The sequence below is a fragment of the Antedon mediterranea genome, chromosome 3, assembly GCF_964355755.1.
Source record: "Antedon mediterranea chromosome 3, ecAntMedi1.1, whole genome shotgun sequence".
Lineage (NCBI taxonomy): Eukaryota > Metazoa > Echinodermata > Crinoidea > Comatulida > Antedonidae > Antedon > Antedon mediterranea.
The window spans coordinates 27354716-27426804 of NC_092672.1; the positions used below are offsets into that span (position 1 = coordinate 27354716).

The window sequence follows — 72089 nt, forward strand, 5'->3', positions numbered from 1 at the left end:
TTGAGGGATGGGAAAGCGGATAGGTACAAAGAGGAAACATTTTTAAATATATTCTTTATCCACTCAGTAACGAAATATTTTTTTCATGTTTTATAGGCCTATAAATAATATACCTCTAAATAAAGTAAAACATTTGCGATTTAATACTTTGTTAAAACTGTCACTGTCATAATCGATTGAAATATCAAAGTACATGTCACGATACACCACTACGACGTTTATATTATTGGTAATTATTAATTAATACAAACGTTGAGAGAAGGAACTGTCAGTATAAAGTTTATTTGTATATAATAATGTGTTTATATATAAGTAGAGCCTAACCACAATCTCAGTAATAAAGTTTATTTGTATATATTTTTATATTACATCTAACAGTATGAACATTCACAGTAAGAAATGTTCGATTCAAATGACGACCAAAAATAGTTAATAGGTATTTACAGTATTGTCAAAGTATTGCAAGTTTATTCTCAAAGGGCCCATATATTTACCTACCGTATGTGTTAAACCAAGGGCTCATAAATTTACCTACTTGTGTTAAACCAAACTCTGGGATGTTCCATTCATCGCAAATCAATACATTTGTATAATCGTATATTAAATCTATCAAAATAGTATTTTTTTAAAAGAAAATCGGCCTGTCTTCAACATTATGATGCTGTACTCTAGCTGTTCAACTAGTTTTCAGCTATTAAAAACAATTATCGTAGGAGGAGATAGGAAAATGCGAAGCCTCCTCGCATTTTTGTGGCGGGTATTTTTCAAGATGGACATCCATTAGACAGTGTATACCACGATCGGAAAACACCCCTATTTGGGGCAAATCGTTGAACCTAAATTCGTTTTAATCGTCAATAACTAATTACCTAACTCAATTTAATTAGTAAACAGGGTTATGTCAGATGGTTAAAATCAGTACCGAAAGTATGAACCAACTTTATATACCATCGAGTAAAAATTCTATAAATTAACCTAGATTTATCGAATTTTGCCCTTACGTAAATTTATATATAGATATATATGCATTATTTTTACAAAATTTCTAAAATTGAAGGGAACGGGTCTTTAATTATGAACCTAAATTTTACTAAAACAAAATTATATTATTATTATTAATATAATTTGCCGAATACAAAACGTATTGATTGCATGAAGTTTGAAGCACAGCACAGCACATTTCAGGAGTTAATTTTCATGACCTTTCTAGGTCCATGATTTTAAAAAAGGAACAGGTTTATTTAGCAAAATCCAATTTCAGTTACCCTTTCTAATACTCCTTCTAATGTAACAACCTTATACATCTCGCCTGTATCATTGTCATGGAAATAGATGCGCCCTTTTTGGTCTTCATCTGTGCTGACAACCATTAATAAATCTAGCTCACTTTCATGTTGAACATCTTTCAAAGTCTAAAAAAAAATACAAACATTAATTTTTTTTCAATTGAAATCATGAATATAATATGTTGGTTTCAAAGTCTGAAAAAAAATACACATTCATGTTTCAATATTTTGGTTGAAAAGAATTATTGTTGAAGGGAATGTAAAATAATAAACATTTCGTGTGTTATTAATACTTTATCACACAAACGTTGACCGAGTTCTATATAAGATTAAGCAAGTTTTACTTTTCCTTCACACTAAACAATAATCCTTTTCACAGCCTAAATATAATTTGAAGAAGATGAATTTCTTTAATCACATGTTACAATAAAAGATAAATTTTTAATACACAAAGAGATATTCTACTTGTAAGCGCTAACTCAATTATTGAGGATATCTTAGCCAAGGATTTTTCTTTAACATTTAATTTTACATTTTTAAGTGAAATTTTTATTTTTGGTTCCGATCTTCTTTCGAATTGTGAAAATGCTTTATTATTTTATTATGTACAACAATTTCTTGTTAATTCTGGAAGATTTAATTGATGTTTCTGTTAGTTGTTTTAAAATGTTGTATTTGTTAATCTGAGGCGCCTTGAAGCTAAGATGGTTCCATCTTGTAAGGCGCCTCTGTGTAATATACTGAATAAAAAAAAAAAAAAAAAAAAAAAGATAAATTTACCTCATTTCCAGGCCAAGGGACTAAAGATGAATCAAAGACCCTTGGCGTGACTACCCCTCCAGTTGTTGGTGCTGATGATCTTTGTGTTACATTGTTCTTCATGTTAATATTAAATAATTCTACCACTTCTGAATTTGTTGAAGATTGTTTAATTTTTAACATTCTGTAAATTAAAGCACATTTGTATTTTTGTTACTTTGTATATTTTATAATTTGTACGTTCAAAGCTTATGCATTTAATATCTATATTACACTACAGGTTTCCCTCCATTAGAGACCGCTGTACCGCAGGCTGGATGATAATCTATCTTTTACTACAGTATTAGTTCATAGATTTCCTTTAATTAGAGATCAAGACCACAGTTTGGGTGAACTCAACTGACCACTTTAAAATTGGGATTTTTAGGGTTTTTTAATGCACAATTTAGTTATCTTTAGTTATAAGGATTCTAATTTGAGACCTGCACAGCTACTAAAATCTGGGTTCCAAATGTAGATAAGGTTTCACCTTTTCATAAAGGCCTTTGACAACACATGGCCCACACACACACAGATTGTTCTATTGTTTGCCATCACTGCACCACCATGGCTACAGTACTGACCGGTATCTAGAACAAATAATAACTTCTTGAAAATTTAAATCTGCAAATTTATCATGGACACTAACCTCATCTTGTTTGGTCCAGTGTGTATTATCCTTCCCGATTCATCCCAGTGAAACCAAGATTTCTCCCCTGTTGTAGGATCCTGAACAAGATTTAATCTCCCATTGACGGCCTAGAGAACAATGTTATTTTCAGTCAGGGGAAAAATTGCAAAAGGCTTCCTACAGTACTTTCTAGGATTTTTATCAGATAATCTATATTGTTTTGACAACACTTTTGATTTTACCTGATTTATCATTACTAGAGGGTGAGTGGCGATAATTATTTGATGTTTTATTGGGGAGGTGTTCCGGGCGTTTATTCAAATAAATAACATCCTAATTGGTATACTTAATACATTATTCCGTCAGTGAGCCGTTTTGGCCTAGGAAGGAAGACGCTTAATAGACGGCTTGTAACATGGGCAGAAGTATCCCAGGGTCCTGACGGGACACAGATAGCGCACAGTATACATAAAGTCCTGGCAGCTTCTCAACAACTCGGCTATCAGGGTTTAATTCGATTTCAAACAAAAGCTTTATCAATTCTGTAATTTTATATAATTATTTCCCACAATTTACTCCTGTTTTATGAATATATTTAATTTGATCTTTATGTACTATACTGTACCTTCACACGCCCGGTCCGCGTCCGAAAATAAACCAAAATTGCTATTGCCACCAAGCACCAACGGCCAACTTAAATAACCAACAATGCAGGGAACTTGCAAGGTGCTTGACGCACCTTACCGTGAACCCGGAAATTACTGCTACCGCGCATAGAGTTAAAATTTACTGATTGAAAATTTCTTATAAAACCCTTTATAATATCTTTCTAAGAAAGAAATATGGAACAAAAGCGTAGTACTGAAAACTAATGTTATCAAATATATGTTTCGCGGTACATCTGAGATAGATAAGGTATCCAAGGCGGAGATTAGTACCAAAGTTTTTCTATTGTGGTTGCCTATGTCAGAATTAACCATAATTTATATATAGATACTTTAATAATCTTCGTTTTAGCACATCTACTGTTTCAAAGTAAATAGACAGTACCATTTTAACCAATGAAAATTATTATATTTTACTTATCTTTTATTCCTGTTAAACAATCTGTTGCATAATTTATGAGTCATGATTCCTTCATGTGTCATAAATTAATCAAGAGATTGTGTTTATGACTTTGGAACTGTAATCTATAGCCATATCGGCAAGAGGTTTCAATCTCACTTGCTTTATTGATTCTGGTGGTAGAACCAGTCTTCTCGGATAAGGACTATAAACTGTAGGTCTGGTATCATACACAATATGCTTGTGTGAATTGGCAGCACTGAATGACATGACCCTTAGGAAGAAGCATGTCAAATCCATAGCATAAGAAGCAATTCATGGCACTAAACAGAAGTTTGTTTGAAGTAATTGTCGATTATGAAGCATAGAGGTTATACAATGTTGATACCTTACCTTGTCATCATTTTCCATATTAAAAACCGTTATATCACCATAATTTGGCATAAATGAAATGATGTAATGCCAGGGAAATCCATTTTTTTTTTTTTTTTTTTTTTTTTTTTTTTTTTTTATGATGGCGCCGTTCAATGGTGACACAGCTCTGTTGGCTCTGTTAATGTGTTCTGTGTTTTTGTCTTTTCTTGTGGATGATATTGGTGCAATAATCACTTATACCAGGATTGAATTGGTAAATATTAGAGAAAATGTGTCAAATCGGCCGATCAACTTGCCCGAGTCTCTACTTTACAACGATTTTTTCAAGCCCGACGACGTAGGCCTACCAAATCCGGTATTGAAAACCCCGCGAAGAAGAGGTAGGCGTGGCGGTGTTTTAGCGAGGCTTAGGCGAGATTCGTGGAAATCACCGTTACCAAGTATCTTTTTAGGTAACGTGAGATCTCTAAAAAACAAATTTGACGAACTTACCTGCTGCTTAAACACAAAACGCGAATTTTGTAACTCTTGTATTTTCGCATTTACGGAAACCTGGCTTGATCAAAATGTACCCGATCAGTACGTCACCACAGAATTTTGGGATGTATAGACAGGATCGTGACTCGGAAGCTGTAGGGAAATCCCGCGGGGGCGGAGTATGTCTACTTGTTAATCAAAATTGGTGTAAGGATGTAAAGAATCTGTCAGCCATATGCACATCGCAACTGGAGGCGCTTACGATTCGCTGTCGTCCTTTCTACTTACCACGAGAGTTGACGTCGCTAATCATAACAGTAGTCTACATACCTCCTGATGCAAATGCAGAATCCGCGGCTACCCAACTATCTACTATAGTAACTGACAACGAATTAAAACATCCAAATGCAACTTCCATAATATTAGGTGATTTCAACCACGTAAATTTGAAGAAAACGCTCCCCAAATTGTTTCAACATGTTACGGTTGCGACCCGGAACAATAACATCTTGGATCATTGTTATACAACAATTAAAGATGCTTACAGGTCACTGAAGCGACCTCCACTTGGCGAGTCCGACCACAACCTAATTTACATGATACCACGATACAGATGTCAGTTCAAGCGCGAGGCTGTCAAATCACGCATGATTAGCAAATGGACACCGGATAATATTATGAAACTACAAGGCTGCTTTGATTGTACAGACTGGAATGCTTTTAAGGACAGTTCGGACATTAACTTATGTACTGAATCCGTTATTTCATATATTAAATTCTGCCAGGACATATGTATTGATAAAGACGTAGTTAAGATATATCCAAATCAAAACCCATGGTTTAATAAGTCTATTAAGGATCTGATACGAAATAGAGACAGGGCTTTCAGATCAAATGATAAGGATCTATTTAGGAAATCAAAATACGAGTTAAGAAAGGGAATAAATAAAGCCAAGAGAGAATATAAAAATAGGTTAGAGGAAGATATATCTTCCGGCGATTCCAGAGAGTTATGGAAAAGCTTAAATAAAATAACTAACTACAAACCAAAATCTGATAAAATTAACTCAAATGATGACCTACCCCAACGACTGAATGATTTCTTCAGTCGTTTTGACACTCCCCCTCTCCATGAAGACAATAATTATGAAAATGGTAATGATGTACCGTTAGTTGTTCTTGAAGAGAATACTTGTATTGAGTTTAGTAGATGTAAGTCAAATAAGTCAGCTGGTCCAGACGGTATATCCCCTATGCTTGTTAAACATTGTTGCAAACAGATTGCCCATATTTTTACTTACATTTTCAATTTCTCTCTTATATCTCAAATTATTCCGCGATGTTTTAAAGATTCTATAATAGTTCCAATTCCGAAACGTTCCCCAATCGAAACCCTGAATGATTATCGACCTATAACATTAACATCGGATCTGATGAAATGCTTTGAACATATAGTCCTTAATTACCTAAAGGCCAAGTGTCCTCGAGATCTTGACCAATATCAGTTCGCCTATAGACCAAACCGGTCTACCGAAGATGCTGTATCGATCACTTTGCATAGGATCTTAGAGCATCTCGAACGTGATAAAAGATATGCTAGGATTTTATATATAGATTTTAGTTCAGCATTTAATACGATTGTACCGTATAAGTTACACACTAAGATGGTTGAAATCGGTTTCGATATTTCTATATGTAACTGGGTGTTAAACTTTTTAACTGATCGACCCCAACGTACTAAAGTGGGTACCACTATATCAGATAAGCGTATTATAAATACAGGTGTACCACAGGGCTGTGTACTGTCGCCCTTTCTTTTTACTTTATTTACTTATGACTGTGTTACCTACTACAGTAACTGTCACATCGCTAAATTTGCGGATGATACTACCATTGTAGGTCTAATCAATGATGACAGTGATGAGTCTAATTATCGCAACCAAGTTAAACGAGTTGTAGACTGGTGTAACGAAAACAATCTGTTCTTGAATGTATCTAAGACTAAAGAAATGGTTGTTGATTTCCGTAAATCACTTAATGTCAAATATCCAATATTTATTAATGGTATATCAGTTGAGTTTGTAGAAGAATTTAAATTCTTGGGTATTTATATTTCAAATGATCTGAAGTGGCATATTAACACACGTAACATTATTAGAAAGGCCCAAAGAAGAATCTACTTCCTACGTAGACTTAAATCATTTGGTATAAACTCTGAAATAATGTCGTCCTTCTATAGGTCAGTTATAGAGAGTGTAATAACGTATTCTTTAACGGTATGGTTCGGTAGCGCTACCGAAAATGAAAAGCGTGACCTAAATAGAATAGTCAAGACCGCATCGCGTATAATTGGATCTACACAACTGCCTTTGGAGAACATATTTTCGGATCGTCTTCTGAAAAAGGCAGTGGCTATCAAAGATGATCATTTTCATCCGGCCTCTAGTATGTTCCAGTTGATGCGCAGCGGTCGGCGATTTCGTTCTATTAAGGCCAATAAGGCACGATTTACAAATAGTTTCTTTCCAGGATCTATTAGAGCCTTAAATATGATGTAGACTTTTTTTTGTAATGTTTTTGTTTTTGAGTTCGTGTTGTGTCCGTTGGATATTGTGCTCCGCCAACAGAGCAAACAGAATTTCTATGTTTTTCCTAAAACAAATGATAATAAATGATACTTGACTTGACTTGACTTGACAAACAGCACACGAAACTCTCGAGTGTATTTAACTTCAAACAATACATCAGGTCATTCTAAGAAAAAAGTTTATAAAATTGCTTAGTGACACGAGTTTGGAACTATTTTATTCATGTGCTTTCTTGTTTACCAAAGGCCGGTTTATACTAAGAATGAAAACATGCGACAACAAATACATAAACTTAAATTTTTCTTACATAAAATATAATAAATTAGAAATGTTTTCATTCTACAACTAAGATAACCATTTATTCTGTCTTTTTAAAATTCAATCAAATGATATCATGATCACTATTAAGAACAAAGACATCATTTTACCGTCACAATATTATTGCTCTGACTATTCATGATGCCATTTTATTGAGCTTGTAAAAATATTATTTTCAATCAAGGCAGCATAAATGGTTTAATAAATCTAGGAAAAAAACTTTCTTGATTGCTTTTATTTTTTTGTATAAAAAAAAGACATTTTGCCACCCTCTATAACCACCAATGTATTTTGTCTGATTTGCCCTTTGACCTTCAGTACCTAGTGTATATCCTTACCCGTTATTCTCACATTACAAGGGATTCCTATTGGATACTCTCCTACAACATCATCTTCATATATGTCACCTAACTTGATGTTTTTAGTAGCAAACTAAAAATTCAATAATCAATTTTGTATTAATCGGAGTATTACAACTTAACCGTACTTAACTAAAAATCTATAAGGATAAGTTTAAAACTAGAAACCCTTAGTTTCTGTAGTTACTGTACATACAGGGCTATTCACAGTTTCGTTTGAACAATTGAAAGCAATTCAACACAACCTAACTCGTTACCTGATTTTATTCAGTTGTGTTAAGTTGTTGGGAGCGAGCATGTAAACTTCTGTGTCATAAACTACTAACACCACTGTTAGGAGGCTCACAGTGATTTATTAACTCATGGCTTGGCAAATTTATTCAAGTGGACAAAGACGGAAAATATATCAGTCCAGCCAATACTAGGTGACTTGTTAAAAGTAGATAGACTTGAAAGGAAGTTTAAAGAATAAAAAGCTAAGTTAGGTCGACACAAAACTGGTTGAAACTAATCAGGGTCACAAATACAACGCGTGCGACAAAAGTCATCAGTTAAAATAGAATAATGGACACAAGTATCGAACTGATGGCAAACATTTGCACTTAAACACAATAATGCTATTCAAAGTTAAGTTCAATTAAAAGCAACTCAATGCATCACTACTCATGTGTTGCTTTGCGTTGCATTTAGTTTCCCGGAGCACATGTGTAGTTCCGTGCCGAGCACCTTGGCCCACCTTAAAGTGTACTTACTGTTTCTAGTATTCTTGGAAAGCTATAATAACATTGCTGTCCATCATAAAGATGATAAGAGATTAATTTATTTGCTGAAATGTTTAAATCTATGGCATCATTTCCAAACATCTAGTGAAAGAACCAAAAGATCCAAAAACAATTTCACAAAAAATAAAGCAACTTCAAATAAAGAGACAGGACACATTAAAAAAATAAGAAAATCAAATAATACTTATTTGCATGTTGATCAGCATATAGACCATTTTAGTTGGACATGCACAAATGCACATTATCTTCCTTTGTAAAAGCGTCGTAAATATATGTTACCTTTACATTTATTTCAAACATGGCAATTAGTTCAAATGGGTAAACTTGAAAAACAGCGAAGGCCAACCATGACACCTGGCCACCATCCTCCTAAATGATAAAGAACAATAAATTATACTATATGTAAAAAGGAATCCAGGCAATGAATCGAAATTACACAATGTAATAATAGCACACTAAATACAGCTACTAATAATACAGCAATGCTTTATCAATTGTAGATCATTCAAATGTGTTATAATACAATAGTGTATATATGCATGTAGCGGGGAATTTATTTTAGGAAAAATAAAGGGCTATAGGGCCTTTTATTCGAATAAATAAGAGATGTCAAATGTATATAGTAAACTGAAAATAAAAAAAAATGGCATCTAAAATAAAAATCTGTAATGGTGGTTTAAATAAATTTAAATGCTAACATTTTCAAAGGATGTTGACTTGACAACGACTGTTTCCAATTCCTCATCCCATGACAAATTTCTAAAAGATAACAACAAATTCAGTTAGTTTGAAGGGGTTTTTATTTCTTTAATAACAATGTCGTTCATTATATAGTGTTTAATGCTCAAGGCCTCTAAGGGCCTCAAAACATTACCCTGGTCATTTTTTGGATCAAAATGTATGGAAACGTACTTCCATATTGTTGCAGCTAGTAATCAGCGCAGTTTGTCTTTTGATTTATAAATCCATTTGTACACCTGGGTGGAGAGAGGCACACAAAGGTAAAGTGTCTTGCCTAAGGATACAAGCAATGCGACGAGCAGACTTGAACTCCAGATCTCACGATCAATGTTCCAAAACCAACGAACTGCGCGACAATTTCTCTTGTTATTTCTAATTATTATTTTTTAAATGTAGTGTATCATTATGTTTCACTATATGTGATTTTGAACTAAATTTTGAATTTATCAATACTGTAAAACATACTTAAATTTATATTTTCTTGACAAGTAAACAGATTGTAAAACTTCACCAGTGTCAAGATGAACTCTTTGTAGCAGATTGTTGGAAGTTAGAACTAGAAGATGAGGTTGATAACCTTTGAACTTCATCATACTTGGTTCAAGATTGTTCTAAAATAAATTTATTAAAGAAATACATAATTAATTGTGAGTTTCAAATTTGCTATGACTAATGATGCAATACAAGTATTAAGTAGGGAGCAAGCAACTTTCAAGTATTCGTATTGACAAAAAAACTTGACATATATAGAGGTAGAGAGGAAACAGGACAGCCAAAGGTGGCGCGGAAAGACATGGTAAAGAAAGAAAGCATGAATGTTGTCCAGAGGTGTTTATCTAAGGGTAGATAAAGTCTACCTTCTTGGAGTTTGAATAGATTCTGTTTTTGCAAACCGAAATAAATTGTAAACCAACCAGGGCTCAGGAAATGAAATGTCAAAAATGAGCTAATGAGCATTCATGCAAACTCTCTTGATTTGTGTGGAAAGTGTGTAGCATGAATTTTTCTAATTCCTCTGCGTATACATATGATTTGTGCAAACAAATTTTCCTACTGGAAAATTAGGAATTACACAAAGTAACTTTTAGTTTTTTACTGTACCACATTCACACTGCATATTAATGCATCATAAAACTCTTCTTCTTGATTTTCAGACTGTTTGTACAACAAGCCTGGCAATCCATTTAAGCCATTACTGAAAACAAAAATATAACTACATTATTCCTCATGTATGTATTCATGTATGTATACCCAATCGCTAAAAAACAAGACTTTTTTTTTTTTTTTATTTATATAAAATGTTTTTAAACATGACATCTTGTCAAACAATACTTGTTCTTTTAGCACTTATTGTACAATGCCTCACTTACCCTGGTAATTTTTTGGATCAAAAACATATTTCCCATAATGCAGCTAGTAATACGCACTATTGTTTTGACCTTATGCCCAAAACTGACCCAAAATCTTTACAGTAATTAATTTGCATCAAATTTATTCTCAGGTTTCTGTTTGTGGAAGTCAATTGAATATTTGTCAAACGGTTAGAAGGCATGGAACTGATTGTATCGCAATCACAGATAAAACTCTTGATCGAAAAGAGCTCAGCATACTGTTGTTAGATTGCCTTGGTTTGGGCAAATGAAAACTTTTTGAAGACTTATTTCACATCATTTTTAAACATTTGACTAATAAATACTATTTTTTTTCATAAAAGTTAATAAAATAAAACAAATACTTGACTCCAAAAGATTTGTTAGTTCTTACCAAGAATAACATGTTTTGTAATTGTCCAAATACAATCTTTTTCTGGAAAAAAAATAGACAGTGATTGAAACTGTGAAACTAAACAAAGAGTAACAGATACTGTAGCTAGGAGTTTGATACATTGTAAAAAAACTATAACACAACATAGACCTATTTGTGACATGGTCGGTTTGGTACTCAGGCTTGAGATTTACTAATTGTGACACCATATCCAACAGAAACGTCTTCTCAGGGCAATTCATTATAATCCCCAAGTTGTTTTGAAATTTGGTTTAATAAAATATTGATTCAGATTTGTGAAAAAACATGAGATTATAGGTGTTTGGTAGCATAAGAAAAGGAAGAATCTACAGAGAAACCGACATCAAGATGTACACAAAATTTTATCAAAATTAAGTTTACAACCTTTTAATCTTCAGGTTTAAAAAACATTTATCAATTCCATCAATTAACATGTACTAGTAGGGGTTTCCATTGGTCTTTGGTCTTTGATAGGCATTTGAGGTATTTGCTTTTGAAACATCCTTTCGGCTGGACAGGTGGATTTTTTTATTTATTTTTCCATATTATTATTCTCAATTTAGTGGCATAAAATTCAGGGATTCCATAAAAACCAACAAATAAAGCAACATGCCTATTATATTTGAATAGATACTTACTCCTCGTACACAATATGGGACCTTGATTGAATTTGCCATACTTTCTTGTATTTAGCAGATTTCTACAACAAAATATACAACATATCATCATGAAGCTTCTTGTGCATCACTAGTTAGCCAGTTCCTTTATTGTAATGTTAGTTCTTAAAACTCATACAGTGACAGTGTTGATTTTTATGTTAAAAGTATAATATGGTGCGCTTCATAGATATTCGATAATTAAGTACACACAACTATCATCTTCCTATACTATGCAAAATATCATTTGAATATAGTCACACATCTAGGCTACACTGGGCATAATATTATACAAATAATTAATGTTTTTTATGAGTGTAATGGTACAAATAATGGCATGAGGTGAATGATAAAAGGTTATATTTTAACGAGGCGCTAGCTCTGAGTTGAAATATAACCTTTCTTCATAATATCCTAATTGCCATCAGGCCAAGGCTAGACCCAGCTGGGCTGTAGACCGGCAGCCTAGAGACATTTGGTTAGATGAGCCAGGTACCAATATCTGACTATTTGAGTGTGTTGGGGGTCACTTGAAGTGAATGAAAATGGGAGTCTGCCGGGTACCCCCTGCTGCGTCTAGACCGGGGGGACCCCGAAACGTGCTAAAAAATCGGCACAGGTTAGATGAGAGAGATACCACCTAATTTTACCACCATGGGATGCCCATTGGCATCCTTATAACAGTATCACAAACGACAGACCTTTTCTCTGCTGCAAAAGGCCCGCCAGACCCCCCGAGGGAGGGCCTAAAATGGGGTTAGCATAGATGAGTGAGGTACCACTCAAAATCAATTCCAAACGAACAAGTTGTGTTCATACAATACTAAATGGATAACAACAGACTAATTGTCTGCTGCACCGCAAGTGCCAGACACCCTAAAGTTAGGCCCCCTTCCCCCAACTAACCCAGCTTAGATATTGTAGATACCACCAGCAACCAATGTTATATGATTTAGCACATTGTAAGCAATACCAAATGACCTATTACAGACTATCTGTACACTGCTCTGGCCCTGGCAGACCCCTCTAAAGTTAGACTAGAGACCCCTCTTTCCCCAACTAGCCCAGCTTAGATATTGTAGATACCACCAGCAACCAATGTTATATGATTTAGCACATTGTAAGCAATCACCAAATGACCTATTACAAACTATCTGTACACTGCCTTGGCCCTGGCAGACCCCTCTAAAGTTCGACTAGAGACTCCATTCCCCCAACTGGCCTAGCTTAGATATTGTAGATACCACCAGCAACCAATGTTATAATTATGATTTAGCACATTGTAAGCAATACCAAATGACCTATAACAGACTATCTGTACACTGCCTTGGCACTGGCAGACCCCTCTAAAGTTCCCCCATTTACCCCAAGTATATCCTTAGATATTGTAGATACCACCAAAAAAACCACACAAAACAACATATTTAATTGAATAAAGTTTAACTTTAATCGAACTAACACAAAACAATTGAAAATATATCACATCAATGACAATAAAATGACCATTACCATTTTAAAGGGAAAAATAGTTTTAGAGTTTCACTTCAAACTTATATAAGCCAAATATAAACAAGTACGGATTCGAGTAAATTTAGCATTCCTGCTAAGAATTGTGAGGATCTGGAATTCCTTGCCTTTGAATGTCAAAGATACATTCGTCTGTAACTCTTGCAACCTATTTTAAGAGAAAGCTTAGTAATCACCTTAATCAAATTCAGGATTGTAGTAACTTAATCAAAAGTGATTTGATTAATTAATAGTTGGTAATTTTAAATGCTGTATATTATAATCTTAATCCTCTATATATATTTATATATATAAATCCAAAGGCAAATAACTGAAAAAATGACAATGCTGTGGGTATCAGTGGCTGAATCTCAATGGAGATACAAAAAAAAATTGAAAAGCTAAATCAAAAGGCTAAAGTAAAACAGCCAGAAACGTTAGCAGAGCTTTCGGGCAACACTAGCCCTTCATCATTGCAAGTGAAGGATAAGAGCTGGCAAGTGCTGCCTGGGTGGACAGGAATAAAAGAAATACAACAAAAGGAGACAGGGTGGAGTCTGAATAAGAGTAGAAAACAAAGAAGGTAGCTTGGTAGAGATACAGTATAAACAATTTTGGAATGAAACTAAACACGGCCAACAGCCATAAGTCGCGTGCTAAAACGCATAGTGATACCGGACCGACAGACAGACCGACAGACCGACCGACCGCCGACATAGTGAACTATAGAGTCGCGTCCACGCGACTAAAAACAGCTTAAATGGTGGTTAATATTGATACTTAAATTTAGGTAGACAATGGAATAATTTTACCAACCTGGGAGTATGTTTCTAATGTTAAGTACAAAAGGTTTTGTGGTTTTAAGTTGTAATTCCCAGTGGTTTTCCTTGTCTTTGCAAGTTTTGTCGCTCCATTTGACACATGGAATATTGCAATAACTCTGAAATTTGTTATCGAGTGACCAGATGAATTAAAATGTTCGGCTACAGGTTGAACAAGCTTTAATGTGTTGATAGCTGATCTGTGTTGTGTCATTCTCATACGGAGAGTGTTTTTGGTTTCTCCGACGTATGTTTGCCACAAATATTACAGTATATGAGATAAATGACGTTTTTGGTTAGACAATTAATTGATTGTCTTATCCGAAAAATGTGGCCAGTTTGGTTACTCTTAAATTTTTCAGTAGAATCAACCAATGAACAAGTTTTGCAAGATTTGCCGCAAAGGTGACTGCCCAAATTTTGACTGTCATGAGAGTTAATTTCACTCTTACATTTGGATCTGACTAATATATCACGAAGGTTGGGAGGTCTACGAAATGCAATAATGGGTAGTTCCGGAAAAACAGTCCTGAGACGTTCTGTGGGCTGTAGAATGGGCATATGTTTCTCAATAAATTAATAGCCCCGTAATGGAGGCAACCTAGGTTGATAGGTTTGTAATTTCTATTCCGGAGATGTCCGGTTAGTTCTTCGGTACGATTCTGAAAATCTAAATCTGAAGAACAGATAGGTCTGATAGGTAATGCTTTACTGTTCGGTATGTTTTTAGTACAGTGTTGGGGATGACAACTGCTAGGGAGCAGGTACATATTTTTATCAGTGGGTTTACGGAATAGGTCAGTTTTGAGAGTACCATTTTCTATGGTCACTATAGTGTCCACAAAATCAACGCTACTAGTGGATTTGGTAACTGTAAATCTTAGGATCGATGGAGTGTTTTTTTTTACCATCACAGAAACAGATTTTGCCACCTTATCCGCAATTTCCGGGGTGGGTTCCGTTGTGAGTTTACGATATATAATGAAGCTGTCTTAAGGATTCCTCTTAATAAAATTTGATGTCCATAGCAACAGTGGCAGAACCTTTATCAGCGGGTTTAATGATGATATCATTACGCTGACGCAATTTGGCAATGGCCTGCCTCTCTTGTTTTGAGATTGTCACGTTTATCTGGACTCGGGACGTAGTTTTGTACATCCTCCTCAATAGCCTGGATAAATGTTTCTAAAGCTGGACAACGATTTTTAGGTGGATTCCAGGAACTTTTTGGTTTAAATTTGTTAACGTTGCATTCGTTTTGCGTGGTGCTGCTGTCTGAATCAGCAAAATATTCACGTAATCGTAATCTTCTAGAAAAAGACTCTATATCCAAAGATAGTTGTTGTGCGCCGACCTGCCTTGGTTTTGGGCAGAATTTAAGTCCTCGGGAAGGAAGTTTTTTCTCTCCTTCGGAAAGTCAACAATTAATTTCAACAACTGAATCAGAGGTGTTGCTCTGATTCTTGTAATATGTCCCAACGAACCTTCTGCAGGGTTTCCTAAAAGCCCTGAAGTCATCCGAAGGTAGAGTCATTTGTGTTGAAATGACCAAGTCTGCATATTAGACCAAATTTGTGATGTTCCCTTCGGGTCATTACCGTTGATTGTTTACGGCAGTCATTGGCGATAATCCTGAGTTTGTTTTGAAACTAGGATGCAGGAAGTTCTCTTTTCAACTTCTTAGTTCTAGAGTGAATTTCAACGTCAAACTCAGTGAGGATTTTGCGGCAATTGTCAATTTGGATCTCATTGAGATCTCTAATTTTGTTCAAATACCTTTTTTAATAGATACAGTACTACATATCTACATAAATAAAGTACATAAAAAAAAATTATATATATTTATAATTTTTTTTTTAAATATTTTTTTCGATCGAGATACGGTATTGTTCAGTCTATCTGAAGATCGTTTAACGTGAAACACCGTGTAATAGACCTCCGTGTTCCATCTACTTTATAAAAATATATATTCGCTCTTGATTCCAATTGAGCACGTTTGCAGCCTCAACGCATCTATATAAGACTTGCACTGATGAAGGGCTAGTGTTGCGCGAAAGCTCTGCTAACTTTTCTGGCTGTTTACTTTATCGTTTTGATTTAGCTTTTCGCTTTTTTTTGTATCTCCATTGAGATCCAGCCACTGATACCCACAGCATTGTCATTTTTTCAGTAATTTGCCTTTGGATTTATAAATATATATATACATATGAATACAGGATTAAGATTATAATATACAGCATTTAAAATTACCCACTATTAATTAATCAAATCACTTTAGATTAAGTTACTACAATCCTGAATTTGATTAGGGTGATTACTAAGCTTTCTCTCAAAATATGTCCAAGAGTTACAGACGGATGTATCTTTGACATCCAAAGGCAAGGAATGCTAAATTTACCCGAATCCATACTTGTTATATATATTTGGCTTATAATATATAAGTTTTAATTGAAACTCTTAAACTATTTTCCCCTTTAGAATGGTAATGGTCATTTTATCGTCATTGATATATTTTCAATTGTTTTGTGTTAGTTCGATTAAAGTTAAACTTTATTCAATTAAACATGTTGTTTTGGGTGGTTATTTTGTTGCTGCTGGTGGTATCTACAATATCTAAGGTAGGCTATATACTTGGGGTAAATGGGGGAACTTTAGAGTGGTCTGCCAGTGCCAAGGCAGTGTACAGATAGTCTGTTATAGGTCATTTTGTATTGCTTACAATGTGCTAAATCATAATTATAACATTGGTTGCTGGTGGTATCAACAATATCTAAGCTAGGCCAGTTGGGAAAATGGAGTCTCTAGTCGAACTTTAGAGGGGTCTGCCAGGGTCAAGGCAGTGTACAGATAGTTTGTAATAGGTCATTTGGTGATTGCTTACAATGTGCTAAATCATATAACATTGGTTGCTGGTGGTATCTACAATATCTAAGCTTGGTTAGTTGGGGGAAGGGGGGCCTCTAGTCTAACTTTAGGGTGTCTGGCACTTGCGGTGCAGCAGACAATTAGTCTGTTGTTATCCATTTAGTATTGTATGAACACAACTTGTTCGTTTGGAATTGATTTTGAGTGGTACCTCACTCATCTATGCTAACCCCATTTTAGGCCCTCCCTCGGGGGGTCTGGCGGGCCTTTTGCAGCAGAGAAAAAGTCTGTCGTTTGTGATACTATTATAAGGATGCCAATGGGCATCCCATGGTGGTAAAATTTGGTGGTATCTCTCTCATCTAACCTGTGCCGATTTTTTAGCACGTTTCGGGGTCCCCCCGGTCTAGACGCAGCAGGGGGTACCCGGCAGACTCCCATTTTCATTCACTTCAAGTGACCCCCAACACACTCAAATAGTCAGATATTGGTACCTAGCTCATCTAACCAAATGTCTCTGGGCTGCCGGTCTACTGCAGCAATAAAAAAAAAACTTCGACAGGCAACCGGAACTAGAATTATAGGCTAGCCGCTATAATTATGTTTTTTCCAACGATTTCATGTCTTGTTTGTAGAGATGTTCTCATTAATAATTCATAATCCTAAAAACGATCAAAACCTATTTAAATGCTTGATCTAAATTTGTACATATTTCTCCAAATCGTACACATCGTGTGGTGGTGTTTACAAACAAAACAGAGGCAGAATAACAGGTGGTGCTGTTGTATTGTATTTATAAAGTAATTTGTATACTAAATTTTTTTTCATCCACAAAATTTTTTTTTTTTCATACAAAAATACTACTAAAATACTATTAAAAGATCGTTTAATAGTGCGATCAAATGACAGGAATTATTTAGAGGTTATATAAAATCAAACATTGTATACTCTATCTCTAAGAAATATTTCAATCTTTTATCAACTAAGCCGAAGTTATTTATACAGTTATTTCTGGACATTTGGCGTGCCATACTTGGCTACCGAAATGAACATTTTGTTCTTTTGGCGTTTCATGAACTTGGCATAACCACCTGCAGAATGCACTGTACTGTGTGATAACCAGTGATTTGTAATAGCCGAAGGCTGGATAGCAATATATTGTGTTATAGCAGTTCAAGAAGTGATTCTCCATGGACCATGCCATGGAGAGGGAACCAACTTCACTGTGCTTTAACAAGAATATGTGTTGTAATTTATGTGGTCTTAATGTATTATATAAGATTATTATTTTTTATATTAAATAATGTTTTTGAACACATTTACGGCCGCCATCTTGTTGGTTCCCCTCCTGATGTTGGAATCACTTTTCAATCAATCTGGAGTACGCCAATCTAGCCTTCGGCTTTACCTCACTGGTGATGACTCGACCGTGTCTAGAGCGTGGCGCTGTCTCCTCTCCTACTATTTTTTAGGCCTAGCCTGGACCGTATATCTGTTCAGTATTATTATTAATACTAGAGGCCTATTGATACGAAAATAAAAGGCAATTAGTACCTGTAGTATCAACTTCCTAAGTATCCTACAATTTTTGCGATAATTTCTGCCATCTATTCTTTCTCTTTCGAATATTTGTTCGCCGTGGTTAGGATTCCGGCACCGGAACTCAACTGCCCAGCGTTAGGGGGAATCCGACACGCTATTGCGCATGCCCAGAGCGAGGTAATCGGCGACTCTATACATCAACAGCGATGGATCATTTCATAGCTGCGCCACACGGCGAACTAGCCTATAGAGATGCCTACTAATACGGGATCCACTAATCTAGGCTAGGGCTACCAGTTAGACGTGACCAGTGGGCCTATTTATTTTGTAATTAAAAAGTGGTTGCTTTATTCATATAATTAAACTTCATATCATTATGAATTATAATAATTACATGACTAGTTTTATGATTTTTCATAACGCATTATACTGTACATAACAACAGGGAGTTGTCCCTGATAACATTAACAACATGCAATCACAAGTTGGATGTGAAAAAACTGTTCGGGAAGTCAGGGTCGCAACGCTAAAAACAACATTACGAATCTTAGATAGAAACTGATACTTATTAATATCATTATAATTATTTTAACACGTGGCGTAGTCGTATTTTAATAATTAATTCATGTATGGCATAGGCAAAGTTTCATCCATCGCTCTCTCCCTCGCGCAACGACTATCTAGGCTACAGTAATCCCTATAACACTCCGACTCTCGGTGGTGTGGTGTGTGTGGCACTCTATATTATAAGTGCAAGCTATAATTCACTTCCCAGAGCTATGGGCATGCGCAATAGCGTGTCGGATTCCCTAACGGTGGGCAGTTGAGTTCCGGTGCCGGAATCCTAACCACGGCGATATTTGTTTCACTACACTCATCATAGGGCCTAGGCCTAAAATATACCGCATGCTTCCTTCATCATCAGGTTTCACAAAATCAACACATTCATAGATTGTAACAGTTCACTGCACACACATAACAACAAATACCAGCTGAGTTTGTTTTGCTGCTGCTGTTTTGCTGCTGCTGCTGTATGCTGCTACCCTGGGAATGAGTTGAGAACTATAATTGAGTACTACGGCAGTCAACTTTATCAACCATAAATAGAAATTTCATCTAGATGTATTGTCCCCAAAAAACATGAAAAATGAAGATTAATTAAATCAGACTTTGAATGTGTTATTTTGTAGTTTTAATAAAATAATTAATCACTTCCATAGAAAAAAAACGAAAAAAAATGTTTTCACTTATAAAATGACAAAATAAATGGTTAAATTCAACCAAAAATCCATTGGCTGGCAGCCAATTTGACAATTTTTTGCTTTAAATTACATTTTTTCAGGTAAATACATTTTTTTTCGATCCAATTTTTGGTCAATGTGGATAACTATTATGTTACATTAAAATGGAATATTTAAAATAACAAATTTAAGAATTATTTTTTCAGGGGGACAATACATCTTTAAACTTTAAAGTTGAAAAAGAATGAATAAAATAATTATCACAAAAGTGACAGTTCATCTTTGTAGTTTATAGGCACCGTGTAAAGTTATTCGTTTTTGACTAAAAAAACAGTTTGCTTTGTTGAATTGAAAGTGTGCACTCCAATTGTCCTTCAGATTCAATTAGCCTATATATAACTACTGGATAAAATACAACAAGCACAGTTGCAGATTCAGAGGTTTTTTCCTGTTTTGCTTCACACCGTCGGTTAACTGGATTTTCTATTTTTACTATTTATATAACAATTCGCGCAATCAATCGTCAAGTCATTTGAAGATTAACAACAACATTATCATTTATTTGCATTGTTGCCTTGTATCATGGCCATTATTCATTACACATATCTATCAATACATCTGTGTTAATGATATGCAATTATGAAAATATTAATAAAAAAGATAAAAAGAAATTGAATCGTATTACAAGGAAAGCTGAATATATTGTTAAAGATCCGTTAGTGCAGTTTAGATGAAATATATACATAGATTGGATAGTGAAGGCAGCTCATAAAATAATTAAAGATGTTGATCATCCCCTTAGCAAATACTTTATTATCAAACGCAATGGTAGAATACATGTTCCAATAACTAAGAAAAACAGATCGAGATATGCCTTTGTTGCAAATGCTATTCATATAATTAATTCACGTCACCATCGATAAAATGTTATGTAATACAAGACTATGTAAACAATGAAACTTTTAAAACGTAAATTTTTTCAATTTATAAATGTTTTTTATATCTTTAATATTTTTAAACGTTTTAAACATGTTTAGCCTATTTGAAATTTTAGCAATTTATAAATTGTAAAGGTTTTAGGAACATTCTAATGGTTTAAATCCTTTTAAAGCTGTTTATAATAATTATTATAATAATAATAATATAAAAAACTTTCGATTTCCAGCAACCTATAGAAACAAGTTAGGGCTGCAGGTTGTTTCATTGTGTTAATTCAGGGAAGTTTCCTATCCTTGTTCTTCAACAGTCTTGTGGTCGATGACACATTATTGCATGCCCATAACAAAAAGTCTTTAGTAGATATAGCTCTATATCTATTAGCCTTATAAGTTATTTTCTTAAGCTATATATAGCTCTATTACTTATTAAGAAGATAGCTATTAGAAATCTATGAATATCATATAAATTATTGTCTACTATTAACAAATAATAATTGGCCACTTAAATATTAATCAACTATATATTTTATATAGCTGGGAAGTAGTCATTCCATTGTTGACTCATTAAGTTAAAATCATTAGTAGCCGAGATGAAAAGGTCTACTAAAAAACTATTAGGGCTACTAAAAATAGAGCTATTTCTATTTAAGTCTACTTAAATCTACTATTTTTGTTTGCTATGGGCTAGTTCTACTGTAGGTCTTGGTCTTTGCAATTTGAAAGCTCCAATGACAAAGCTCTGAAAACTAAACAGCCCTGTCTCTTTCATCAGAGCCGCAGGGACAGAGGTAGCATAACATTTTAAGTGGTAATCTAAGTGGTCAAGTCTGACAGCAAGGTACAATGCAATGCAGTGTGTTTTACTATTTCCAGGTCACCGAATGAATTTTAATTGTTTGAGAGGGTAAAGTGGGTGAAGAGACTCAAGCAAAGTTTTCACTGTTTTCATATACAAATACTGTACGTGTGAGGGTGTAAATTGTACACCTCCGCATAGAAAAAATAGGGCATAACAATTTACACATTAGTCCAGTTTTATGACACTGGTTAATAAAATGGACAACAAATTAATGATTGGATACTGGACATGCAGTTCTTGATAGACTCAAAACAACTTTCTGGTAGCTACGGGTATGCAGATGTGGTAAGAAACACACAAGGAAGAGCAAGAGATCTCTCGTTCTGAATTTGGAGGCCCAAGGAAATGAGGGAAAGACAGCGAAAGCGGCGCTTGAGGAATTAATGTACGAATACGGAGAAGCGAACTCTGCCGTATCTCCAATGGCAAATTGTTATGCTAGTATCCAGAGAAGTGGGGAAACTGCAAATAAATACGCAATTGCCTTGGAAGCCGTGTTGGGCAAAGTGGAAAGAAAGAATTCATCTGTGCTCGAAGAACGTGATTGAATGCTAACGACGCAGTACATGTTTGGACTAATGGATCTCTGAGTTCGTGAGCGGTTAGCCCCTATGAGACTACGGGACATGTCCTTTAACCAATTGAGACGGGAGCTGAGAATCATCACAGAGGAGAACAACTAGGCGAAGAGAAGGGCATTCTACATGACTCAGACTGCCGGAGATATTACTTCCACACAGACAGATAAGCTAAGGGCAGCGTTAGATAAACAACTAAAGGCCACAAAAAACACCTCGATCGCATTGAACTGTCTGGACAATGAGTTTTAATCAGGACATGGTTCGCCCCCCGTCAGCAGTACCAACCAATGACAGGACCCCTACCAGGGGCACAAAGGCCCATCGAATGTAACCATTGCCACGAGTACGGACACATCGCCCGATACTGCCCATGGGCAGGCCTTCCTTTAAACTAAAGTCACCTGCTGTTGTGGGACAACCAGTGGGTGTGAAAGAAAAGAGCCCAGTAGTAAATAATGAAGTTCCTGTACCATTGGATGAGAAACATAAACAAGAACTAGTAGGACACGTAAACACATGTGAAGTGCACGTAAGTGGCCAGCCATGTACAGCTCTGTTAGATACCGGATCACAGGTGATGACAATCACCTTGGCGTTTGTTAAAGAGCATCGCACCTTGTCGAAGTCGGATATTGTTCCGTTGAGTATCACCATTGAAGGCGCAGGGGGACTGGCGTTTCGAGTGCCGTACCGACGAATTCCACTGACCAAGTTTCAAGAAGTACGAGAGCACGTAAAGGACTTAGAATAATCTGGAATCATCCGACGAGAGTCCTTTTGCTTCGCCCATTGTCATCGTTCAGAAGAAGGATGGAAGTAGTCGTCTATGCGTCGAGTACCGTAAGTTAAACTCACAAACCGTACGGGACGCTTTTCCATTACCGAAGATAGAAGAAAGCCTTGATTCTCTTGCTAACGCAAAATATTTCTAAAGTCTTGACTTAACGTCGGGTATCTCCAAATCCAGATGGACCATAATGATCAGCACAAGACGGCATTCATTACACCCTTTGGTTGTTTGAATATACTATGATGTCGTTTAGACTCATGAACGCCCCTGCCACGTTTCAGCGTCTAATGAACACTGTTTTTGGCGACCTTAATTTTACCGACATTCTACTCTATCTAGATGGCATTATTGTGTTTAGTAAAAAAGTTGAAGAACAAGAAGAGAAGCTTCAAAATGTGTTTGATAGGCTCCGCACACATGGCCTTAAGCTGAAGAGGTCAAAACGTCAATTCTTCAAGAAAGAAGTTCAATACTTTGGACATCATGTTTCAGCAGATGGAGTGAAAACCGACCAAGAAAAAGTAGCAGCGGTAGAGAACTGGCCGGTTCCGAAAGAAAAGAGGGTGCCACTTCCTTGGTTTTACTGGCTATTACCGACGTTTCATAAAAGACTATGCAAGTATCGGCAGACGAGAATTCAATGCGAAACAGAAAAGAATGTACTAGGTAACTGTCTACGACGAAAAGATACAAAAGAAAGTTTTTTATTACCGCCGTCAAATAATTAACACATTATCAATAATGGGACAGTCCTACAGGTATCTTTGCCACATGAGGAAATTAAACAAGAACAGAGGAGAAACAAGATCACTTCTACTTGAGAGTGAGGATAAGCTGAGTGATCGGCGTATGCAACAAGAATCCCGGCAAGTACGGAATATTTTATCAAAATTGGATAATCTAAAGTTCGACAATGGAGTGATGATCCAGAGTCCCAATCTCAACACACACGATTTATCATTACCAGTTACTGCCCTGTGAAAGTAATTCGACAGTTGCATGATATTATGGGTCATTAAGGCTTTGAAAGAACACTCGATTTAGTTCAAAGGTGTTGTTTCTGGCCAGGATTAAGAGGCGAGGTCCGCGAACACATCAACCAATGTGAAAGATGTGTGCTTAGAAAGACCGCAGAACCCAAGGCTAGAGCTCCTCTAAGTAATATAAATAACCACCCGAATTGGTTTGCATCGACTTTTGAACAGTTGAAATGTCACGTGGGGGCATAGAAGATGTACTGGTTTTGACAGACCACTTCACAAGATACGCCCAAGCATATCCAACGAGCAATCAGACGGCGCACACTGTCTTTTTTTATTCATTATGGTCCCTGTTTTATAAATCCAATTTGTTTTTAAAAAAAAGGTAACAGTATGACTAGTAACCAACAAAATGCTGCAGCGGATTCATCGCTGGATCCATCAATACCTGATCCGATTTCTACAAACACACCTATAATGCCGGAACTTAGTATCCAAGGACAACCAAGGCGACCACGACCAAGACTTCTCAGATCCACTACACCGAGGAGTGGTGCAGTAAACAGCCCAGAGATGGCAACAGACGTCAGCGTAGTTCAACCAGGGACATTGCCCTTGTTGTTGGCTGACATTGATCCACCATTGGATACTGTACCAAGAGTGTATCAGATAAAGAGTGTTCCCACATTTACTGGGAGGGATAAGGATGGATTAAAGGTGGAAGACTGGGTTAGAGATATAAAGTATCTGTTACGATCCAAGGGTTATTCTGCACCACTTCCCCAATTCCATGAGATTGTAAGACACACTGAGGATCGGGCCCGTGACTTTGTATTGAACTTGGAGAGTAGGGGTCCAGACCTAATGACACCTGATGCTGCCCTGAAAGAACTGGTCAGAGAGTATTGGGGACTTGAACTTTATTGTGTCACCTATAGCAGCTTTTTATGCCCGTTTTCAGCAGTCCACTGAAACGCCAAGAGACTATGCAATTGCGCTCGAAGCTCTTTTACGCCAAGTATGTGGCCAACTCAAGTCACAAAATTCTGTCGAACTGATGGATCGAGATGGGGTTTTATGAACCCAGTTTATGTATGGCCTGCGAGATGTAAATGTAAAGAATCGGCTGGCTCCGATGCACCCATGGCACATGACATTTGCAGCTTTACGGGAAGAACTACACATCATCTCCTATGAATTGGCACATAACCGTGATCAGACAGACAGACTGTAGCAAGACCTAAAGACAGTGTTGCAAAGAGCGAAGTGAAATCAATACCAACCACGGATATAAACCTCGAAATATTAGAACGGTTAAAGGCTTTAGATGGTACGCATTCAAGGAATCGAAAACAAGCCAGAAAGTTATGACAGACCTCGGGCACAACCTCGCAGGAACGCCTGCTTCAAATGCGGCAAGATTGGTCATTTCGCCAGAAACTGTAATCCGACTAACAATCGCCCCGCATCAATGTGACACAGCAGCAACAACAGACTTACTTCGAACACCAGACACCTTTTCAGCCACAAAGTGTAAACTCCTACCAGACCGGCAATCATGGTGTACAAATAACACAGCAGCTGCGACAACAAGTTTACTTTGAACATCAGATTCCATTCCAGCCACAAGGCCCTTTCCAACAATTTGGCCGACCATGGTATCCCACTAATCAACAGCTTCCAGTAAATCAACAAGCCGACCTGAAACAGCTGCTGCCAGCCATCAGCTTTCTTTAAACGGGTATGAACTGCAGACGACGGGCTATCTGTTGGTATGAATTTGTGCCCAAACAAATCAATAGAGGGATTAATCGGTCCAGTGAATGAAGCTATTGTATCCATATCTGGTCAACTTTGTAATGCTCTTTTAGATACAGGTTCACAAGTTACAACCATCACTGCAGATTTCGTCAATGATCACCCAACTTTAAAGATCTAAAAGCTACAGCTAGTTGCTGTGAACATTGAATGGGCTGGAGGTCAGTTAGTAGCCCACCATGGTGTTCTGCTCATCAACTTGGAAGTACTGGGAGTAGAGTTGGAGGCGGTTCCGGTACTGGTTGTACCATCAAGATGAAGATGCCCTGTTTCATTGGAACGAATGTGATATGGCCAACTACATGGTCAGTATGGACGGTCATTCATGGAAATCATTCGGGAGAAATCTACTACATGGTTTGCAGCTTACCAGTCTCTAAAGGGTGATGGGATGGACTGACTGACTGACTGACTCTGAGGTTATACAGATTATACTGTGTAAACTCCTCGAAATGAAAAAAAGCCGAACCACACCTTACCACCCACAGGGGAATGGCATGACTGAGCGGTTCAACTCTACATTACTCAATATGTTGGGAACGCATCAGCCTCATCAGAAACCTCGGTGGCGTGACCATGTAGAGGCCATGACACACGCCTATTGTTCCACGCATTCATCAACTCAGTTCACCCCATTTTTTCTGTTTATAATGCGTGAACCGAGAGTGTCTTTAGAGTAGAACCTTTTGAACTTTTTGAACTAGAGACTGATGGAGAGGAACTCACTGACACAAATGAAGTTGATTTCATCCATTGACTCAGATACCAACTTCGTCCATTGACTCAGATACCAACTTCGTCCATTGACTCAGATACCAACTTCGTCCATTGACTCAGATACCAACTTCGTCCATTGACTCAGATACCAACTTCGTCCATTGACTCAGATACCAACTTCGTCCATTGACTCAGATACCAATTTCGTCCATTGACTCAGATACCAACTTCGTCCATTGACTCAGATACCAACTTCAAGAAGCTTACGACTTAGCAGCGATGCATACAAAGGCTGCAAGACAGAAGCAGAAAAATGCGTACAACAAAACGTTGATTTGAACGTTGGAGACTCTGTTTTAGTTGCTAACAAGTCATTGCGTGGCCGTAATAAACTGAGGGAAAGATGGGAGGAAACACCATATACCATTATTCATCACATCCAAGGTCAGTCCACATTCACTGTGCACCGAGATGATGATGGCAGAGAGCAAACTGTTCACCGCAACCATGTACCTTTGAAAAATTTGATAGTGATGGTAGTAGTTGCAACAATGCACCAGAGTCTCCTTCAACTGATGATGATGATCCAGAAGTTTACAGAACGAATGCAACTGACTTGATTCCTCTTCCTGCTGAATTTTGTACTCACTCCCCCACTACTAACATTACGGATAGGGATGGGCACTGCAGTAATTATTTTGCCAAAAGGGTTAGAGAATGGGAAACTAATGCTGTTTTTTCTCGTAAATAAGAATGTCTTTATAATTTTTATCTATAATTATGTCGTTGGGACAACATCGCTCTTAAGCTGGGGTGGGTGTGAAGGTACCTGTACATGTATTAAATGTATTTTCTGTAGATAGGTTACACGGCCTAATTTTTTAAACATTTTATATCTTTCATTTTATAAAATTATGTTAGTATGGTATGTTAGTATGGTATGTCATATGTAATGTTGTTAGGGAACGATTTAAGCTGTGGTGAATGTGAGGGTGTAAATTGTACACCTCCGCATAGAAGAAATAGGGTGGGACAATTTACATGTTAGTCCAGTTTTATGACACTGGTTAATAAAATAAATAAATAAATAGTGTTACATAAATAATTATTATCACGGTCCAATATGGCATTTTTAATGTATGGGTAAATAATGTGTTAAACGGAATAATCTGCACCCATTCTGCGTCTTCGTCAGAGAATGGTAAGCTTGGGATGATACCTGATACATCCTCTCTCCTTCGGATGCTTGCATCGACTAGACGTATATTTGCCTAGCCTGTTAAACAATTTAATTATTTTTCTTTTTGTTGAGAGCACATCGTTTGATCTTGATGTAATCAATCTTGTTCCTGTTTGCTGCTAGCGACGGCTGCAGTGTTGTGTTGGGTTTTAGCTTCTTTTCTGTTATTAAAAAATTGCGATTAAACTGGAATCAGGTCTTTTCTATTATGTGTCAGTGATCATTATTTGCTCTCCCACAAGCTAGTCAAACACCAACGGACACAATCCGAAGGCACACACACAACTGGTTGCAGAATTGGTTGTACAAGCCTTACTATGGACTGTCCTGTATAAAATAAATGCAAGGCTGTGTAGAGAAAAGACACATGGTGGTTTATCTGAAAAAAGATTATACTGTATTGCTATAGAGTTCCCCTTACAGTTAGATTTCAGTAGCAGGCATATCATTCATGGCAGATGTTCTGCTATGGCAGCCAAAACATGGGCCTGCAAAACAAGGAAGAGCAGCACTCACAAACATTGATGTACTAGAGACAGATACTGGTATGCAGAGAGAAGAACTAGTTGTCACAATGGCAGATAGGAAGTTATGGATGAATCCGTCATATAAGTTTGGGTATGTCCCAGACTAAAGTAAGTAGCAGGCATATTTTTTAAGTGATGTCCATTTCCCTTGATAATTTGTAAAAACTACATTCAAACACGCCACGATTCTTCACAATACACCATATAGTATCCAGGTCAACTGTGATGTCATAATCTAAATGCTGAAACAAAACAAAAAATTAAATCAGATAAAAAAAAATTATCAATATGATAAAGATCGCCTCGTTTTTTAAGAGTTTACCCAATATTAGGAAGCTATCGTTTGGCGATAATCGACGAATAAGTACAAGCTAGGTTATGTAAATTGATATGTCTTTAATTGGACCTAGAAACCACCAAACCTGTTGAGGTAGAGAGCTATAATAATGCACATTATGACTTCCCGGCATCCTCACAATAAACTTCTACAATTATCCCCATGGAAATTAGGCCTATAGACTACCAAAAAAAGTGTAAAATACCCTTTTTTCTATGACATCAACTTTTTAACCTGCTGAACTGTTTCAACTTTTTCAGTTCAGCAGGTTAAAATGCTGATGTCAACTGTCTCAAAACCCTGGTAGAGAGTCCAGTTTGGAGAGTTGTAATTGTTCTTTAATCTTACTCCAATGACAGTCAATGTCCATTCCAGTAAATGGAAATGTTTTAGTAAAATTCAATGATTATTTAAATCTTCAGTGATTTGTATGAACCCTGTATGATTTTTAAAAAGAAACCGGTTTATTTAGCATAACTGCTTTTAACGACAATATTAATCAAAATCAAAATTCTGTTACCTCTTCCCATCTTCCTTCTAATGTAACGACCTTATACATCTCGCCTGTGTCATTGTCATGGTAACAGACATGACCTTTATGGTCTTCATCTGTGATGACAACAATTAATAAATCTAGCTCGTTTTCATGTTCAACGCCTTTCAAAGTCTAAACAAAAAATACTTGTACTATAATTCACAGTTCTAAAACATATTTGTGCCCAAAAGCTTTAAAATATGAATAGAATTTACATGCATTAAATTTTACAAATTGGAAATCATGTTATAATATAACCACAATATTGTTTGTGATTTTGTAATATTGATTTATCACTGCTCACACAATAAATTAAATGCCAACCAAAATGTGGTTCATGGTATGGTTTTATTTCTAATCTTCCTTAATACATGTCCAGTACATATGATCCTCATTTTATCTTGACCTCTCCCTGACCTTATGGTCTATACCATTCTATGTGCAATTATAAATTTACCTCAAGTCCAGGCCAAGCGACTAATGATGAATCAAAGACCCTTGGTGTGACTACTCTTCCAGAGGATGTGAAAGTTGGCCCTGGCGATCTTTGTGTTGCATTGTTAATCATGTTAATATTAAATAATTCTACCACTTCTGAATTTGTTGAAGATTGTTTCATTTTTAACATTCTGTAAAATAAAACACATTCATTTTGTCCTTTTCTAAGCTCTATAATACACTACAGTACAGGTCCACCTCAAATAATTAGAGACCCCTCCAATTAAAGACTGCTGTACCACGGCCCTGGATGATCACATTTTCTTAATCTTTAAGTGTTCCCTCAAGTCAAAGACTCCCTCTAGAGATCAGAGACCATGGTTTGGGTGGACCCAACAGAACATTTTCTTTTAAATTGTTCTACTAATTAAACACCATTAAAAATAATCTTTTGACAATTTTGCATTTTTAAGGGTAGAACAGAAATTGACATTTTGAAAAAAAAATCCAAAGACAAAACTGCAGATTTTGAAATACACACAAACATGATAGACAAGCCAACATTTGCCATCACTCTTTGGGATTTAATTTCCCTCTAAATAGGATAATTTAAAACTACTTCTAGTGCCAGTCTTTATTTGAAAGGATTCTAAACAGAGATCAGTACCAAAAAAAGTGGATTCCTGTAGTTTTATTGGATTTGGAGGAAGACCTGCAGTTTGATAAAAACGTTTCTAAGCTCATCAAAAACAGGTGTGTAGAACGAGCAATCAAAACTTTCAAGAAAACTTAAATCTGCAAATTTATCATGGACACTAACCTCATCTTGTTTGGTCCAGTGTGTATAATCCTTCCCGATTCATCCCAGTGAAACCAAGCTTTCTCCCCTGTATATGTAGGATCCTGAACTAGATTTAATCTCCCATTGATGGCCTAGAAAACAATGTCATTGACATCACATTTTACATTTTAAAAGAAAAATGGTCCAGCATTGATCGTTGGAATGGTGTTATACAAACGAAAATTATTTGTTATTATAAAGCATAAAGCTCTGTCTACATTATAAAACTAGTTTGACAAATAAAGTGCCCAAATATGTTATTCATATGCCCACATATGGTAGTAATATGACATTACCTGTACAGCCCCATTAGAGAATGTATTCATTTTTACCCGAAGTTTTTCAAAACTTCGGGTAAATGTCACTTAACCTCCTACTGTGACATGTGTTTATATAAGTCCAACTTTGATAGACAGGTCGTTAAACCTTTTGATCATTGGCCGACTTCTGCTAGTTTTTGCCTGACCATTGACCTTGCATACTGAAGAATGTACCTTTTCCTAATCAATCAATTACAAGAGAGCTAATAAAATCACAGGGGTATAATAGGATTCAGGTCATTAATCACATGTTTAGTTGATTTATCTGATAAGGATTTTGACCAAAAAGTTCTAATGGGGATGTACACCTAATGGACATCATTATGTCCATATATGGGCACATAACATTTGTTGTCACATAAAGTTTGATAGTGTAGACAGAACTTAAGTAACTTAAAGGAAATCTGACAGTAACATATCTTACCTCTTTATTATTTTTCATATCAAAAACCGACATATCACCATTATTTGGCATATAAGCAATGATGTAATGCCAGGGAAATCCCCCAATCACCACACAATGTTCCTCACTCTTGGCAACATCAAACAGTACATCAGGGCATTCTGATTATAAGAGATATAAAATCAAATATAAATTTAATTTGTGACACAGGAGTTTTGAACTCGCAATTGTTTGATGCATGTGCATGTGAATGATAACTTTTAAAGCTTGTTTTCCAGAAGTGAATAATATTTACATGAATCAATCAAACTTTCCTGAGTTCTGATTCGTTGTGTTTTTTTTCGTTAAATGAATCTAAGAATATGCATGCGCATATACGGATGCTTTAGATTTGATTGAAGTCACTAAGTGGAAAACATGCTAAAGACTTAGACGTAGAGGCCCAGGCTATAATAACACTCACGATGATGGGATTATTCTCATTCAAAAGGAGACCTAACATAAATTATCATTTACAGTGGTGGATCCAGAAATTTCACATAAAGCTGGAGGTAAAAAAGTATAAAAATAGAAATATGTATATATTAACTATAATTAGTAATATGAATTTAGTACTAACAAAGACACCAGCCTTGTAAAGGCGCTTTTCAAATGTAGTTTCACACACCTTTAAAATGTTACAGCTTTCACAATACTTTTTTAAGGTCACTACCATTTTTAAAACTATTGTTCTTTTTAGTATACCAAAGTTTTAAAACAATCCCATCAAAAACAAATGAAAGCCGTGATTGTAGGCTTTCGTTTTTTGCCAAGTCTACCAATGGTCTAAATATGTCAAAGGATGTTGATATTTTGGATCCGATTTTGTCTGATTTGAACTTTGACCTTCAGAACCTACTGTATATTCTTACCTGTTATTCTCACATTACAAGGGACTCCTATTGGACGCTCTCCTACAACATCATCTTCATATATGTCACCTAACTTGATGTTTTTAGTAGTAAACTAAAAAAAATATAATAATTCATTTCGAATTGATCAGAGTACTAAAATAACTAAGTAAAGCTTGACATAATATTCAGAATTAGCCACTACCGCACTTAACTAAAATCAAAGATTTTACGAGGCTTTTATGAGGTTAATTTGGATATTCTGCTAATTTTGGTCACAGTGCCTGCACATGCGATGCTATTCACAGTTTTGTTCAACCGAAGGTCAACGCAACTCAACTGCTCTCATGTCACAACTGTGCGTTACTTTGACTTACTGCAAGTTGCCTTCTGTTGCTTAGAGCGTGCATGTTAATTTATGGCTGGGCCAACGCTATTCAATCAAAGTTATGAAAGCAACTCAGTATCTCATGTCATTGAGTTGCGTTCTGTTACTCGGAGTGCTCATGTCAACCTGTCGAATTGAATTCCATGTAGAACATTTTAGCCAACCTTAACATATAAGTATACTTACTCTTTCTAGTAATCTTGGAAAGCTATAAAAACATATTCGTCCTTTCCGATGATAAGAGATTAATTTATTTTCTGAAATATTTACATCTAAAACATCATTTCCAAATATCTAGTGAACAGAATCAAAAAATCTATAAAATAAGCTTAACTCTAAATAAAAAGACAGATCACATAATGATCATTAAAATAAAGAAAAAGGGAAAATATCTAAAATAAACAAGTAATAATAATTATTTGGTGCATGTTGATTAAAATTAATGTGTTTTGTGACTATTTTATTTTGTCAAAAGTTGCTAAATTATAGATTTGCAAAAAACACCATAAAGTACAATACAACAGATGTTACCTTTTTATTTATTTCAAACATGGCAATTAGTTGAAATGGGTAAACTTGAAAAACAGCTAAGGCCAACCACGACACCTGGCCACCATCCTCCTAAATAACAAAGAATGGATTATATTGCTAGGATGAAAAGAAATCCATGTACTGTATTGAAATAATTACACTGTTACTTTCAGACTAGGGGTCATAGCAAAGAAATTGTATGCAGTAGAATTTCTCCTTTGAGACACCCCTTAGGAGGAGACACCCCTTAGGAGGCACTCCTATCAAGGGGAAATTTTTGTGGGTTTAAGAATGTGTTCCCTTAATATGGGTTTCTAATAGTGAATTGCAATGTAATCACAGCTTAAAAATTGATTTACTGTGTAGAGAGATACCGATTTTAGAATATTCTAGTATGGCTTGTCTTCCTCAGTTTGTTGGTGATTCAATTCCCCCAGAAAAAGATCAGTAAAGAGCCACAAAATTTGCTGTTGAAATTAAATCTCAACCATACAGTGACCGCATGAAATTTATGAAACTGGCATCTTTAGCATTTCGAAGAAAGAGGTCTTGCTGCTTACAGATTTTTAGAATGATAAAAAAGTATGATAATGTTAATCCGGGTGTCTTTTTTGAATTAGCACCATCTACTATAACTAGAGGCCACAATTTTTAAATTTAAAAAAGTTCAAGTAAAATCAAAACACAGACAGAAATTCTTTACAATGTCTGCAGTAAATGATTGGAATAGTTTGCCATATCATATAGTAATGCATACTTTTGAAACACACTGGAAAACCCACAACCTAAAGTTTGAGCCATATAACCAAGATGTTCAAAGAGGGACTCCAAACCTTAACAGGTTTATAGTCTAAAGGTCAAGGTAAATCAAGGTAAAATTATGGCTACATCAGATTGGCCAAGAAGATTTTTGTTTGAATTTAAGTCTATGTCTGTGTTGAGAATGTCAATGTGAGAACAGTCTAATTGTGTGAAGTGAAATTGAAAGGTTCCTACTATGAAAATAGGATTCATTTTCAATCCAACACAGAGGTTTGCTGCTTAAGATGCACCAATAAAAAGGCTTTTCTGTTCTTGTGTTGATTGGATCTAGCAACTGTAAAATTAGAATGACAATTAAAAATCTATCATAGTTTAAATAAATTTAAATACTAACATTTTTAAAGTTTGTAGACTTGATGACGACAGTTTCCAATATCTCATCCCATGACAAATATCTAGAAGATAACAAAAAAATTGTTTAGTTAAAACGGTTTTATTTTATTCTCATTTTAGGAATCCACATGGAGTATATTCCACTGATTACTAGTGTTTCCTCACCATACAATAAGAGAGTAGTAGTCAATACCGTATTCACTTTTCTATCGGTTGTAGCACTTGCAACATCCGACTGCACCACCCTTTCGCAATGCAAAATCGTGTGTGATTTATACAATTGTTATTTATTTTTTCAAATCTCCACTGAAGCATATCGAAAAAAATTCCACAGGTTAGTCCAAGTTCATTCGTACAAACCAATAATCACAAAATGTTTTCAACATGCTAGTTTTTCCGTCTTTTTTCCAAAAAAATATATTCTATTTTAAAAAATGTGAAAATCCTTTGCTTTTTTCTACCCGAAATTAATAAGTAGGCTAGTAAGAGTCTATAGGCTGAAAGTTCTATCTATAATTATGGAGAAAAGACTACTGTACAAGTTTTTTATTTCTACTCCTAGCCATGTGTCTATAAACTCAAGAGTAACAACATGTCTGTATATGATTGGCAATTGGGAGTTAATAACAACTGAATCACCACCGATTACGATTTACTATATCACAATGTAATGCACGTCTCAATTGGGTATAGTTGTAAATTTAGCAATTGTATAAAACATACTTAAATTTATATTTTCTTGACAAGTAAACAGATTGTAAAACTTCGCCAGTGTCAAGATGAACTCTTTGTAGCAGATTGTTTGAAGTTAGAACTAGAAGATGAGGTTGATAACCTTGGAACTTTATCATACTTGGTTCAAGGTTGTCCTAAAATAAATGCATGACAGATTAGTGAGTTTCAAATTTGCTATGACAGACAGCCTAGCAACAAGTTAGACTATGTCAATTGATTTGTCGTCAGTTGTTGTCTGGACCTAGAAATCATTAAAACTGTGTGGAGTAGGGAACATAGTTAGGTTGTCACAAGCTCTCTATAGTGCTGGCAAGGCCGTAGCGAGAGGTTAAAATCAATTTAAATGTTTTATAAATTTTTGACACAAAATAACTTCTAGTATCTACTGTACCACATTCACACTGCATAGTAATGCATTTTTATACTCTACTCCTTGATTTGCAGACTTTTTGTACAACAAGCCTGGAAATCCATTGAAGCCATTACTGAAAACAAACAAAAAGAATACTGTACTAGATTATTTCTTATACTTTTTTTTTAAAGAAGACTTTTCTCTTTTTTTCTGTTTTTAAACATAAATTCTTGCTAAAACCTACTACTAATATAAACAAAATTCAACTAAACAAACACATTTGCATAAGAGAGGCAGGTCTAAGGGTTAGACAATGTGTGACCAGTTGATTAAGAATTTTGTTTTCAATTTTTTAATGCCCATATCCAAAAAACCAAAAAAAAGTTTTTTTTTTCATTTGTTTTGGTTAGCGTTGGACTATTTATTTATGGCATATTTCAGACCTTTATCATTTGACTATTAAACTATAAAGGTTTTTTTAATGTGAAGCATACCTATTTTTCAACATAATAATCGGTTCTTACCAAGCATAACATGTTTTGTAATTGTCCAAATACAATCTTTTTCTGGAATAAAAAAGACTGTGATTTAAGCCTATTTTCCAACATTTCACATAGAAAATTACTGCATTTTCACCGCAACAGTTTGGTGAGCTTTTCAATTTCGCATTTTTGCTCATGAATGACGTGATGACACATTTTTTGAGCTCTTGTTGATTGTGCAATTTTTCGCTTCAAATAAAAAAACTCAAGGAATTGATTTAAAAGAAAGGGATTTAAAAGATAGAAACATGAAAACGCATGCATAAATAAGCTGACGCATGCGATTTGCGCTTCAAATTCATCTAGTGTTAAACAGGCTTTATTAAACTGTGTATTAATCTATTGTAATGAATTGGAAAGTTTTCTGAAGTATTTTTTATTATATTGGTGGCGCATTAAGTCGCATTTCATAGGCCTTTGTTTTGCTTTCGCAACACCCTCGCCTGACAGCAGGTGGATTTTTCTATCTACTTTTGCATCTTTTATAACAAGAATGAATTTGCACGAATTCAGGATTTCCTAACTAACTAGTTGTCAAAATAATCAGACAAATAAAATAATAAGGTCTATATTATTGAATGGATACTTACTCCTCATACAAAATATGGGATCTTGATTGAATTTGCCATACTTTCTTGTATTTAGCAGATTTCTACAACAAAATATAATCTACATCATTAAGTCAAAGAAGCTTTAATCATGGAGCTATAAATATTATAGCTCCATGTTTGCTTTAATAATTGTGCAGTAGGCATATCTAAATTCAAATAAAATGATACTCCAAAGTCCTCACTAGGCCTACTACAGCTACTACTAGCACAACTATACTATTACAATACTATAGCAGTAGGCCTTGTATTAATAATATACTATTCATTAGGCCTAGAGAGCATTACAAACCATTATACTAAATGATACTATGGAGTATCCTAGCACAACTATTAGGCCTAACTACAAATCTATGGCTATGCTACTTCCAATCAATAATGTCCTCTCTAGGCCTAGGACTAAACCAGAGACTACCCTAGAGCCTAATCTAGATAGGCCTAGGCCTAGTAGATTTGAGTGTGGCGCTGCCTCCTTCCTTCTTTTTTCTAGTTCTAGTAGGCTAGCCTTTCAATTTTCATTGTTCAGTAGGCCTAGCCTAGCTAGTATAGGAGGCCTGCAGGCCTATATATTGTATTGATATTATCAAAATAAAAGGTATTAAAAGGCAATAAGTACCTGTAGTATCAACTTCCTAAGTATCCTACAATTTTTCCGATAATTTCTGCCATTTATTCTTTCTCTTTCAAATATTTGTTTCACTACACTCATCCCGCATGCTTCCTCCAAAAAACAACAGTAGTAGTCCCTGGATTGTTACAGTTGACTGCACACACACAACAAAATAGGAGGAGCTGAGTTTTGGTGCTGCTACTACCCTGGAAAATGGATTGAGAACTACTGGAGATTTAACTTTATATCGTCAACTTTAACTGTGCTGATAAATGAACAAATGTCCATGCTTAAAAATTGCGACTTTTTAAAAATATACATGTTTAATCTACATAATTGAAAAAGGATGAATAAAATAAAAGTTTAAAGTTAAGGTAGGCCTACAGGCATGAATTTTAAATTTAATTTCTGGTTAATTGTAAATCAAATATTTTGTAACAGAAATCAAGACGAAAAAACATGAATTTCCCTTAAAATGGTCAAATACAACATTTGGAAAAATTCTGCTATCAAAACCAGGAAGACCTTTTTCAGTAGTTAGGTAGTTTAACCTATTAAAATATGTTGGATATACGGTGGATTATTTTTGCTATAGCATGAAAATAAAACTCTGAAGTTGTGTAGTTTGTGTACAAAAGAATAGAGATTTTACTGTGCTATTTGAACTATCCTCCCACTGATAAGAAAGTGCTTATATTCAACAAGCTCGTGTAACACAAATAAAATCTCAAACATTATGAAACAGGGGAAACTATAAATTATTGGAATATATGATCAATAGAACCTGGCCTTTAAACAACTCTGTAGTTTAACAGGCCAAAATTATTCACTTTGACTACTAAAACATGTTCATCGTTATGTTCAATTAATTATTGCCTTGTTTTTCGGATGAGATTTAAAGCTATTGGCCAACTTGTTCGAGTAGCTTCTACCGGATAAAATGCAACAGCAAGTACTGGCGAAGATCCAGGGATTTTTTGTTTGCTTCTCGTGGGTAACTATTTTTATTTTTATTTTTTTTTTGGACAATTATAAATAATAATTAATAAAGCACAAAGCACACTGTCAAACAAAGTCATTTCAAGGTTTACAAGGTTTATTTGCATTGTCAGTCGTTAACACATATCTATCAATACATCTGCGTTAATAATTAATGAGCAGTATGGGCATAAATGGACACCGTACAACCATTCCATCTCCATCCGATAACTTGGATACGGCCCTGTCATGTTTGCATGAACAATGTGTATACTAAATACTAAATAAAATATATAAAATGATTATAATTATTCAAAACGTATACATGTGTTCACAATACGTTTGAAAATGTCTATTGGAAACGTCCAAAACACCGATAAATATGGATATAAAACCTTTTGAAAACGTGTTTGTGTTTGGTTTGTGTTTGGTTTGTGTTTGGTAGGATAGGATGCTGCTGTAAATAATTAATGTACATTTGTTACTACATTGTATTGTGATACTGTGTAACGTGTAACCATGACAATTTAGCAACGACATGTATAAACATAAATGGATTCCGCTTAATTACCAAACCACCACCTGGGCTTAATTACTAAACCACCACCTGGAAAGGCTACTTGAAAAGGCTACTCGATAACCAGTCAGGTTGGTGAGCTGGAGTAGCCCTTTAAGTAGCCTCATGGGACAAGTTGCCCTCTGTATGTAAAGACGATAACATAGCTGCAGGCGGAGTGACATTCCCGTTAATACAACATGGCAGTTGTACAGTATGTATGGACAACTCAGTTTCACCTGGCGCAGTATTGGTCTAACCACAAAAAAAAAACATAAAAAAGCATAAATAAGCAGAATATAGCATTTATATCTTTTGCACATTTAGGCACATAATGATTTCTTATATATAACCTCTTTCCTATTTTTTTTTTTGCATAGCTTATGTTTTGCTATTGTGCGCATTTTGAGCAATAATAATGCCGTTTTATTAATAACATGTCAATATATTAATGTTAATATATTCTGACATGCTTTAAAGTGTTGCTTAAGATGCTTAAACTGCTAAATATTATTATGCCATGCTGTTAATGTGTTGCTTAAGCTGCTAATATTATAACATACATAAATAATCAGAATATAGCATTTAGATCTTTACTAATTTATGTGTTGCTTAAGCTGTTACAACTTAGGATAATTAGGCTGAAACTGCTAAATATATTATGATATTCTGTAAAGTTTAGCTTAGTTGCTGAAACTGCTAATAATCTGACAATTTAGTACGGAAAGCAAACCTACTTTCTAAATCTTTGAGAAAAAGGTTATGCGCGATTTACCTAAATTTGTCCATACAAATACAACTTTTTGTCCTATAAAACCATACATCAATTATACGTACGCTTTAATTGCAATTGCCCGATGACTATTGAATATAGGAACTTTGGCGTACTGGAAGTTGTAAAAAATGTACACAAAGCGAATAATTACAAACACAATATGATTCTGTATCCAAATATAAGGTACAAACTATTTAGAGAGTTATGTTTTTATATTTAAGGCATATTTTACAGTAAAAAAAAACATTTTTTAATGGTTAAAATATTGCCAATCCGCCCATAACCAAAATCTTTATAAATAAACAATACCTAAAGCACAGCAATCTATTAAGATTAATCGTTAGGATTTTAAAAGTTCAGAAACAAACTGCTCGGACTTCGAACAATTTACACATTGTAACTAATTGTTTAATTCTGTTAATTTTTAACTTTTGTTGTAAAGATAGGCAGCATAATACGAGACCTTTAGCCAAAGACACACTATCTTTATTGATATAACCTTTCACACTTTGGTAGGATTGGAGTTTGATCATATAGAATTGCTGTCGACACCTCTTTGTCTATATCTACCCGTATTGTACGATTAAACTTTCTCCAAGTTTAAATTGCCATAAATGCAATTATGACAGGCGTAGACAATTCAAGCAGTGACGAATTGGATACATTTGCAGATGGACTACTCAGAATGGCCAATGGATCAAGATATCTTTATGTTGCTAGCGATAAAGTTGACCAGAAAATATGGGATATTGCTTTTAACCAATTACCTTGCATAACTTATCAAAAATATCGGGTCGGGAGTCTGAATGAAGCACTGCCTACTTCAATATGTGGAGATCTTGATGTCATGTATAACCACTCAGTTTATCCAGTTGTATTGTGGCCATATGAACCAGCAAAGAAGTATCATAAAGGTGGTTATGTAATGGCTGAGCAAAATCCATACGAACCAGCTCATTTAACACTGAAAGTAAACAGCAACTGGCCCTTGGATGCGTCTTTAAAACACGTTGCTGATAAGAATGGTTATATAATGCCTGATAATATTATAAATGCAGATGAATTCGCTAAATTCGATAACTCCAGAAGACGTGGACCTTCGGTAGAAACTATTTCTGGTGATGGTTCTACAACTGATAACGTATCCTGTTTTAAATCCCAGTCACTACCATTACAATTAGTGAACTATTTTACAAGAGAAAGACGAAATAACTGGCCAACACAAGCAATTTTAAGAAAACTTTCTAAGGTTGATTATCTGGTGGTTGGTGTTGGCCACCCAAGAAGTGCATCAAAAGACATTGAATGGAGATTATCATTTTCACTAGCTGAACGAGAAATCTGTTTTGAACTCAGTGAGCCGTATGTTGAATGCATGTGTGCCTTAAAAGCAACAAAATCTTTAGTGGTTTTTAGTGAATCTGATTCAAAACCGTTCTGTTCCTACTTTATTAAGACAGCTTGCTTCTGGATGTGTGAGACTTTTCCCTTTAAAGGGCACAGCACTATGGACTTGACTAGAAAGACATTTGATTGGCTAATAAAATGCTATCAACAAAGATACCTTCCTCATTATTTTATTCAGCAACAGAATTTAATTGGACATTTATCAAGGGAAATTTGTGAAGAAGTTATAGTTTCATTAAAAGCAGTTAAGAGAGACCTTTGGAGCAATGTGATGTCTGGTATTGCAGTTGATGTTGGTGACTTTATCAACAAAAATATTTGTAAACAATTCAAAATCGGTGAACGCCTATATGTCCCCAGGGACTATGCAACGATAGAGGATTTCTTACGGAAAAGCAAAGATAACATTGAGAAGGCAAACCAGATTTTAGGCATGGGTAATGATGATTTTGCTATTGAAGAACGACTATTAGTATTAACTACTTTGTGTTTTTCACAATTTAGTCAAATCTTCCAAGAATATATGCATGAAAAAGCTGATCCTTTGGAATTGCTTAGACATAAACTAGACGATATGATTGTATTACTCTTAGAAAGTGATGAAATACCGACCGGCTACAAGAAAGTCTTTAAGCACAGTTTGTATTGCTGTTTAGGAGACAGTTGCATAGGATTACTTACACATTTACAAAGTACTGGGAAAGATGATCTGGATGGCTACCTCAATAAGCCATTGGAATATTATGAGAATGGATTGGACTTTGAGTACCCTAATGGATGGAGTGATAAGGGTATCGGTACTCAAATTAATGTGATTAAATATTACTATTTAATGAATGATGAAGAAAAACTGAAAGAGATGCTTGCTAAGTTTGAACCAGTACTTAGCAAAGTGAAGCGGAACAAAGCTGTAATGACAAAACTAAGAAAAATTCCAGTAGATGCGACACGACCCTTGGATATCTTGCCTTGGAAGAACATGGTTGACAAGGACATATTTATTATTTCTAAGAGTTCACACAGATATTTGATCATTAATCTAATTATTTTCATTTTTTATGTTAATGCAAAAATTGCACTAAAAGAGGGAGATAGGGATAGGGCAACTGAAAATTTAAAGGAAATGAAGTCAAGTTTGCATGTGATTGATTATCCAGATAAACCAGCAACACGATCATTAATTAATATTATAGAACAGAAAATGGTCAATTGATTGTAAAGATGTGGCTTTTTTTCAGATAGCTTGAACAGTATGTACTTAGAGCGGCCAGTATTTTGATGATAGAGTCAAACAATGCATGTTATCAACCAAAGTTACATGTTTGTAAACAGAAACTTTTACTGTAATATGATTCTAAATGTGTCAAATACAAATGTGTTCATCTTCAGTTTATTTTTATTGCAAAAATATCTTTAACTATTTAACTGTTTGCTTCTTCAGGCAGTCAGTGTTGCTATTGCTATGACAATATAATTATAACTAAACTATAAATACCAAATATTCCTTTCAAATCCTAAACACTACGTAAATGTGTAGGTTAATGCAGGTCTATCAAATTACATTTTTTCTAAAGTATTGTATGTATCTTTTTTTTTTTATAAAAAATAAAATTTAAAAATAAATGAATACTGCATGTTGTTTTATTTATGTGTAGTACTGTATTTCTAAAATTATGGTTACAACATTTTCAATCTGAAAATGTTGAATGTTAATTGTTTGAGCACATCACTATAGGTATTCGCAGAAACCTGTAGAATTATTTGATTTCAAGTTCCACAATTTTCATCAGGTAGTGACGAATAGTGTGAAAATTCTGAAATTTACAAGTTGTTATTCTTCAGTTCACAATATTGTTTTGCTTTTCTTTTTCTAGTGGTATTACTTATTTATTCAAAGAAACTAAGGATTGGAATTGTGAGCCACTAGCACTAGGCCAGAAACTATGGGATATTTCTTTTAATCAATTACCCTGCATAACATATCAAAAATATATGATGGGAAGTTATTTCGAATCTATGTCTGAGATAATAAGTGGAGTTAAAGATTACATGTATAGCTACTCACATTATCCAGTTGTATTGTGGCCATTTGAACTAGCAAGGAAGTGTCATAAAGGTGGCTATGTAATGGCTGAGATGAATCCAAGACAACCAGCCTTTTTTACATTGAAAGTAAACAGCTGGCTTTTGAGTGAGTCTTTAAATAATGCTGTGAAGAATAATATATAATATAATAATAATATAATGCCCGATGCTTTTATAATGGCAGATGAATTCTTTTATTCTCTTAACTCCAGGAAAACACGGTCCTTCAGTAGAAGTACTTAAAAAAGCTTTAATACAGATAGAACATTATATTTGAAAAGTCAGTCATGCCCATTTCATTCAAAAGATTTTTGACAAAATAGTTGGCCAACACAAGATATTTTAATAAAAAATTCTGAACTTAATTTTCTTGACTTTCCTGCTTAGTTTCTAATTTATATATCATTTACATCAATACAGCAAAGTGCACAAGCCTTTGGCTGAGCTCCATTTGTTTCTTGTTAATAGTTACCATTGTGTTACTCATCTCAGAAACTGTTTTGTTGCATAGGTTTGCACACCTTATATTATATAAGGGCTAGTATCATTGTTTTACCCGCACATGACAGTAACCTACACTATAGTATATGTAAATTATAGAGTAAAAATTAAGTACATAAACCAACGGTATTGTGGACTGATCTTGTTTTGATATGGGTCCATGTATGTGAAAAGCAGCAACTGACCTAAATCAAGTCATTTATAGCTAGTAAAACAGTAGTATAATACAACTTACTGGAATAAAGCATTTGATAGAGTAAAGACAAACAATTACAAAGATTCATTGATTAGTTAGACAGGAATTAAAGCCCAGTTCGGAGACTATAAGATGTCATAGAGAAAGAACTTGTGTTGTGCCAAGCTTACATTGAGAATTGTTTGGTCACATCTTTTTTAGTATCGCTGTTGGAATTCTCCTTCTTTGATGTTGATATTACTGGAAAAAGTCTGTATACTACGACGTTTTTAACTAGTAGAATTTGTCAAAAACTGACCTCAAGACTTTAGAATTTCATTGCAGATGATCTTCTCCGGATGGTTTCAAAGTTTACCAGAAAATAATATGAGATATTGCGTTTAGTCAATTTTGTTTAGGGGTTGGTATTTGACAAGTTCTTATACTTCTTTTTCTGATCCAAGAAACAGTTCTAATTTAATGTTACCATTTTAAGTTATTGTAAATGTTTGCTGCTTTTATTTCTTGAACTGTTTCTAAATAATTGAATGAACAATTACATTGCATATCGTTGAAAAGATCTAGAATTTCAGCTGACTACTTTATTTTACGCTGTCGTTGTTGTAATACTGAAGCAAGTTGTGTACTACCACGGATCTATAAATTAGAATACTGATGATAATCATAACAAGGATTAGACTATATTTTATTTTAGGTACGCGTGCAATATGATTGTTACGTTTTCCGCTTACTTCGTTCTTTATTAAGTTAATTATTGTCTCATTTAGATACAACTGTGTAGTAGGTATGTACTCTAGGCGTTGATTTCAGTTCTGATGATGAGAATAGTATTATTATAATAGTATATTATATAAGAAACTGGTATTTGCAGGTAGAAACATTTTTTTAGAAAAACTTAAAATCTTATTTTAAATTCATTAATAAAAATTAATAACATACTAGGCGACCATAACTATCATCAAAATAAGATTCTGAAATTTGATTATCAATAAAAAAAAATAACATTCTACTATTTTTTGACAGTAATACTTAATGGCACTATCCGATGATAGACGCCATCAGTCGTCCTTCTAGCTCAAAATACAAAATAAAAGTTTTACCGATTTTAACCAAATGTTATGTTTTTTTTCGTGTAAGTCTTTCATTTTTGCATTATATTATTTTTACAGCCTAGGGTGTCAACAGTGTTATGTTTGATGAGTAGCATGATGTTGTTTCTAAGCTACTTTTCACGGCCTATTTTGTACGGCCTACAACTCATCAGCTTTCTAAATATTTTTTTTTTAATATTTAGTGTGCTTTCTACAGAGTTAAAAAATAGGCATGTTTTTGATAAATTTGCATTAAATAAATGCAGACGAATTTTAAATTTTAACGTACACGTGCGTTTTCACCAAGCATCAATAAAAAATGAGTTTTTAATCTAGCGCGTAAATCACATTGCGCAAGTCTGACGTTTAAAAAAAAAATAGGAGGTGGACAACTTCACATGAATGTCGATATGACAAAGTTACGAAATGTTATGTTTACACGTTTTAGACAAACGCGACGCACAAATAAAGCTAGAAGAAAACAATAATAATACAGAAAAAAAAAACGATGAAGATAATTCCATACAATTCCAATCATATGTCCGCCAAGGTGTGGATAAATAAAAGTGTAGTGAAGAGCAACCTCTATAGCCATAATCGCAACAGTTATATATCATTTGAAAAAAAACAGAATAATAAAAAGATCAATATCAGCTAGAATTTCAACATGCTAAGTATTTAATACTAATATTATGCTACTGACTAAACATGAAATAATATATAATTAGTAATGATATTTGTTTGTAGATTATTACAATATATTCATAAAATTGTATTTTAGGAAATACATTGTTATTGATAATTATTAAGAAATATTGTTCAAATTCTTTATTAAAGTGTAATACTAGAATGATAATTATAGGTGTGATACAACGTATTGTTTTACGATAGGTTTTAAGAATTAGCCTTTTGTGTTTGAACTTCCATTCTGTTACTTTTTTATTAATTTGATTAGCTTATGCTAATGAAATAGCAAGAAATTGATTTAAACCATTTATTTAAATCACTGTAGGGTGACTGCAGGTAAATTCAATAAACTCAACAGCAGCTCACGTTTTGATAATTCGCTGCGTAAACGATGTTAGTTGCATTTTAGTATTATGGTCATGAATGAATGAAAAGAATTAGTGATCTATTAATGCGTTATTATTTTGTTTATAATTATTGGACAATTTTAACAATCAATGTACAATGCAATATCGTAAGTAATCAATATAAAATGTAACTACAATCTAGAAAATATTATGTTGGTAATGTAATGGAAGTGGCTTGGAGTTCTACACCTCTCTCCTTCCATTTTACATCATTCTGGTATTGTTCATTGGCGTGCTGGAAGAAATAAGATAAAACCTGGATTTAATTCGTCATTATGTCGAGTTATAGGTTATATGCATTTATTTAAATACAATAATAAAAAAGATATAATATTTACTGATTGATTAATCAATAATACTAATTGCATTCATTAATAAGCCTTCTTTAGGAGCTGGAAAACTTACGTTTTTCACACACAAAGCTTTTTTTTTTTCCACAATATAGATCAAGCCATTTCCCCCAATCAGTCATACTGACACAATCTTCGTTATTTGCGAGATTGTTTGGCTGACCAGTAAGCCAACCTGAAAAAATAAAGGAGTTTTTATTGTATATAACATGCACCGGTAACTATCATTATACAAAGTATTGGTTGTAAGGTTTCTCAGCAACGTGATTTGTTTGAACGATGACCATGATGAGTTCTAACCTTATGTGAAACAAAAAGTGTCTTTTTTTTATTAGATGAGCAAATTAGCACATGTGGTCAGGGATTACCATTAGTAAATTAATCACTGTCCTATCAGATAGGTGGAATCCTCCTGATGCAGGGGCTATTTTGTGAACCAGATCACCGGAGTAACCCCTATTTGTCACGAATGATGAACTGGGTTGGCACACAGATTACAACTGTGTACACTACGCCTACGGTTCATATTCCTTATCCGAAAAGAACTAGAGATGAGAGGCAGCTATGTAATGTATGAAAAAAGAATGTCAGATAATGCTGCCTTTCATTTTAGTAAGTCATATTAATCTTTATTAGTATATCATAGTAAAATTGTATCTAGAAACTGACAATATACAATGAAACATATCAACTGATATCAAGTATTTCGGCAACGTACTTGTACTCATATTATACTAGTACATCCCTTTTGTGTTTCCCTACAACTTTATCTTTAGAATCTCTTGTACATCATATTATTGGTAAATGATGAACACACATATTGTATTGTAATGAGGCCATTGTCTGTGGTTCAGGCTCATTAAGCCCATCCCACAACTCAGACCCATCCCTAATTTAGATCTTAGGACAACTACCCTCTGGACAATTACCACCCGGACAACTACTTCCCGGACAATCACTCCTCTAGGACAACTACCCCCGAACAACTACACCTTAGGAAACTACTCCCTAGGACAACTACTCCCAAGGACAACTACCGCATATAACAAATACCCCCTACTGCAGTTTTTGGTAACAAGTGAGCATCTGCAATCATTTCATTGCCAGAATTTGATCTGTGTGGTATTAAAGCCACCAGCTTTTTGCGGCTAATATTATTTTTATTTTATTATTTATTTCCTTTATTGCATCAAGTAAGCAGTGATGAAGTTGACATAAATATAATAGTAAATATGTAAACACATAGTATAACACAGTCCAAACAAGTAATACTAAAATATATCATAGTCCACAAATCAGTCTTTCAATGGCCATCATAGTACAGTACATCCAGTAACACAAACCAATATAGGTTCACAATTTGCTTATCATAACTCAGTTACTGATCATTCACCAATCATTGAAAACTCCGTGGAAAGTAATGAAGTTTTTTGTGCGTTGTGTCCGGACTTTGGGGAGGGTGAACGATCTAACGCGTCGGAGCTGATGGTTGTGTGTGGGAGGTTTAGGTAAGAGAGAGTGTAATATATGATCTTCTTTTTTCATTTTATCAAAGAATTTTCTTGACAACTTCTCGCGGCGTTCAGATAGAGTGATGATGTTAAGGTATCTGCGGGTATCAGCATACGAGGTACCATCGGGGCATATTATGTTACACGCTCTTCTTTGGACATGTTCAATTTGGTCAGATTGTGCTTTGGATAAACTCGGGGACCAAACAGCACAGGCATATTCGAGAACTGGTCGTATCACTGCTTGATAGTATCGGAGCAGTTCCAGTCTATCTAGGCCAGACCTCTTGAGTTGCTTAAGAAAAAACAACCTTGGTACAACGCGCTTGGTTAAACAGTCAACATGCGTCTGCCACGACAATTTACGGTCAAGATTGACACCTAGTAACTTTGCATGCTCAACACACTTCACTTCAGATCCATTCACAGTGATTGGGTCAAACTCAGTTGGTGTTCTCTTACATATAATGTTTATCGTTTGAATGCTGTTTCAAAAATTCAATGAGCATAAAAAAGGACATTCAATAATGAGCCAACAAGGAGGAGGAACCACCAGTTAAAGATATTGAATATCACATCAACTGCATTCAAACGGGATTGGGAGTAAAGTAATTTTCTACTATCATTCAGTGAACGGTACATTCGCTTTGCTTTTAAGGTCACCCACACAAGCATATTGTTACAAATCTTTATTATGATTTTGAAATGGTGAATACATCGAGGTTTTTGATACATTATTTAAATGTCTACAACAATCGATATTTAACTTAGGCCTACTTGACAGAAAAGTCAGGAAAATGAAATCGAAACTTTGAATGCAGATGGATATCTATTAAATATATTACTTTTACTTTGTCCATATGTCCAATTATTATCTATGTTCACCATAACTTTGACTTATCTTTACTGAACTATTATGTTATAAAAGGCGGACTAAAAAGATTCGACGTTGAACTATGATCGTGAGACGCATTGCTTGTATCCTTATTCAAGATACGTTCCTAACTTTTGCTTCTCTCTACCCAGGTGTACAAATGGGTGCCTGGTGAAGGTAAAAACTTAACTGCGCTGATTACTAGCTGCAAAATAATGGAAGTATGTGTGATAACATAGGTGATAGTGATACACCAAAAACTATGTTTTGCTTACGTGAATAGTTTGAGCCTTCATCTTTGACCCAGGAAAATCCTACACCACTTCTTTCTAAACCAATCCACAGTTTTTGCCTTTTTATTTGGCTTCGGACAAAATCATTTTCAGACTTATCTTTTATCACAACAAGGTAAGCACCGTCGTAAGATTCGCAATGTTTTTTAGCTTCTTCCCACTTCATTTTCGAATTAAAAGATCCGTAACACTTGTTGTTGAATGCTGTCCAGTAATTTGGGCAACCTATAACAATTAATAATGAAATAAAAATAAGAATACAAAGAAAAAATATCATTTTGCAAATTAAAATGCTCATCGCTTTTGAAAAATATACATTTTTAATAATCATATCAGTTTAAACTTTCTATAAATTTTAAGTATTATTATATTTATTTTATATTATTATTAAATATTATTATTATATTATTTTAAGATATATTTGTAAGTATATTTTATATTGAAAGTAATTTTTTTCTGACAAAAGAACACTCTTTATGTTAAAACATAATCACATTATAGTTTTTCCTCTTTTTTAAAAATTAATTTTAATTGATAACCAATACTGCACTAATGAATTATGTGAATTCTGTGCCATAGATCTACTTTTGGATCTACTAGGAACAAAGTTAAAAAAAAAAATTGACATATGCATAATACATGACATAATGCTCCTGAACAAACAGAAAAATAGACTGCCTGGTGCTACAATTGTTAAAATTCACTCTCTTTTTGCTGATTTATAATACCTTTATGTCTTGTCTCCAGTTCAATTTCTGAAATAAATAAATAAAAACAATTATTAATAAGTTAACTTTAAATATAATATTCTGTCTACAATACGAATAATAATATACCACAGAATGTGAGTTGAAATAGTAATATTATTATTATTATTATTATTATTATTAATATTATTACTTAATCTTGTTTAGTTCCACCATGGATTCTCTATAGTTTCACTTTGTGCAAGAGTAAAAAAACTACATCTTAGTCTATAATGCATTTTAACTAAATGCAATCGATACTTTTGGCGTCTTTGTCGTCGTGTGACTACACCAGGCTGAATAAAGGTAATGCGACGACATTAGTCCTATACTAAGGAAATATAATATTGAGTAAATACAGTGTATATCTTTTTCAAATGATCAATAAATACAGGCAGAACAAAATTTATATATTTAGGCCTAACTATTACTAAAAGGAAAGTAATTGATACAGATATCATAATACGATAGAAAATTTCTAAATGTGACAATTTATCGAGTGTACGTCTATTTTTTCGAAAAGCTAAAAAAAACTACTTACTTACTCACTTACCTACATACTTAATCACATATTAAAAATTACTTAAAAAAAATAAATTAATTGAACACATGAACATAGTTATTCTATCATAAAAAATGTATTAATTACACTTGGGTGTCTTTTAGCGAAATTGCGAAGCTCTCAAATAGTGGGGGTTTTAGTGACCCGTTACAAAAATGACACACTACACCGTCTAGGCGGTAGTTCATCGGGTCGATTGTCTACGACTAAAGAACTACCGCACTTCACAGACTAAAATTAGATTAATTAAGTACTAGTTAAGTACCAAACATTATTAAAAACTCTTCCTTTTAATACCCTGTAACAGAAATTTGAAAATGGAATTTCAAAGAACCGACCCGCATTTCAAATCTCTTTTAATAGTTGTCTAAGATTGTAATAAATAATAATACAGTATGAATAAAAGTATTAAACAAAAAGTAAGAATATGAAAGGATAAAGATGAAATTAAATCTACGTAATAATTTTCGCTTTTAGACCACAATGGGCTTATTATTTATTTTTTATTTTATTTTATTTAAATTTTTTATTATTTATTGTTATCTTCTTAGTTTGACGTGCAACCACTCCACCACCACCCTAGTCCTGCATGAATTCACACAAACAGGAGTTTGTACTGCATAGTACTACCAACATTTTTGTTTTACTGCACAACAACATGTTAGTTGCCCGAAAAGCTGATATAAATAAGGATTTGATTTTACACTATATTTAATAAGGGTGATCCATCCATTTGATTTACATTAAATCAGCAATTGCTGATAATTAGGGAACCTCGGAGGTTCACAAGACAAACATATACACAAGATGCTCTACATAAACAAAGTCTTTGGGAGGGGAGTTGTAAGTTTGTCCTTAGAAAAAATCCTGACATATGACGGGACTTGAACCCAGGACCCTTGGAAAGGTAGCCAAGCATCATAACCACCAAGCCACAACTCCACTCCAGTTTGTTTGGTAACAATCATGACATTGAAAATGTAGAACAAATTAATAGTAAATATCTCTGATAATTATGTAGCGCTTGGTCATCATTGCATTAACTGATTTTAATAAAAATGCTTATTTACCTTCCGCTTCCGCTTCGACTGATCTGTCTTCAAAACTTTCTTCATCAATAATTTCGTCGACCGTTAGTTGGTTTTCCTCATCAATGCCTGTCTTTTCAAATTGTTGTTCAACACCTTCTTCTGTAATAATCACCAAAACCACTGTTTTTGTGTGTATGTGTATTTTTATATTTCGGTATATTTCTTCAACATATAAATGCATAAAAACATACAGAAATAATATATAGGCCTACACTAAATTGACAACATCAAACAAACTACGAAAAACACAATGTACATATAACAACATCCATTTGGTTGGGGTATGCCACTCAAATACACAAGAACATGGTTGGTCGCTTTGTAAGAAGAGTGGGAGTGATAATTGGTGAGAAAAAGCAGTCGGTGAAGTCTGTCTACTTTAATTTACTTGTTTCGTTGGTGTTTAAATACGCGAGGCATCCGATCCACCGATACATCACCTTTCAGCAAAATGGCAACAGACTTGGTCCTGGTTGCTCTCGCAAGTCGTTACACCTGTTATGTGTCATCAGGCACACAACTTTTTAATTCTAATTTTGAAGTTCAAACATTTTTACCTATTGTATTTATATCTTTTATTGTATTTTAATATATGTATATCATAAATTAATAGCACCTAGTTCCTACAGTGAGGGATGAATAAAGTTTATTTTTTACTTTTACGTCGAAATAACTGACAAAAACCTATTACATTTGTTATTATTTCACTCATTGCGAACGTTTTACACTCTTGAAAATAAAGCTGAATTCTTGAATTTAAAATGATAATAGTGCATGTAACCATCTTTCTTTGCAACCATTTATTTAGTTTAGTTTATTATAGGTTTGGTATGATGCTTCCAAAGATAGGTCTACACTGTATAACAATTAAACAATTATAACTTTGTAATTTACACAAATGACACTGCCACAAGACACATTCCACGCCCTTCGCCATATTTTAAAGTTATCTTCTTCGTAATACTGTAGGCCTAACCCGTTCTGAAATCGAAAATTCTCAAGGGATACTACAATACTATGAAAGCTTACATTTCAGTTTGTATTAAGGTAGGCGACGACCAGAACAACTGGTCAAAGAACCACTTTAGTTCAGATTAAAAGCGCAAATGTGACCAATTAAGTTATCTTTAGTTTGAGCATGGAAAAATCCTCTATGGCTTAAGTCACTCTAAATTTGTCAAGAAGAATGGAGAGCCATATTGAAATGTATCAATACAAACAATGAACATTAGCCTAACTAAAAATATGTATTGATTTAAATAATAAAAGTAGTTATTAACGCTACAAAAGAGGGGAAAATAAATAATACTGTTGATAATTAGTAAAACAATAGAAATTGCTATGTCAAATCACAGTTTACATCACAGGAATATAGCAACCTATTTTACTTGTTGTAGGCATTTTATTTTTAATAATCCACTTCTCAAAATAGTAAAAATAAAATTGTGAAAAAAAAGGTGATGTAAATGTTGTAATTGGAAGTGTAGTAGGCCTACTAGTATTAAAAGAAAGATGACATGACATTATAAGCAATTGAATTTATTATCACATTGTATACAACCTAATTATTAAATTATAAAATTTAAAATTAGTAAACAGTTACTGCACTTAATTTCTAATCGAGTCCAGTTTAATATTCAGTTTTATGAGAAGATGTATGACATAAAAAAATATATAAACATGTATAATATGCAAAATTTGCCAGAAGTAACGATAGAATACACTTGACACGCGCACCCAAATACTTATACATACAGTACAAGTAGGTTAAACACTTACCAGCTCTCGCTATGTGAAGAATGCAAACACAGAAAAGCATTACGAACACAATTGATCGATTCATTTTGATAACGTCTTAAGTATAGCTTCTGGAGTCTGATGTAGCTTCTGGAATCAGAAAGTACTGTATCTTTTTAAAGTTTGAAGAAGTTTCTGTTGCCTGGAGTAGCTTCAGAACTAGAAATGATTACAACCTGCTCTTGTTATCATTTATATATGCTCCAAAAAGAGGTTGGACCACACTTTAGAAATCAAGGCGGAGCCCTTCAAATGAAACATTTGCGTTATCTCACTAATTCGTCGCCACTATCAATTTTAGAATGTTTCGATAAGCATACAGCTTTGTTTGTTTATAATCTAAACAAATAAAGCTATAATATGCATATCAAAATTTGCACCACAACTTCAATTATCCAATGGCAACAATTTACCTATATTTATTTGAAGACAATTTTGAAACTTAGCTAATAACTCAATGTACATTGAATTTGGTGATAATGCAATCAGACAGCACTTAATTTACCAAAATTTGTCGTCGCTCTAGCAAGGCGAATTTCCTCTACGTACTTCGATGATCTTAGTTTTGATGAGTTTAGGTTTTAAGACTAGGCTATTAGGAGCTTGTCATTTGCTTTATCGTAAACTACATACTTTTGTTTTGTAAACTTTCATACAATTAGTGTAGGGTTCTCAACTCCGGCCCTTCAAACGTTAAATAATTAATAGTTTACTTTATTATTATTATTATTATTATTATTATTGATTTTCCCTTTCGGTTTAATTTCTTGCAAGAGAATAGCGATTAAAAAAATCTTTTCTTAAGCTCAACATATGAGGAATTTTAAAAGTCAAGCTACACTAAAATAATATCAATTTTATTATACACATTTAACACTGGGATACTAGTCTTTGAATGAAGATGTCACCCAGTATTTAATAAATAAATAAATAATAATAAAATCAGGTGCCACATTGTTGTTGTAATTGTCCTCGTCATAAAGAAGAGGCTATAATTCAGAGAAATATATTTATTTTATTAAAAATAAGTAAAACCCAAGATACTGGTCTAGCCAAAAAGGTTTGATAATTGGTTTCTCTGTAGATTTAATCCGAAAGTCACATATTTTGTTTACGCTAATTCATTCGTGAATGAGAACTGTACAACGTTTAGGTAATTGCCTGTGTTTAAACACAAAAGTTAAAATGTTTTGGGGATTAAACAAAATACCCGTTTAGCTAATTGATTCGTGATTGAGAATAAACACTTCTGTAATGAGTTTTGTAAACATCAATGAAATAACAAATAAGTTATTTGTGGAGGAAGTCATGTATTGTCTCATCGTCCTCACAGTTGTCCATATGGTTCAGTGTAGACTTGTGGTTATTAACATTAAATGACATAGAAACAATGATATATGTTGTATTAGTTTTATTATGTCAGTAAATATATTAATTCTTGGTCAGATCATATCCGCATAAGAATCTGGTTGGTAAAACACTATTAATCTTATAGAATAAATAATAATAATAATAATAATAAATTAAATTTATAAAGCGCTTCATAATGACAAAAACAAACTCTAAGCGCTGTGTATAAAAATAACATAAACATCTGGTTAGCTTAATCTAAAACAATCAATACAAACAATTTAAAAATTACACAATAAAAAAGACAAAATTATATACAAGCGAGAACAGTCTTAAAATACACATACTGATTTGCACCATTGCACATGAGACATAAGGCTGCACCATCTTAAAAAATCATGAATGTGGAGAATACATTTATTCCCATTTATAATCATTTTTACATGTTAAGAACCGCACCAACGTTGCTTAATATAGTGCTACGGAATATAATAAGTGTTGCTGATCTATTCCGTTGAATTGAGGAGAAACTTCCTATTGGATGATAACACATTTCACGCTGCAGTCTTCTGTGATCCTTTCATAAAAAAACATAGATCTTATAGTTTTGTTTTGAGAGGTTTGCATAAAGTAAAGTAAATTATATAATCAAAGTATAAATCTAAGAATAAGATCTAAATTTTGCAACTAAACTACACTGACTTTATATTTGAATTATGAGCCTTGTCGATGTATGAAATGGAAGCGCTGAGTTGATTGTTGTTCGCACAATTAAAAGATCTGCTTTTAAATTTTTCTTACACTTGAATGCATTTCTCATGGTGTCATACAAACAAATATACTGAGAGAGTCGACATTTTTTTTATAAAACCTACCTGAACAATTTTTCAAAAGAGATCATCCAAATAACAACCAGATGTTTGCTTAGCTAAATTCGAAGAAAATATGTGGTTCTATAGTTCTTTTCCATGTAGCCAGAATGTCACAAATTACATTATGCTGAACATTATTTGATTTTCACATATACATATAATAATATAAAGTATTAGCTTAAGTGATTGCCCAGTTTCGAGGACCAGGAGTTCCATTTCCACATCTCGGTCGTGCCATTGTGATTGGGTATGGAACGCTGCCGCTTAACAACCTCTCAGCTTATTTTTTATTTTTAATCTCCTATTTTTACTCTGTACTGTATATAGTTTTAATATTTTACTAGCCATTGACCGTCCAATATGGAGGAGCACCATCTTAATATAATGATTTTGAGGTTCGGGAATAAACAAGACCATATAGATGGCTGCTGTCGCGTGCTCAAGTTAGTGTTTACCGACCAACCGACCGACCGACATAGTGAGCTGTAGAGTTGAACGCGACTGAAAAAAAGTACAGTAATATAGTACAATGCAGTATACATACAGTATCCAGAATCACATACAGCATTTATTTGAAGTGTTTTATATTTGTTGTTTTGTTTTGCCCTTCATATGATTGGTCCCCCAAGCTATGACCTGGGATGTTTGTTACATTATTTTGTTTTCATTAATTCTAAAAGTAAGCGATAAAAATACTACAGTCATTGCAAATAATGTCAGTGCTCACTGTAAAATGAAAAACAATCCTGAATCTCGTTACTATATTACTTCTTAATATACATATATATTTTCTTCTTGTTTTGTTTGTGTAAATATTAAAATAATAGATGTTTTTTTATGTTATTGGTATTGTTTTTTGTTGGAAGTGTTGTATATTGTGCTCTGGGAATGAATGATTACACTAAGTATTTCACTAAGAAATCAGACCATGTGCTAATGTTCAGCCATCTTGTAGAACTCCTTTATTAGTCTCCAATCCAGTCGTTAAATTGCTAATATGAATATATTACATTACTTCCTTCTTTTAAAATTGAGTCAAGTGATACAGGTATTGGTTTTGTAAAATACAGTATTAATTATAGTATGGCTATCTAACATAACATTCTAAAACTAAGTAACAATAAACATAATGCATATAACAAAAACAAGATCTTCTAGATTCAAATTAACTATATAATGATTACATCTTATTTCCCTTTTCCTTTCTCTCTCTTTACATCAGATGTGGTATCCAACATCATGTGATTAGGATGTATTATTTTAACCAATCGTCCTATTTTAACTTCATACTTTCTTGGACCTAATACCTTTATTACTATGCCATTTAGCCATTTATCTTGTCCTTTACCTTGTGTTCTCATGTTTTTCACTTTTACTTTGTCTGACACTGAAAAGATTCTTTCTGATTGTGTTTTAGGATCTTTATGTAGTTTTTGGCTATATTGTTTACATTCTATTCGTTCTGCTAAACTAGGATTTACTAATGACAGTCTTGTTCTTAAATTTCGTTTCAGAAATAATTCAGATGGTGTACACTTAGTAGTTGTATGAGGTGTCATTCTGTATCTGAATAAAAAGTTAGCTAGTCTAACTTTGATATTATCCTTTTTGCCTTCAATCACTTGTTTTGTTAACGCCTCTTTAATTACTCTAACCGATCTTTCGGCAGCCCCATTTGTGGGTGCATGATAAACAGGTGAAAACGTTAATGCAATACCATTATTTTGGCAAAATATTTTAAAGTCTGTACTTGCAAACTGAGGACCGTTATCACAAACAATTTCCTCGGGTAAACCGAAACGTGCAAATATTAGTTTTAGTTCCTCAATGGTTCTAGTACTTGTGGTTGTTTTCATATGAACTACCTCTAACCACTTTGAGTGACTATCAATTAACACTAAGAAATTATCTTTATCCTTCTCATAAAAATCAATGTGAATTCTCTGGAATGGTCTAGTTGGCCATTTCCAAGGAATAAGTGGTGTGGTAGGTAAACTACTCCTAACACTTAACCATATTCTCAATATCTAGATCAAGCTTAGGCCACCACAGGTATGATCGGGCAATTGCCTTCATCTGGCAAATTCCAGGGTGTTCCCAATGTAATTCTGTTAGCATTTAATCTCGTAATTCAGTAGGAATAATAACTCTAGGACCTCATAATAGGCAATTTCCAACACATGTTAGCTCAATCTTTCTCTGTACAAATGGTTTCAAACTATTATTTTCACTTAGAAGTTTACATGCAGCCTCATTAGGCCATCCTTGCTTTACATAATTAAGTACCTTACTTAAAGTTTCATCTTTAATAGTCTTTCGTTCAATTTCATCTGCTTTGATTGGAAAGTCTTCATCAATACTGATACTGTAGATCGCATGTTCAAGTTGTTGGGTTTCTTCTTTATGTGGTAAGCGCGATAATGCGTCTGCCACTGCGTTATCCTCTGAACGTATGTATTCTATTTTGTAGTTGTATTCGTTAAGTAGTAACGCCCACCGTTGGATTCTACTAGCTGCCACTACCGGCACCTCGGTGGTTGGACCTAGTATCTTAGTTAATGGTTTGTGGTCCGTACGAATCGTAAATTTTCGACCTATGAGATACTTGTTAAAGCGCTTGATTCCATAAATAATTGATATTATTAGTTGTTTGGTGTTTTGTGGCTGCGGAGCCTCTTTAATCGGTTTGATTTTGCTATCAACCGGAGATATACCATGTTTGTCGACTCGCAATCCCAAATACACTACTTCGCTTTCCAAAAATTTGCACTTGGAAGTTTTTAGTTTTACATTGTTGTCTTTGAAACGTTTAAATACAGTGTCTAATACTCTTAAGTTCTCGGCTTCGGTTTTCGTATGGATCAAAACATCATCTTGATTGCATAAGCAACATTCAATCCCTGTTAACATCTTATCCATTTGTTTTTGGAACAGCTTTGATGCAGGTTTAATTCCATACGGCAGTTTGTTAAACGTATATAGACCTTTGTGTGTGTTTATAGTTACAAACTCTTCGTCAATATTCAACTGTGTGTACGCATGTGATAAGTCAAGCTTTGTAAATACACGTTTTCCTGAAAGTTCAGAGTACAAATCATCAGCACTGGGTAAGCTGTATTCTTCATCTGTTACATGTTGGTTTATAGTAACACTATAGTCCCCACAAATTCTAACAGTACCGTCGGATTTAGGAACCACTACTATAGGTGATGCCCAATTTGATTTTTCTACTTTCGTTAGTACATGTTCATTTTCTAATCTAACCAACTCTCTTTCTACTTTAGATTTCATTGCATATGGTACAAATCTAGCTTTACAATATATGGGTTGAACATTTTGTTTCATGTTAATATGAACTTTTTCTCCTGTAATACCTTTCTTATCAGACTCAAACAATTGTGCATGTTCTTTTAACAATGCCTGTAACTGAGAATTATCTCTCATATTTACACCTTTATCTTTTTGCAGACTATTTACATTTCTGGAATTTAAGTTTTGGGTTATTTTTGACCAGTCTAGTTTAACCACATTAAGCCAATCTACACCAAGTAAAGTCGGTTTAGCTTTATAGTCAGCTACGTTAGCACTCAGATAGTGTATGACATTTTGTTTGTCAACAACTTTACACTTAATTTTTCCAATTAACTTAAGTTTCTCACCACTGTATGTTTTAAGAGGAATAACATCTGGGTCAATTTTAATATGACTAAAATATTTGTTGTAGGTATCAATAGACATTATAGTATCATCAGCTTGAGTATCAATTAGCATTTCAAGATTAACATCATTTACGTTTAAAATGGTTTTGAAATGACTTCTATCTATCTTATTATTACTTAATACAAACATTGAATGATCAATGTCGCTATCATCTGAGAACCCTCGTTCTGTTTGATTGACACGTCTAGCTCGTGCTCGTGTACTTCCTGTTTGATTACCGCGTCTTCTATTACCACCGCGTGAACTTTGGTCGTTATGTCGCTGGTTGTTTCTACCACGTGAAGAATTTCCCTTGTGTGTACTCTTTGAATAACACTGTGTTGCGTAATGTCCTACTCTTGAACAACGATAGCATATTCTATTGCTAGCTGGACACTGTGAAGCGGTATGGCCTGGTGTAGAACCACACTTATTACATTGCTTCGCTTGAGTTATTTTATTAACTGAATGATCTGCCTTAGTCTCGCCACTACGACTAGGCATACTACTACTAGAAGTTATCACCGTTCTCCATTTCATTAGATTGTTTAGTTGTTAGTTCATTTGTCCTACCATGTAGAAGTAACTCATCTAATGTACATCCACCCGTTTTCAAACCAAATTTTCTTAGCTTAGAATCTGTTGTCGATTGAATAATATGTGATTTAATCTCTCCACTGTATCATGGAAATCACACTTATCAGCTTGTTCACGTAGTCTAATGTGATACACGTCAATGCTCTCACCTTTATTTTGCTGTAACTTTCTAAATTTCGATCTTTCAAATTCACTGTTCGATGATGGTAAGAAGTAATTTTTTAAAGCTTCTTTTGCCTGTACGTATGTCGTACCTTTATTTGGTAGCATTTCAAATGTGTTAAAGTTTCCTGGGCCAATGAAGTGTAGCAGTAGTGCTCTCTTCCTTACGTCAGCAGTCACGTTCGCCGCCACCAAGTAGTTATCAAACCTGGCGATCCATCTCGCCCATTCTTGTATGGTTGGATCAAAATACTCCACCGATATGTCAAATTTAGACATTATTGCTTACTTATAATATTCATGGAGTTCACTTATCCACAATTCTCGTCGCCAATGTTGTATATTGTGCTCTGGGAATGAATGATTACACTAAGTATTTCACTAAGAAATCAGACCATGTGCTAATGTTCAGCCATCTTGTAGAACTCCTTTATTAGTCTCCAATCCAGTTGTTAAATTGCTAATATGAATATATTACAGGAAGCATCAGTGAAAGTGGGCCGAATCGTCCCGTCACACCTGGGCTGAATCACCCCGCATTTAGCCATTGCTTTAAATAGCAAAGGAAACAAAAACAAAGAATCCATTCAAGAGCCTAACACAACAAATAATGACATTAGTTCAAATTAAAAGCAGTTTGCTGAATTTAGCGCTAATTTCAATGATATGAACAACGGAATAGATGAAGTGAACGCCATTGAAATGAACGAGAACATTAGCAGGACAGATGGATAATATAAATATATCAGTAGAACAAATGCAAGATAGATTAGTATCTGGAAAAACAAATACACACCTGATGACGAGGATTGACAGTATTGAAGGACAGAGCAGACGCAATAATTTATCAATTAAAAGAGATCATCATTTGGAAACAAGATCCAGACCGTGAGACCGATCATCGTTAAATTCGAGAAGTTCAAACAAAAAGGAGAAGTTTTAGTGAAGACTATTCAGATGGCAATGCGATAAAAGTAACGCAAGCATTCAAACAAAATGAAACAAAAATATAAACTACCGATATTATCAAATGAATAGCATGGACCATTAACATTATTCAAGACACTTGCAAAAGATGCAAAAATATATTTATTGCTTTTGTATATTTTCCACATTTGTATGGGATCCACATATGCAACTTTTTTTATATCCTATCTAACGAACTTTTAAAACTTAAATCGGATCACGACTGCCCTATATTGATAGCAGGGGATTTAATGGGTAGAACAGGAACTGAATTAAACAACATTAAAAATGATAATAATTCTACTAATGCATTAAACACAGAAACGAATAAATCGATACACAATATAATGTTGGTAATCATGTAAATAAATATGGCAATTATATACTTGAGTTTTGTAAAGAAACAGGCATGAGTATAACTAATAAAAGAATAAATAAAACTGCTACACATTTGTTGGTCACCAGAGATGTAGTGTATTTGACTATTAATTAGCTCCATATGAAGAATTTAAAACCACATCTATAATGATAGATAAACGTGTAGAGTCTGACCAAACTTGATACATAGTAGACATTGATAATAGTGAATGTCATAATGCTGATCATACAGTAATAACAATAATATTTTGAGAATTTTAAATCAATGTCAATTAAAAGATAACTATACAACACCACGACACGTTAGGAGTCGAGTACGAAGCAATATAAAAGGTAGATACTATGTTTAAGAACACGATAACCCGCGAGGGTCACCCCTGTCATCGTCACTATTTAACATATTTATGAATGATCTAAGCCACAAAATAAAGATACCGGGAAAAAAACAATTCGGTTTTAAACCTGCTATAATATGTAGATAATGTATTACTATATCCAGACACAATAAAGGGCTCAAAAAATGTAACAATACATTTGAAATATTTTGTGACACATGGGGAAATTAAGAACATTTGTTGAAAAGTGGTATAAAACATTCAGATGGAAGTTGTTGAATCGTCAAAATAAAATCATCCAAGTATTAGGCCTAGAAGGAACAACCATCTGTTTTTAAAGCTAAATGTTTAGGCATATAGTTCGTTTCCATGTAGCCAGAATGTCACAAATTACAATATGCTGAAAATTATTTTGATAGTCATCTACATTAATTTTGTTTGCGTATTTTGCTTAGTTAATTGATTCGTGAATGAGATAATGTTGTAATTGCTGTTTGCACTCAAACGCAAACACTCAAGACAGGATTATATTTTTTTTAAATAAAAAATAGTTTGTAATACCTAATTGATTGAGGAATGAGATTAAAGATGCTGTAATGGTCTTTGAAAACAAAGCTAAGGGGTGGCGCCAAAATGTCGCGACTTGATAAGCAAACAATAATAATTTAAACTAAAAGAAAGTAAAAATAAAGATTATCAACTTATAAAATGGTAATAGGAGTATAAAGAAGTAAAGTTTAACTCCCTTTTCAAAAAATGTTTGAAGAACAATAACAATTACATTTACATAGTAATAATAATAATTATAAAAAGATAACTTATTTTAACATAATTTACACCAGTTTACTCGTTAGGACAAAACAAGTGTCAATGGTCAGAGGGATTACTTTCGAAATTTAATTCCAATGTGTATCTTACATCATATATACACTTTCATACAATTCGTGTGTGGTGTCAGCCCCGGTCCTTTTCAAACTTGAATAACATTAGTCAAAGGGGTGTGGTCTGTTACCTATAGTATAATAGACGGGCCTGTCAAGACGTCACAAACAATCGGATGAATTCGAAAGAATATGTTTTGTTATCAAAAACAAGTAAATTAAATCAAATTATTTAAAAGTATTACTTTTGCTTCTTGTACAAACGTAAAGTTTTATAGACTAATAATTCTCTAGAAACTGTAATTTTTAGTTAAAATGTTCCGTTAATGCCACTCAGTTGTACCAAATCTATTTTAAATGACACCAGTGACCCTCTTTACAATAAACTTAATTCCGCATTCGGACACCGACCTCTCGCACCAACCGGTACCTTCTCTCCTTCCTTCCACAAGTCATTCAACTTTTTAATAAAAATTGTAAACGTAACTGATAATTTGAAATAAGGTTATTGTTAAATTTTGTTTCATGTTTTATGACATTCTTTTCCTGATTTGTAATTGTTTACTTTTTATTTATTTATTTGTTTGTTGACCATATACCTTTGAATCAGTGGCACTCAGAATATGCGGTGCGGTCCAGGAAACAAAACAGTACAGAAAATATTGAAACTATACCTAAGCTTTTTTTTAACACTTGAAAGATCGATTTAATAACATTGTTTAGACTGAATAAGAGAAAGATTATATCATGTCACCATAAGAGACAATTGTGAATACAAATATAAGTTTGAAATTTCAAGCAGCTGTCGAAAGTCAAAAATTAGTCAATTTACAAAACATTATTAAACCAGGTTTTATTATACTAAATTGTTTTGACTTTTGTAAACATACAGTCTATAACACACATTATAACATTCTTACTTCATACTTTATTCAGCTAAATGTATAATACTGTACAAATAAATAACAGAATAAACAAACATAACATGATTGATGATAGTGACACACAATCTGCAGTAGAAGTTCAAGCATAATGAAGATGAGGGCTCACTCTCACTAGCTACTAAACCAGGTATGGCCAGGTACAGTATATTAAATAATTAGAACACTAATACTGGTGAATACGATCCACTGAATATTTTCAAATATAAAACAAGGGTCAAAATATAGATAATTTTTAAGATAATAAAAGGTTAATTAGATTATTTCATTTCATAAGACTATATTATATTGATACGTTCTTATATGCATGCATCCTACAACAACAAACAATATAAAATAACGTAAAAATAAAGATTCAAAATAACAAAAGCCACTTATGTCTGTTGCTGGCAATCTCACGCAAATTAATTAGGTCGATAAAATTATTTATCTTAACATTTTTGATAAATAAATCATTTCTAAGTGTACTTAACAGATTGGTTTGATGTTTTCCAATTCGCCCTTTTATTGGATTAGAGTGTACTATACCAAACACCAATGCTGAAAAAGCAGGAGTATCTTCACTCATTCTAAGTATATGGCCAAGCATAGACCACCTAAGTTTATTTACATTCTCAGATAAAGGTTTAGTATTTGTTACCAAATATAACTTATTATTGCTAATCTTTTTCGGATATCTCACATTAATAATAGTTCTTAAGTGAGACCTATGACAGGTATCAGATTTTGTAAATACACAGTGCGTGGTTTTGTTACATTTTTTGGAATAAAGTTACCTATATATATATATATATATATATATATATATATTATATTGAGAATATGGTTCCATCACTGTTCTCCTCAATCTTTTTAAATAAATATTTAAGTAAATTTATTGGATCGAAAAACATTTACAATAGAACACCACGCAATGTAAGTCTTGTATCTGGCATGAACCAGTTTAAATACATTCTCCTTATTTTAATGTTTTGGGTGGAGTTTATCTCTCGTTGTTTTATTTCACAGGGAAGAATTATAAAAATAGATTTATAGTGTAACTTTTTTGCGATAAGAAAATAGACAACATGTAACATTTTAAAGTGTACACTTAATGTTGCTGTTTTGTTAGACAATTATTAATGTAAGCTAATTGTAATTAATAAATGTTTTAAGATGATGTGTCTTTATCTCTCATTGATCATATAACAGCTAAAGTCCATTCCAAATTCACTATTTATATCTTCTAAAGTAAATTTAAATAGTGTAGGATTTTGTTTTAAATTGATTGTTACGGTATTTCAATTGTGTTATCAAAAGTACAACATACTAGTTCTATTGATTTTATTTTTTGTATTGTTCTGTCTCAGGTTATTAATTAGTCTATTATTTGTTTAGACAGAAGGCAAGGCAACGGAATAGATTTATTGATTTTACATATCCTTTACAATTGAGACATAGGCCTACAAGTCTTGTGAAAACTATATACACAGTTAAAACTAGACTACCGAAGGATCAGGTTGTGATAAATAGTGTGAACATTCTGGAATTGATAAGTTGTTATTCTTCAGTTAACATTTGTGTTTCTCTTGTTTAAAGTATAGCAGTTGTTATTACTTATTTATTCAAGGTATTGGAACTGTGAGCCACTAGCACTTGACATAAACCTAATTATGGCAGCTGAAGATAAATCTAAACGATATGATGATTTGGATACAATCGCAGATAAGTTCCTCAAGATGGCCATTGGTTCAAGATTTCTTTACATTGCTTCTATTGAAGTTGACCAGAAACTATGGGAAATTGCTTTTAAACAATTACCCTGCATAACTTATCAAAAATATATGGTGGGAAGTTATTTCGAATCTATGCCTGAGATAATAAGTGGAGATCAAGATTTCATGTATAATCACTCGCATTATCCAGTTGTATTGTGGCCATTTGAACCAGCAAGGAAGTATCATAAAGGTGGTTATGTAATGGCTGAGATGAATCCAATGCAACCAGCCTATTTTACATTGAAAGTAAACAGCAACTGGCCTTTGGATGAGTCTTTAAATAATGTTATGAAGAATAATTATATAATGCCTGATGCTTTTATAAGAGCAGATGAATTCTTTTATTCTCGTAACTCCAGAAAACATGGTCCTTCAGTAGAAGTACTTAAAAAGCACTATAATACTGATAGCACATTATGTTTGAAATGTCAGTCATGGCCATTTCATTCAAAAGATTTTTTCACAAGAGAAAGAAAAACTAGCTGGCCAACAAGAAATGTTGCTAAACTTGATAGTCTAGTAGTTGGTATTGGACACCCAGGTAGTACATTGACAGAATTTGAATGGAGGTTATCTTTTTCTTTGGCTGAAAGAGAACTCTGTTTTAAACTTAGTGAGCCATATGCTAGATGCATGTGTGCTTTAAAGGCAACAAAAAAGACAATGCCATTTAGTGAATCTGATTCACCATCACCATTCTGTTCTTACTTTATTAAGACAGCTTGCTTCTGGATGTGTGAAACGTTTCCTACTGAAGGTCATAGCACTATGGACTTGATTAGAAAGACACTTGATTGGCTGATAAAATGCTATCAACAAAGGGACCTTCCTCATTATTTTATTAGCAAACAGAATTTGATTGGACATTTATCAAGAAAATCATGTAAAAGAGTGATATATTCATTGAAAGCGATTAAACAAGACCTTTGGAGTAATGTAATGTCAGGTGTTGCAGCTGCAACTGGTGACTTCATCAACATCTTTCGTTGTATTCTCAACATCCCACTCCAACTCAATAGTCCTAGTGACTATGCTAAACTGGAGTCTATTCTACTGAAAAGCAGAAATGATATTGAAGTGATGAAAGATGTTTTAGTCACGAGCAATGATGATTTCTTCAGTTGGAATCAACTGTCATGTCTATCTACTTTGCATTTTGCAGAAATTAGCTATATTATAGAAGAATACATACATGAAAACGTTGATCCACTGGACATTCTTAAACTTAAACTAGATGAAATCATTGAATCAGTCTTGAAATGTGACAACTTAGTACCAAAAGGCTACAAGAAAGTATTTGAGCATAGCTTGTATTGCTGTTTAGGAGATGCTTATATAGGATTTTTGAAAAGCTTGCAAGTAACTGGCAACTACAATCTGCATGACTACCTCAGTAAGCCATTGGATTGTTATGAGAAAGGATCAGAGCTTGTGTACCCTGAGGATGGATGGAGTGATCAGGGTATAGGTATCAAGATTAATGTAATTAAATATTACTATTTAATGAATGATGAAGAAAAACTGAAAGAGATGCTTGCCAAGTTTGAACGAGTACTTCATAAAGTCAAAAGAGACAAAGATGTAATAACAAAACTTAGAAAGGTTATAGTATGTACTGAAGATATACACTTTGATGTTGCTTGGAGCATTGATAAGGACATATTTGATCTTGCCAAGAGTTCATTCACAATGTTCCACAATAATCCAATTGTCTTCATATTTTATGTTAGTGCAAAATTATCTCTAAAAGATGGAGATATTTATGGAGCTTATGTAAACTTAAATGAAATGAAGTCAAGTTTGACTGTGATTGATCATTGTAGGCCTCCTACAGATTATGAGGTAACACAATCATTAATTAAAGTTATAGAAAGACTATTGTTTAAGTGTTTGTATGGGTTTTGGAAAGCTTATGTAGAAAGCTCTTAAATAGAAACCTATGCAATTACCTAGATTGTAAACAGAGATAAAGGTGACGGTAAGATTAAAAGAATTACTCATCTGAGAGAATTATTGTCACTGTATTTAAATTAGGTATGCAACCCACACAGCAGTTATTAGATTAAACAAATATAATATATATTGTTACTGAGATCATGCCTCATTTACGTATCTTGTATTGATTATGCTTTATAGTTTCTAGTTATTATCAGGATATGTCCTGCTTGCATTACACCTTATTATGGATATGACGTATGTACAAAAAGAAATATCGCGTCCTGCTTCGTTTTTAATTTACATATCATTTACATCAATACAGCAAAGTGTGCTAGTCTTTGGTTCAGCTTTGTTTCTTTGTTAGTAGTTCGTTATCATTTTTTTATCCAGCTCAGAAACTTTTTGTTGCATACAGTAGTTTGCACATCTCATATTATATTATTAGTAAAGCTAGTACATTGTTATACCCGCACATAACAGTAAACTACATGTAAATAATAGAGTAAACATTAAATGCATAGGCCTAAATTAACGTTATGGATTGTTTGTTTGATATGAGTCCATATGTATGTGAAATGCAGCAAACTCAAGTCAATTATAGTAAAACAGTAGTATAATACAACTTACTGGAATAAATCCTTTTATAAAGAAAGAAAAACATTAATTACAAAGATTCATTGATTAGTTAGACAGGAATTAAAGCCTGGTTCGGAGACTATAAGATGTCATAGAGCAAGAACTTGTTTTGTGTCAAGCTTACATCGATAAACAATAACAAATTATGCGATTACCAGTAGGCTACACAAAACGACTATGGAATAGACATTATTTAACCAATTTAATTAAGTAACCTTAATGTAAAATAACAAAATATACGCAGTTGACCGCTCCCTACTATTAGTCATACATTTAGAGAAGCCTTTATAGAGGCATTGATGAATAAAGTCTATCTGGATAGTGACTGTAGAATGGACCCGACACGACCAGTACTTCAGCCTTAGATAGGAGATTGGAATGTTTTATTAGAAATAATGTTTGTTGTAATGTAGGCCTATTGTTTGTGATTAGAAACATGTACATACAGCAGCTGTTTCAATATACATTATAATAATAGTATGAATTTGTATTGTGATTAATTAATTAGCCGATACCTTGAATACAAACTTTTTAATTAAGATTATTGAAAAAACTGTTGGTTGTTATTTAGAAATCTCTTCGAAATATGAACCTATGTAGTACTGTAGGTCTGTGTCACCCGAGTTTGTAAAAATCAAGTCTTAAAACAAAACATGTTCTGGAATTTTGCATGTTTTAGAAAATGATAACAATGCTGTAGTACTATTTCAAAAAAATTATTTAAGCAGGAGTTACTAGTACAATATTATTACCAAACTGTGCCTTTTATAAATAAATGTAAAACATTTTCGGTATACTATTGGAATTTCTATACTTTACAACAATCCTAAACTTTCAAGCTGTAAACATTTCTTATTTCATGCTTTTTTTGCAATTATATAATTGACTATACTCGTGCAGTACCAATCTGACAAATATAATAAGCCTACACAAACTACCTTTGTATGATTTTTAAGAAAGATACCATGACAGTAAACGTGACATTATGTTTTTATTTTTTAGGAAGTAAATTGATTTTTAACGAATATAATTTGGGGTTCTGTAACAATTATAATTGATAACAAATATACAATAGGTAGTACCATGCCGATCATCAATTAAATTCTTTTAAAGGTTAACAAGAATACTGTCTTTATTTTTCCGTTGTGTTTCCTTGGTGCAGCCGACAACCTTTTAAAAAATCAAACTGTGTGTCAACTAATGAAGAATTAATGACGACCTTTCCTTATAAAGTAATAACTGTTGTTACATTCGTATCCATTAATATCTTGTGTATGGCAAATAAACGGAATGGTAAATAATTAGACGATCAAACATTTTCCAAAGTAAAGATATTTTCAGAATTATAAAACGTTTATCACATAAAAAGAAAGATGGAGTTTCTACTCGATAATCTTACAAGTGGTAAACTTTTATGAAGATTGTATAAGAATTACAGTTTCGTGCTTTTCAATTCAACAGAATGTCTGCACTAATGCATGCATTTGTGTTTACCAATTGAAGCCTACTCTACACTAGAATCGTGTTTTTTTTTGTGCATATTTCAAGCTTGCTATAGTTTGGAGAAGGTTGTGCTTCAAAATGCCTATTTAGTACAATAAAAGGTAGACTTAATCCTAGCAGTTAGTAAGACTAAGATACGCCACGCCTACTAGATATTCCTATAATGATTTGTTTGCCTGTTTATCTTAATATTATATTTATTATACACAAAATATGTATAAAGATAAAATAACTTTTAGGTTTAGATTATTTTAGGTAAGATATGCCATGCCTTCTATAATTAATAGACATAGGGATTTTGTAATTTCTACCATGTTAATTATTAAGATTTGTTTTAATGTATTCATTTATTTTTTATTTATTTGCTTTGAAGCCATGGTACTACAATCTTATACATTATTGATTTATGACCTTATTAAAGTAACACTCGATATAATTTCGATAGTTTATTTTTGTTTGGAGCTTCTTTTTATTTCCTGTTCCATCCGTCGATGCGCTACGCACGTAATTGTATTGCCATATGATGATTTATGCCCTGAAATGTATGAGTACCAAATTATATTTAATTGTGATTCATGGCTGTGAAGATATGATTACAAACGTGGTGACACACAATTTGCAGTACAAGTTCAAGCATAATGAAGATGAGGGCTCACTATCACTAGCTACTAAGCCAAGTATTTCCAGGTACAGTATATTAAATAATCAAAACACAGGTAATACTGGTGAATACGATCCACTGAATATTTTCAAATATAAAACAAGGGTCAAAATATAGATAATTTTCAAGATAATAAAAGGTCAATTAGATTATTTCATTTCATAAGACTATATTATATTGAGAATATGGTTCCATCACTGTTCTCCTCAATCATTTTAAATAAATATTTAAGTAAATGTATTGGATCGAAACATTTACAATAGAACACTACGCAATGTAAGTCTTGTATCTGACTAGTTTAAATACATTCCTATTTTAATGTTTGTTGGAGTTTATCTCTCGTTGTTTATTCCACAGGTAAGAATTATAAAAAATAGATTTATAGTGTAACTTTTTTGCGATAAGTCAATAGAACAAAATGTAAGTGCACACTTAATGTTGCTGGTTTTTTAGACAATTAATAATGTAAGCTAATTCTAATTAATCAATGTATTAAAATGATGTGTATTTATCTCTCAATGATCATATACAAGTTAAAGTACATTCCAAATTCACTTCTATTTATAGCTTCTAAAGGAAATTGCAAACATACTAGGTTTATTGATTTTAATTTAAGTATTGTTCTCCCTCAGGTGGTTAATTAAGTTATTATTTGTTTATACAGAAGACAAGGTAACGGAATAGATTTATTGATTTTACATATCCTTTACAATTGAGACATACAAGTCTTGTGAAAACTATATACACAGTTATAACTAGACTACCGAAGGATCAGGTTGTGATAAATAGTGTGAACATTCTGGAATTGATAAGTTGTTATTCTTCAGTTAACATTTGTGTTTCTCTTGTTTAAAGTATAGCAGTTGTTATTACTTATTTATTCAAGGTATTGGAACTGTGAGCCACTAGCACTTGCCATAAACACTATTATGGCAGCTAAACGATATGATGATTTGGATACAATCGCAGATAAGTTCCTCAAGATGGCCATTGGATCAAGATTTCTTTACATTGCTTCTATTGAAGTTGACCAGAAACTATGGGAAATTGCTTTTAAACAATTACCCTACATAACTTATCAAAAATATTTGGTGGGCAGTTATTTCGAATCTATGCCTGAGATAATAAGTGGAGATCAAGATTTCATGTATAATCACTCACATTATCCAGTTGTATTGTGGCCATTTGAACCAGCAAGGAAGTATCATAAAGGTGGTTATGTAATGGCTGAGATGAATCCAATGCAACCAGCCTATTTTACATTGGAAGTAAAAGGCAAATGGCTTTTGAGTTAGTCTTAAATAATATTTTGAAGAATAATATATAATATAATAATAATATAATGCCCGATGCTTTTATAAGGGCAGATGAATTCTTTTATTCTCTTAACTCCAAGAAAACACGGTCCTTCAGTAGAAGTATTTAAAAAAGCTTTAATACAGATAGCACATTATGTTTGAAAAGTCAGTCATGCCCATTTCATTCAAAAGATTTTTGACAAAATAGTTGGCCAACACAAGATATTTTAAGAACAAATTCTGAACTTGATTTTCTTGACTTTCCTGCTTATTTTCTAGTTTATATATCATTTACATCAATACAGCAAAGTGCACAAGCCTTTGGCTGAGCTTCATTTGTTTCTTGTTAATAGTGTAACGAAAATTCGCTCTCGGGTTCGTTCCATTTTTGGGGAAGGGTCTGCGGTACCACGAATGAACGAAACACACAAATCAATTACAATCTATGAAGTGACCTCCTTTATTTGATTTCTAATTATTGGTACAAGTGATTATAATAATTAGTTTGATTAGTTCTGCTATTACGCCGGACTTGAAATAACAGCGTAACCACCAGTAATGGCGTAACCTCCAATAGTAGCGTAACCACCGACAACGGCGTAACCTCCAACAGCAACGTAACCACCAGCAATGGCGTAACCTCCAACCAGCAACGTAACCACCAACAATGTGTAACCTCCAACAGCACGTAACCACCAACGATGGTGTAACCTCCACAGCAACGTAACCACCAACAATGGTGTAACCTCCACAGCAACGTAACCATCAACAATGTGTAACCTCCACAGCAACGTGTACACCAACACAATGGTGTAACCTCCAACAGCTGCACGTACACCAACACAATGGTGTAACCTCTAACAGCAACGTAACCACGTACCTGCGATTTTTTCGAGACCCCTCATGAAACGTCACAAAATAAACAAGAATAATTCATCAGTTAAATGTTCTTGTTCCGTGTGCACCCAAGCGTATAGTAACAAGAAGTGATTACACAAGTGCGCGCGCGGTGTACGATTCTAGGTCTATCTCCGCTGTGGTTGCGGCGTGCGATTTCATAAAAGAATAACGGCGTTTTGTGTGGATTGTCGAAATAATCAGCCTTTAGTTTATGGTGTTTTTAATATAATTTATTACTAAAGAATTACGTGTTAAAATGATAGTTTCTATTAATACTACATGTATTAGGCCTAATGTTAGTCTCTAAACCCATGTCTATTCTAGTAGTAGCTGTATG

The 72089-nt window shown here is 33.9% G+C and overlaps 3 protein-coding genes and 2 long non-coding RNA genes across 5 annotated transcripts; 1 reads left to right on the forward strand and 4 right to left on the reverse strand.

The window, feature by feature from the left end:
- Positions 1-1274: 1274 nt before the first annotated feature.
- On the reverse strand, positions 1275-18716 carry LOC140045125 (DDB1- and CUL4-associated factor 17-like). The gene is made up of 12 exons (XM_072089881.1): positions 18608-18716; positions 11844-11905; positions 11185-11226; positions 10522-10615; positions 9886-10031; positions 9378-9438; positions 8959-9048; positions 8650-8760; positions 7877-7970; positions 7316-7386; positions 2734-2843; positions 1275-1412 (listed from the first exon to the last, which is right to left on the reverse strand). The coding sequence occupies exons 5-10, from the start codon at positions 10011-10013 to the stop codon at positions 7382-7384; spliced, it is 489 nt and encodes a 162-aa protein (XP_071945982.1). The 5' UTR covers positions 10014-10031; positions 10522-10615; positions 11185-11226; positions 11844-11905; positions 18608-18716; the 3' UTR covers positions 1275-1412; positions 2734-2843; positions 7316-7381.
- Positions 4722-6882, forward strand: LOC140044237 (uncharacterized). The gene is made up of 2 exons (XM_072088715.1): positions 4722-6735; positions 6872-6882. The coding sequence occupies exons 1-2, from the start codon at positions 4722-4724 to the stop codon at positions 6880-6882; spliced, it is 2025 nt and encodes a 674-aa protein (XP_071944816.1).
- Positions 18717-27807: 9091 nt separating the features above from the next.
- LOC140044238 (DDB1- and CUL4-associated factor 17-like) lies at positions 27808-32460 on the reverse strand. Its single transcript, XM_072088716.1, has 9 exons — positions 32428-32460; positions 32072-32165; positions 31182-31321; positions 30417-30529; positions 29616-29787; positions 29144-29290; positions 28456-28528; positions 28018-28107; positions 27808-27920 (listed from the first exon to the last, which is right to left on the reverse strand). Exons 1-9 carry the CDS (start codon positions 32458-32460, stop codon positions 27808-27810), a joined length of 975 nt encoding a protein of 324 aa, XP_071944817.1.
- Positions 32461-34124: 1664 nt separating this feature from the next.
- On the reverse strand, positions 34125-35338 carry LOC140044967 (uncharacterized). The gene is made up of 3 exons (XR_011844511.1): positions 35251-35338; positions 34848-34993; positions 34125-34186 (listed from the first exon to the last, which is right to left on the reverse strand). It is a non-coding gene; the product is annotated as an uncharacterized lncRNA (long non-coding RNA).
- Positions 35339-35735: 397 nt separating this feature from the next.
- LOC140044969 (uncharacterized) lies at positions 35736-37068 on the reverse strand. Its single transcript, XR_011844513.1, has 3 exons — positions 36978-37068; positions 36344-36405; positions 35736-35777 (listed from the first exon to the last, which is right to left on the reverse strand). It is a non-coding gene; the product is annotated as an uncharacterized lncRNA (long non-coding RNA).
- Between the last annotated feature and the right edge of the window lie 35021 nt (positions 37069-72089).

Excerpts from the sequence above, each read along its gene's own strand:
- LOC140044237 (XM_072088715.1), top strand. The coding sequence starts at position 4,722 with ATGTACCCGATCAGTACGTCACCACAGAATTTTGGGATGTATAGACAG.
- LOC140045125 (XM_072089881.1), bottom strand. The coding sequence starts at position 10,013 with ATGATGAAGTTCAAAGGTTATCAACCTCATCTTCTAGTTCTAACTTCC. Across the intron at positions 9,049-9,377 it reads AGTCAACATCCTTTGAAAAT|GAGGATGGTGGCCAGGTGTC; the intron begins GTTAGCATTTAA and ends TTTATCATTTAG. Across the intron at positions 7,971-8,649 it reads TTCCAAGAATACTAGAAACA|TTTGCTACTAAAAACATCAA; the intron begins GTAAGTACACTT and ends TTGAATTTTTAG.
- LOC140044238 (XM_072088716.1), bottom strand. The coding sequence starts at position 32,460 with ATGCACGCTCTAAGCAACAGAAGGCAACTTGCA. Across the intron at positions 32,166-32,427 it reads GCAACAGAAGGCAACTTGCA|TTTACTACTAAAAACATCAA; the intron begins GTAAGTCAAAGT and ends TATTTTTTTTAG. Across the intron at positions 29,291-29,615 it reads TCGCTTGGCCTGGACTTGAG|ACTTTGAAAGGCGTTGAACA; the intron begins GTAAATTTATAA and ends TTTTTTGTTTAG.